Source organism: Juglans microcarpa x Juglans regia, chromosome 4S, assembly GCF_004785595.1.
Source record: "Juglans microcarpa x Juglans regia isolate MS1-56 chromosome 4S, Jm3101_v1.0, whole genome shotgun sequence".
NCBI classification, from domain to species: domain Eukaryota; kingdom Viridiplantae; phylum Streptophyta; class Magnoliopsida; order Fagales; family Juglandaceae; genus Juglans; species Juglans microcarpa x Juglans regia.
In genome coordinates, this window is record NC_054601.1 from 22,092,057 (window position 1) to 22,153,652 (window position 61,596).

The 61,596-nt window shown below is 35.4% G+C and overlaps 5 protein-coding genes across 6 annotated transcripts; 2 read left to right on the plus strand and 3 right to left on the minus strand.

Moving 5' to 3' along the window:
* The first annotated feature begins 6,999 nt into the window (after window positions 1-6,999).
* Window positions 7,000-12,900, plus strand: LOC121262242 (AP2-like ethylene-responsive transcription factor AIL6). Its single transcript, XM_041164640.1, has 10 exons — window positions 7,000-7,540; window positions 7,625-7,803; window positions 8,283-8,847; window positions 9,478-9,560; window positions 10,898-10,906; window positions 11,046-11,134; window positions 11,284-11,357; window positions 11,467-11,517; window positions 11,876-11,952; window positions 12,189-12,900. The coding sequence occupies exons 2-10, from the start codon at window positions 7,665-7,667 to the stop codon at window positions 12,623-12,625; spliced, it is 1,524 nt and encodes a 507-aa protein (XP_041020574.1). The 5' UTR covers window positions 7,000-7,540; window positions 7,625-7,664; the 3' UTR covers window positions 12,626-12,900.
* Window positions 12,901-13,529: 629 nt separating this feature from the next.
* Window positions 13,530-18,039, minus strand: LOC121263809 (receptor-like cytosolic serine/threonine-protein kinase RBK1). Of its 2 annotated transcripts, XM_041166889.1 has the most exons (9): window positions 17,836-18,026; window positions 17,677-17,754; window positions 17,105-17,590; window positions 15,526-15,783; window positions 14,962-15,116; window positions 14,776-14,855; window positions 14,556-14,691; window positions 14,180-14,329; window positions 13,530-14,079 (listed from the first exon to the last, which is right to left on the minus strand). In XM_041166889.1, the coding sequence occupies exons 2-9, from the start codon at window positions 17,687-17,689 to the stop codon at window positions 13,921-13,923; spliced, it is 1,437 nt and encodes a 478-aa protein (XP_041022823.1). In that variant the 5' UTR covers window positions 17,690-17,754; window positions 17,836-18,026; the 3' UTR covers window positions 13,530-13,920. The 2 variants fall into 2 exon arrangements, 1 of the variants encoding a protein (XP_041022823.1); XR_005940349.1 differs by having other exon boundaries at window positions 13,938-14,079; window positions 14,180-14,348; window positions 17,677-18,039.
* A 6,019-nt stretch (window positions 18,040-24,058) lies between these two features.
* Window positions 24,059-32,282, plus strand: LOC121262137. Its single transcript, XM_041164550.1, has 7 exons — window positions 24,059-24,064; window positions 24,396-24,726; window positions 24,808-24,914; window positions 29,308-30,128; window positions 30,953-31,085; window positions 31,531-31,868; window positions 31,959-32,282. Exons 1-7 carry the CDS (start codon window positions 24,059-24,061, stop codon window positions 32,080-32,082), a joined length of 1,860 nt encoding a protein of 619 aa, XP_041020484.1. The 3' UTR covers window positions 32,083-32,282.
* Window positions 32,283-43,268: 10,986 nt separating this feature from the next.
* Window positions 43,269-45,004, minus strand: LOC121263869 (putative UDP-rhamnose:rhamnosyltransferase 1). Its single transcript, XM_041166952.1, has one exon. It carries the CDS (start codon window positions 44,905-44,907, stop codon window positions 43,468-43,470), a length of 1,440 nt encoding a protein of 479 aa, XP_041022886.1. The 5' UTR covers window positions 44,908-45,004; the 3' UTR covers window positions 43,269-43,467.
* Window positions 45,005-49,340: 4,336 nt separating this feature from the next.
* LOC121263850 (putative UDP-rhamnose:rhamnosyltransferase 1) lies at window positions 49,341-51,084 on the minus strand. The gene is made up of 2 exons (XM_041166928.1): window positions 49,484-51,084; window positions 49,341-49,426 (listed from the first exon to the last, which is right to left on the minus strand). Exon 1 carries the CDS (start codon window positions 51,019-51,021, stop codon window positions 49,585-49,587), a length of 1,437 nt encoding a protein of 478 aa, XP_041022862.1. The 5' UTR covers window positions 51,022-51,084; the 3' UTR covers window positions 49,341-49,426; window positions 49,484-49,584.
* Window positions 51,085-61,596: the final 10,512 nt, after the last annotated feature.

Sequence of the window (61,596 nt, forward strand, 5' to 3'; positions counted from 1 at the left end):
TGTTTCATACCACTTCACACTGAAAGATCATGTAGAACTATGTTGCTGGTGATTTTGGTAAGGTGTACATGGCTTATGTAGAAGCACTGGATGTAGTGGAAGTGAGAGATGTATACTTCCAAATAGGAGTGTGTGGACCATGCAAAAATTCAGACACACTCTCGAGTTGAAGAGAAACTCGATCTCGGTGGATAGCTTGACAATAGCAGTCATTCAGTAGTATTTTCGGGAGGTACGTGGGAAGGTCATGAAGGTTACGATGGTCTTGGCTCGTGGTTAGAGGACATATACTTTGTATTTGACATTAGGATCCAGTGATGTGCATGAAAATACAGATTTGCAGCAAAGCTTGATTGGTGAAGTGAATCAGAAGAGGAAAGTACTTATGAATGTAAGGATGGGAAAGCAAGGGAGACAGTTTTTCAGTTCCTCATGAATCTGTAAGACTAGGAAACGTTCCTAAGACCACAGTGTAGAGCATAGATGTGAGAGACGGGGACAGAACATCTGTTGATCCAAGGTCGTCTAAACCTACAGTTGCTACTCCCAAGGCTGCCAAGACAACCAGACCTCCGTAGTGGTATTCACCTACCTTGAACCACATCCTGTTAACTGAAGGTGGTGAACCACGGAACTACGATAAAATCTTGCGGGATTGGAGATCAAGCAAGTGAGAGTTAGCTGCGAAGAAGCTGATTGAACTTCTAGAGAGAAAGCAGGCACTGCACAAAATATGGGCACATCAACTGAAGTCTGAATGATGGTAGCAGGAGGTGGGATCAATCACCCACATTAGAGAAAGGGGACTTAGCTACATGTTCTCTGATGTGTACCAGGGTCGATGCGAGACTAAGTATTCCCAGTGTAGTGGGAGTAGAGAGTTGCCTTGCAGATGCGTTGATTAAGGAAACTTCACGTGAGGAATTGAAGTCATGCACGGCTTTTGTTGGTCTTCTGGCTTGAAGACGGGAGCTGTGAGATGCAGAGTGTGAAGGACTTGTGTTGGAGATGGTGGTTGATGGTTGTGGTTGAACCAATCTCTAAGTGGGAGATTGTTGGGTTTGTGAGCTGAGAAACGCCAGACAGAAAGCTTGCCTGATAATTGTTCAATAGGTCGCTCAAGTGAAACTCAGGCAGAGAGTTCGTTCGACAGGTTGCTCGAGCGAATAATAGACAGAAAGTCTACTCGAGGAGTACTCGATTTTGCACTCGAGCAAATATCCCAAAACTAGTTTTTCTAGTGTTTCCGCCCCATAACTATATATAAGTGTTTTGTGTGAGGCGACATGAAACAGAGAGAAAAAGTGGGTGAGTCAATCTTTGTGTGTGTGAGAGAGAGAAAGTGAGGGAGAGACTTTGTATTACTCCACAATGTTCCCATTTTTCTTTGAATAAAATCCTATGCAACTCTATGAATGTAAGCATATTGCTGAATTATGTAAATTTTGTATCTTGTAATTGTGTATTTTCTTATTGTGCTAAGAATATGGGGGTGTTAAATTTCTCAACATTGAGAAGTTGAAGAGTGCTATCAAGGTTGAGCTTGGCCTTGTAGATCCATCTTCAGCCAACAACATTCATGTGAGGAGCATAGGGTACATGGTTCGGGGTTTTGTTTGCTACAAGAGTGGCAAGTTCCTCTTCCATATATAACAACTCTTGGTTTCTTTTGGCAGATGTGATGGACTTGCGCTCAACATGAATGACAATTTTCGATTCTGATAGTTTGAACTTGGACTGTGATCACGTAACTTAGCTTAATGCTCCCGTTTTGACGGATGACGCTAGCACAACTTTTGGGAACTCCTTCAAATTGTGAGGCTTAAAATTACATCAAAGGCTTCATTGGGCCATATGGAAATTGGACCATCTATCTGATCAAACTCCCACAACTATATAGTCATTTGGATACGAATGTAAACTAGTTACCACACCCACAACCAAATGAAACTCCGACCCACTAGACAGCAATCCAAATAGTGGAGCTTGGACATGAATGTTAATTAGTTCATGCATGTGAGACAAGTATTAGTGTATTAAATTTATTTTTAATCACTTGTATGCACGTGCAACTTAGTTAGTGTGTTACTCACTTTTACTATATATTGTTCTTACTGTTTGATGAAATATACGGAAGTATTCCAAATCCTTCTATTTTGTGCCCTAGTTCTCTCTATCTCTCATCATGGTATCAGATGTAAACAAACCCTACCACCGTTTCATCTCATCTCGAAAATGGTCTCTGACTCTTTACCTCCCCCTTCTCCTGTTACTCTTTCTCATCAACATGAGGATTACTCTAATCCTTTCTATCTTCAACACGGTGACCATCCTGGCGTCGTTCTTGTCTCTCAGCCACTAAACGGCAATAACTATCTTACTTGGAATAGGTCTATGTCCATGGCCCTTATTTCCAAGAATAAGCTTTGTTTTGTGAATGGTGCTCTGTCACTGCCTCCTACCTCTGATCCGATGCATAATGCATGGATCTAGTGTAATACAGTGGTTCTGTCATGGCTTCTCAACTCTATGTTGAAGGAGATAGCGTCCACTGTCATCCATATCGATTTTGCCAAAGAGATGTGAAACGATCTAAAGGAAAGGTTTGCTCAAAGCAATCACCCTCGTATTTTTCAGATTCGAAAGAACATTGCTTCTTTAACTCAAGAAGCTTCATCTGTAAATTATTATTTTACCCGTTTAAAATGTTGCTGGGAAGAAATGGTTCATTTTCGCCCTCTGCCTCCATGTTCTTGTGGAGCTATAAAGAAAATCATTGATTTTCAACAAAAAGATTATGTTCTACAGTTCTTGATGGGCCTCAATGAGTCTTATGCTCATCTGCGCAGTCAGATTTTACTTTCTGATCCATTTCTCCCAAGTAATACGGTTTTCTCTCTTGTTTTACAAGAAGAGAAATAAAGAGAAATTGTATATGATTCTCTGACTTCTACTGAATCTGTTGTTATGTTTTCGACTCGAGATTTTAATCGTGGATCTATTAGATCACCTGGATCTAATAGATCCAAACATGGAAAGACTTTTGTTCCTCGGAAGGATCAACCATACTGTACACATTGTGGTTTATCAAAGCACACCATTGATAAGTGTTACAAGATTCATGGGTATCCTCTTGAATACAGACTGAAATTTTGAAACCCTAATGTCAATCATGTGTCTGCTAGCCAATCTAATATTTATGATTCAGTTTTAACCCAATCATTTCATTTTTCTCAAGAGCAATGTAAACAACTCATTACATTTCTTCAAACTCAATCTAATGTTCCCTCTGTAAATCAAGTAGGAACAGTTTCTGCACCCTCTAATTCTTCTATACCCTCCACACTTGATCCTTGTTTTTCAGGTACTTCCATTGTTCTTGCTAATAATACTCATAATTACAGTCCATCTCAATGTTGGATTCTTGATTTGGGTGCAACCGATCATATGATTGGTCACTTATCCATTTTTTCTTCCATAAATTCCATTGTCAATATTTCTGTCAAATTACCTAATGGGTCATATACTCAAGTCACACATAAGGGCACGGTTAGACTTTCTGATTCCTTTGTTCTAACTGATGTTTTGTATGTTCCAGCATTTACTTTCAATCTTATTTCAGAAAGCAAATTAGTTTCATAGTTATCATGTTTTCTTTTATTCTTACATGATTTCTGTTATATTCAAGACCTCTCCAATTGGAGGACGGTTGGAGTAGCTAAGCAATCACAAAGACTATATCATTTAATGCAAGTACCGAGCATTACTTCTATTTCTTGTAATTCTGTTGATAATGATACTTCACCTTGTTATAATTCTGTTAGAAATAATTCTTATATATGACATTGTCGACTTTGACATATTTCTAATTCTAGATTACATGACATTGCTTCTTACCTTTCCAACCTTACATCTCAGCATATTAATCATTGTGATATATGTCCTCTTGCCAAACAAAAACGATTGTCTTTTCCTTTGAGTACATCTTATACAACATCTGTGTTTGAAATCATTCATTGTGATATATGTGGACCTTTTTCTGTACCCTCTTATAATGGCTTCAAATATTTTTTAACCATTGTAGATGATTTTCATAGGTGTACTTGGATATACTTACTTAAGTCAAAATCTGAAACTTGATCTTATATACAAGCATTCTTTTCTTTTGTTGAGACTCAGTTTAATTCAAAAATCAAAACTATTTGTACTAACAATGTTTTGGAGTTTGATATGATTTTTTTTTTTTTTTTTTTGCTGATAAAGGAGTTATACATCAACTTAATTTTGTATATGATCCTCAACAGAATGCTATTGTTAAAAGAAAGCATCAACATATATTAAAATCTTGCTCGAGCCATTAGATTTCAATCTCATATACCTTTACATTTTTGAAGTGATTGTGTTTTAACTGTTGTTTATCTTATAAACAGAATTCCAACTCCTATTCTTTCTAATAAATCACCATATGAGGTGCTATTTTCTATTAAATCCGAATATAATCATCTTAAAGTTTTTGGTTACCTATGCTATGCATCCATTCTTGGTGGTTCTTCAACCAAATTTTCTCCTCGAGCTCAAGCTTGTATATTCCTTAGATATCCAACTGGCATAAAAGGGTATAAGTTTTATAACATCCATACTCAAGTTTTTAATTTCAAGAGATATTATCTTTCATGAGACTATTTTTCTTTTCAAATCAGATTCTATAATTCCATCAGATTATGGTTCCATTCATGATCCTGTTTTACCAGCCCCTTTATCAGACGTTATTCTAAATCTTTCTCAATGTCCATCTCATTCTCAATTAGATACTCTTACATCATCTAATATTTCATCCACATCTTCCTATCCAGCAAATGATTCTGTCTCCATTCCTACCCGAAAATCCACAAAAAATAGAAGACCACCTGATTACTTGCAACATTACCATTGTTCCTTGATCAATACTAATGAAGTTACTCATTCTCCTCTGGTTGATGGTTCTTCAACAGCAGGTATTGTCTACCCTATTTCTCCATTCTTACCATATTTCAAATTTTCCAATTCCTATAAACATTTTTGTTCTTTTGTTGACTCTCTATATGAACCTAAATTCTTTCATCAAGTCATAAAACATCCTCATTGGAAGGATGCAATGGCTGCTAAAATCAATGCTCTTGAAGCTAATAATACTTGGATTTTAACTGACTTACCTACTAGCAAGCAATCAATTGGTTGTAAATAGGTATATAAGTACAAGTTGAAATCTGATGGCACTTTAGAGAGATATAAGGCTCGTTTAGTAGCCACAGGTTATACTCAATGTAAGGGCATTGATTATTTTGATATTTTTTTCCCCTGTTGCAAAGCTTACTATTGTTTGCTATTTTCATGCTTTGGCTGCTATTCACAACTAGGAATTACATCAACTAGATGTAAACAATGCATTTCTTCGTGGGGAATTGGATGAAGAAGTTTATATGAAATTACCATCTGGTTTTTTGAAACCTAGAGACACTCGGGTATGCAAATTACTTAAGTCTTTATATGGCTTAAAACAAGCTTCTCGTTAGTGTTTCTTTAAGTTTTCTTTCACTTTGATTACTTATGGTTTTAATCAGTCTAAATTTGATTATTCTTTGTTTACAAAGTATTCTAGTGGTTCTTTTATGTCACTATTGGTATATATTGATGATATTGTCATTGCATCTAATAATTCCACAACATTTGCCGACCTTAAGGCATTTACATTTCAAGCTGAAAGACCTTGCAATTTGAGGTATTTTTTGGGTCTTGAGGTGGCAAGATCTACTAAAGGTATTTCTCTTTCTCAGAGAAAAGATGCACTAGAGATTGTTATTGATTCTGGTCTTCTTGCTGGTAAGCCAGCCACTTCTACTATGGATCAGAATTTACGATTGTCCAAAACTGAAACTTTTAGCCCTTTACTTGATGATCTAGCATCTTATAGAAGGTTAATTGGTAGACTTCTTTATTTGACACTCACTAGACTTGGCATTTCTTATTCTGTGAATACTTTGAGTCAGTTTTTGGACCATCCACGCCAATCTCATCATGATGCTGCTCTCAGAGTTGTAAGATATGTTAAGGCTACTGCTGGTCAAGGGCTTTTTTTCGCAATTTATCTTCTTTGCAGTTGAAAGGTTTTTGTGACTCGAACTGGGCCACATGTCCTAATTCTAGAAGATCTGTCACTAGTTTCTACATCTTCCTTAGTGATTCACTGATTTCATGGAAGTCCAAGAAACAAGTGACTGTTTCTAGATCTTCTAGTGAAGCTGAGTATCGTTCAATAGCTTCTGTTTGTTGTGAAATAAAATGGTTCTCTACTTTACTTGCTGATTTCATAATTATTTTTTCCTCTCCATTTGTTTTTTATTGTGATAGTCAAACAACATTACATATTACTACTAATCCTGTTTTTCATGAAAGAATAAAATATATTGAGATAGATTGTCATTTAGTTAGGGACTTAATTCAAAATGCCACTGGAATTACTTTACATATTTCTTCTGAACATCAATTAGGTGATTTTTTTACTAAGGGTACGTTTGGTTACTAAACTAATCTCAACTAATTTCAACTCATCATTACAACTTTTTCAAATTTCAATACAAAATATGATAAACAATTCAACTTTTTCAAATTTTAAAATAATAATAATTTTAAAAAATAATATTCTAATAATATTTTATCATCTCAACTCAACTCAATTCAACTCACTTCAACGTCCAAACACACTCTAAGTCTTAAGAATAGATAGATTTCATAGTCTTTTATCCAAATTTGGTATTCTTAATTTACACACTCCAGTTTGAGAGAGCTATTAGTGTATTAAATTTATTTTTAATCACCTATATACACGTGCACCTTAATTAGTGTGTCATTCACTTTTACTATATATATATATATATTGTTTACTGTTTAATGCAATATAGGGAAGTATTCCATATCTTTCTATTTTGTGCCGTCAATCTCTCTCATCAAGAAATCTGAAATAAAATACAAGAAAACCAAAACTCTCACCCCTTGAAACAAAACAAAAAGTCTCCGATTTCCGCCAGCCCGGATCTTTCGCGACCTTGTTTGTTTCAGACAAATTTTCTTCATGCGCAGAGCCAAAAGTCACTTACCTCAATTTTTTATTGCTACTGTTCTATATTCGTGTGTATATATATATATATATATATATATAAATCTCCCCACGCTCACGTTTGAAAGAATCTCTCTGTCTCTCTGTCTCTCTCCCTGGTTTTTCGTTGGTTCACAGCCGAAACTGCTCGACCCTCCCATTTACAAACTCTCTCTAAAGTGACAGTTGCAGTTTCTGCCGCTGTCTTTGAATCCTGGCAAATGGGTTTGCGTTTGCATGTTTTGCGCTGATAAGAACCTCTTTCGATCGCTCCTCTATTTACCTTCAACTTTTGAAGCTCCTCAGTCCCATCAACTGGGTTTAGGCAAATTCAACTTCGTTATTATCGTCCTTCTGCTAGCTGAAGTGTATCTCGAAATATACTAGATAAAAGGCTTTTGGTAACGGGTACTTAAAAGTTGGTTTTTTTTTTTCTCCCTGATAAAATCTTATTTGTATTCGTTAAAATGATTGTGTTTGGTTACTCTTCAGATTTTGTATAAAGAAACAGCTGAAGAAAAAGCAAGAAACAATGGCTCCTACGACTAATTGGCTATCTTTCTCGCTGTCCCCGTTGGAAATGCTGAGGTCCGCCGAGTCTCAGTTCCTGAGCTATGAGAGCTCTTCCACTGCTTCTCCCCATTACTTGATCGATAGCTTCTATGCAGACGGTAAAACCCAACTCTTTCTCTCGGCGTAGGATCCTAAATAGGTCCTGTTTAGCTGCTTAGAAATTGGGAAAAAAATGACATGCTGGTATTAGTTTCTTTGATTTTCTCAGCAGTATCAGAAAAAGTTCAGTGTCGGGTGAAAAGCCGATCTGTTTCTATACTTTTGTTTGGTTGCTGAGAAAAACTGAGAGACGCACGGGTTTTGAATGTGTTTTCCCGGTTTCAAAGTTTAGGTTTTCAGCACTGCCCGACAAAAATGAGGCATAGGATATACATTAGCTCATTTAAATCACTGACGTCTTCTCAGTGCCCTAATATCGATAAATATTGTGAAAGAAATCTACTACTCCTATCTGCTAGCCTTTTTCCTTCTCTGCAATCATATAAATACGTCTAGGTTGATGGCAACTCGGATCGAGTTACTGAGTCACCTGGTCTATGATGGATGCCCCTGACTCATCACTTGTGTTTTCGTGTAGGCTGGGCTACCCCGAAGCCGCAAGTCTTCTACACAGAAGCAGAAGAAAGCCAAGCCAAAGAAGCTCATGCGCAAAGCTTAGCGGATTCATCTATTTTCACGAGCTACATTGACACGCAAAGCCAAAACCAGCCAATTCCAAAGCTCGAGGACTTTCTCGGCGACTCCTTGTCGATCGTTCGGCACTCGGACAGCCAAACTGAGACCCAGGACTCGTCCCTGACCCAAATCTACGACCAGGGCGCAGCATACTTCAACGAGCAGCAAGATATAAAAGCAATCGATGGGCTCAAAGCCATCTCTACTATCTCAGGCTCCGACGTTGCTGACTCGGCGTCTGTGGCGGCCAGGACCCAGAAGGTCACTTGTGCCGAGTTTGCGGGTCATAGTCCGAACGAGTCATCAGTGAACGAATTGGCCTTCACAAACTCTGCCAAGGGAGCTCTGGCACTCGGGGTCGCTCATCAGCGGTCTGAGAAGACCCTTGTCTCGGTTGAGTCTGATAGAACTAAGAAGATAGCTGATACTTTCGGTCAGAGAACTTCAATCTACAGAGGAGTCACTAGGTACTATGCATTACGTACCATAGTCTGAATTCCTCAATAGTCTTATTATTGTTTGGTATTTTCTCTCTGATTTTTTATTTTGTGGGGTTTGATTAATCTTGATGAAGATCATGCAACCACAAAATACCATATCTAGTTCTGATATAAAATCAGTAAGGTTGACAGTGAAAATAGATGGAAGAATTTTATAAGCACCACGATGCAGGGGGTTCCCTTAATATATATACTTTGAGAAAAGATGCTCGAATATATATGTGTTGAGCAATAATCTCATGTTACTTGTGACAAAGTCTTTACATGTTTTTAAAAAATAATAATTTTTTTTTATAGAGTTGATTTTATGAGATGAATTAAATTTATGAATTTTTTTTATAATATCAGAATTTAGGACGAATAAGATTCATACTATTTATTCCGTAATAAAAATTAAAAAAAATATTAACTTATATATAAAAGAAGATGTTGAAAAATAATCACATATTACTTATAAAGAAGATGTTAAATATGTTTATGAAAAATGAAGAATATGTGCATCTTTTCTTATATAGCTGAGAATTTCTTCAAATTGGAACTGAGAATAATTCCTAACAAATTTCCGAAGTTTTATTTTGATCATGTGCACTGCTGCAGACACAGGTGGACGGGTAGATATGAAGCTCATCTATGGGATAACAGGTGTAGAAGAGAGGGGCAGGCTAGGAAAGGGCGTCAAGGTCCTCTCTCTCTCTCTCTCACTCTCACTCAATTCCATTTGAATATGAAGCCCACACAAAATCTTTCAAACCCATCTTTTTATGATTGACGGATGGCATATACATGCAGAGATGGTACTTGTTCGTTACTTACACGGATACTGTTCTGAGATTTCTTTTCCCTTTCCTTTTCTTTCTCATTGATTTTATCAGTGGAGCCGCCATTTTTTTCTCGTTGCAGTTTTTTTCCCATTTCATTCTCTCACAGTCCTACACACACGCAGAATCTTGCTTCCGTATCCATACTTTAATGGTGATGCCAGTGAGTGAGAGAAAAAGTGATTTTAATATCCTAAACATTAGTCTGCGAAATTATTGAGAATCTTGACCTATGATCTTCTACACCTACCGAGGAAACAGTATATATGGAAAGTCACAACCATAAAGTTAAAAAAATAGAAAAAGAAGTACTAAAAATGCTGGATAAGACTGCATTTACAGCATCTAAAAACCTTAGAAGTTAGACCGTGCACTCTTTTCTCGTCATTCCTCAGGAAAGATGGGAGGAAATGACAATTCGCTGCAGATGGAAACGAACTATTATTTAATGAAATACTGAAAATATAATTAGAGATGAGATATTTTATTAAAAATTAAATATAATATAATTTTTTAATAATATTTTTAAATGATAATTTAAAAAAATTTAATTATTTATTATATTTTATATGAGAGTTTGAGAAAATTGTATTTATAAGATAAGATGAGAGATTTTGTATATAGCCTGAATTATTGTCCTTGAGCATGTGCTATAGCATGCAAATCACGTTGTTCTTTCTGTATTTTTAAATTCCTTGAAAAATAATATTCTGGGAGAAAATTTTGACCATAATCTTAACTAAAAGATTACATAAAAATAAATTTACAAACTGATATGATTTCATGAGATCCGTTAGATATATGTTTGGATAATGAGAAGAGAATTGTTTATTTTAGATAAAAGTTTAAAATATTATTTTTTAATATTATTATTGTTTTAAAATTTGAAAAAGTTGAATTGAGATTTAAAAAAATTAAATTGTTTATTATATTTTGTGTGAGAATTTGAAACATTTGTAATGATGAGATGAGAATTTTGTGTCTCATCCTACTTGCCAAACTTTACATAAAGTAACTTTATAATCTGACGTACTGCATCAAACTACATCGTTTTGTAAATTTACTTTTGTGTAATTCATTTGTATCAAAAGTATTTCTCCTTTAACTAATGCTCACATTCTTGCTTTTTGTTTTTTTCCATGTAACGCATGACCTTTCATATCTGGATTTTGCTGATCATCTTTGAATATGTTCTACAGTATACCTGGGTAAGAAGTTTTCCTCTTTACTTTTCTACATTTGCCTTTGAAACTGCATTAATCTAGTTCTGGTTTAAAGAATTCTGCAGTGTTTATTACTTGCTTAAAATCTATAACTATTCGATCCATCTCTTATGTATATCATTAGGTGGATATGACAAGGAAGAAAAGGCCGCAAGAGCTTATGATTTAGCAGCCCTCAAATACTGGGGTCCTACTGCAACTACCAACTTTCCCGTAAGAACATGTATATAAACAGTTTTCTCATGTTATAAACTGTTTCATGCAATGAGATTCCTCTGTTTCTGCATGGAAAACTACCTAAACTAGCAATTGCAATTTGCATGGAACTTAAGTCATCCAGCAAGTCGGGTTCTTTTCTTTAGGTTTCAAATTACACCAAAGAATTGGAGGAAATGAAACATGTAACCAAACAAGAACTCATTGCATCTCTGAGAAGGTAAGCTTTAATATTTCTGCCACCTGTTATTTATTAAAGTTTTGTATGTTTAACCTTATTCTTGATTAATTTAGCAGTAATATTTCTCTTTTTGAATCCTCATGTATAGGAAAAGTAGCGGTTTTTCAAGGGGAGCCTCTATATATAGGGGTGTGACAAGGTCTGGCTATTTATATGCAATTGAATCTATGCTTGATTGGAGTTGTTATATTGATTATGGAAGCTTTCTTTTCCCCATGCTTGCCTTATTTTGTTTACCCCATGCTTTCCTTATTTTGTTTAGTAGCATGTAATCTAAATTAGAAATTATAGTTGCAGTTGTGAGTGCGCAAGCGCCGTGCAATTATTTTGAAGAAAATGAATATATACGGGATCCACATGAAAAAAAAAAAATTTAATAGTGGACGCCACTCTTTTTCAAAGCGACTGTATGGTGCTTGCGCATTACGTGACTGCATGTAGCATTACTCCATATAAATTGCTACTAATTGGGTCATGTTTATCGTTTAATGCTCCAGGCATCATCAACAGGGTCGATGGCAAGCAAGGATAGGCCGAATTGCCGGAAACAAAGACCTATACCTTGGAACCTTTGGTAATTAATTAAATAAATAAGTTTAACGTTGGTTACATTGCTACAAGAAAAGAAGATCAGGGCTTTGATTGCAGACCAAGCTCCTTGCATGGAGAATTGGAGCCTGGGATCATCAGTTTCCTCTGTTCCAACTAAAATTGGACTAATTAGTTAAATTTTACTAATTATATGCAAGAATTGTTAGGAGAAAGACGCGTGTATAAATAATGACTTCCTTTTGTTTTGAATGGTGGCAGCCACTGAAGCGGAAGCAGCAGAGGCATATGATATTGCAGCCATAAAGTTTAGGGGTGCAAGTGCTGTGACCAATTTTGAGATGAGCAGGTATGATGTGGAAGCCATTTCCAAGAGTTCTCTGCCCGTTGGTGGGGCAACAAAGCGCTTGAAGCTCTCACAAGAATCAGAACAGAAACCATTCATAAACCCTACTCAGCAAGCCCAGCGCAGCAGTTCTGGCAGCAACAGCATCAATTTTGCTTCCATTCAGCCACTTCCTGCCATTCCTTGTGGAATTCCATTTGATGCAGCAACAGCACTCTATCATCACCACCTCTTCCAGCACCTTCAACCCAGAAACACCAGCACTTCAAACATTGCAACTCCAACCAATATATTTCCGCCACCAACACCACCACAAGCCGAGTTCCTCTTATGGCCTCACCGCTATTGCTGACATGTGACCAAGATAGCCAACTAAGCTAGCTCTTGTTGTGGCACTGCTGAAGCCGACGCATCTGACCTTTTAATTCCCAGTTTTCACTCTAATTCACCTCTTGATCTGGGGCTAGCCAGAGGCTAGGGGTTTTTTGTCAGAAGGTTGAAGTTCTAGTTACTGTAGGAAGCTGGATTTTGTAGCCAAAATATTAGTAGTCAATGAATTTCTGAATGAGGCACCCATCTAGTGTGACAGTATTCTTCCAAAGTATTTTATATGTAGCATTATTATGATTCCTTTGTGTTCTTCCTCCATTCTTGTTGGTCAGCGTAGAATCTTATGGACAGGACAGACTCGATCGTTGAAGCATGAGCCATCATCTTTGGTCAGAGCAGAATCTTGTGCTGATAGCTGACGTTTTGTTTTGTTTTTTTATTTTTAAGCTATCTTCCTTCTTCATCCATGGAAGGAAAATAGAAAAATTAATTGTCCAGGTCTACAGAGTTCCGACTTTTCTTTCTTTTTTTCTTTTTTTTTTTTTGGATCATTTAAGACATAAAATAAATAATAAAATCTATTTTCTTCCATTAACTTAAGCTTTTGAGACGTAATGATTTCACATTATATCAGAGTAAAGATTCTAACTTCGAATCTTGATTTTACACTCTTACCTTATTTAATTAAATATTCCACGTAGTGGACCACACTTGAATGAGAGTCTAGCCTACACGTAAGAGAGTGTTAAGATATAAAATAAATAATAAAATCTACCGTTTTTTATTAGCTTAACCGACGTGATTTCAAGCCCCTATGAATGAAAGAGTTTCGAAGGGATTCCTGAAATAAACTCAAATATCAAGGTTTGAAAAAGTTGGATTTTAACTTTTTAAACACTTTCAATTTCCAAAGAGTTCATTGGTGATTGGTCTGTTCAGCAGTGTTCCAAATGATACAAACCTTGTTAACATAACTGGAATATACAATAATGAAGAAATAGAGTTACTACAGGCTTTGAAACTTTAAATATATGGGATTTTCACTTTGCAAAATGCAGAACAAACACAATGGCATGCACACAATTTTTTTCCCCTTTCTATTTGGCGAGTATTTCCCTATGATTCTGGAATTTGAATCTATTCTGATTCTCTTTACAACAAAGCTATTATGCTGAGAGACTCGGAGAAATAACTACCAAGTGAGACTACCAATTCGTCCAATTTCAACTTAAAACTTTGCACGGCCTTACCATTTTCTTTTTAACTTTGACATGGACAAGTAACAATAAGGAACACTATAGAACAGATGCTGAGGAATTACTCCATCACTAGTTGCCTGTGACGATTGAGGTCGTTTAGATAATTGGTAGAAGTATAACCTTCCAGGTCACAAGCATTAAAAAGGGGTGATTTTGCAGCTACAGAAATTGGTCTTGGTTCAAGAGCTCCATCCTCGACCTTCAGTAGCTGCACAACCTGCATTGCACGCAGTTTTGCATCAGTACTCATTTGTGTATCTCAATCGCGATGAAGTTTACTAGATGATCTGAAACTTATAATATAGAAAAGTTCATACTCGATTCATCTGTGGACGCATCGAGGGTAAGTGGTGGATGCACACTGAAGCAGTGTACATGGCACGTTTCATCTCATTAGGATCATAAGCATCTCCTAATCGAGGATCAGATAATTCCTTGACATTATTTGTGTCCAGCAGCGGCTTTGCCTATGCATAACAAAGAAAACTGACTTTTCATTTATCTTTGTAGGACATATTTCATCATCTGTAAAGATATTAGCTATAAGTGACTTGGAAAGCTTAAATATTGCAGCCTAAGCTGCTGACCAACCAGCCAGTCTGCTCACAAAATTTACAGAACTTAGTTTGTAACAAGACAAGTTTATCTGCCCAAACATTGGCTGGACTTCGAAGTTTTAGCATATAAAAATACCCAGATGGCAAGGCTTTGTCGACATGAATCAACAGCACGGCGACCAGTAATGAGCTCCAGTAACAGAACCCCAAATGCAAATACATCAGTTTTCTCATCAACAACCCCATGCATAAAATACTCCGGAGCCAAATACCTGAAGTCCACATAAAGATTTATAAGCACAGAAGACTTAAACATCAAAACGATACTAACAAATCAATGAAGTTGCATGCTTAACCCGAATGTGCCCTCAATAGGGAAAACAACATGGTGAGCCCATTTTTCTGGCAGCCACTTTGCAAGTCCAAAATCAGAAATCTGCACGGTATATGTAAGTCACAAAATGTTTCTTATTCCATTTTGTGGACAACAGCAGTATACGTAAATGCTAACTTCAGTTCTTTTATTTGGCTTACACAAGTACCTGAGCATCGTAATCTTGAGTGAGTAACACATTAGAGGCTTTGATGTCTCTGTGGATAATGCGCCTGTGGCAGTTGTGATGGAGATAATCCAATCCTTCTGCTACCCCTATAGCCACCTTAAACCTTATCGTCCACTCCAGACACTCAGATGAACCTGAAATGCTGAATGGCTCATCATCAGCCAAATAAATCTATGATCACTGGTTTACATTATTTTTCTTAGATCTAGACTAGTTTATTCAGAGTCATATCTCATTCAATTCACCTGAACTTCTACTGCCATCAAACTACTTTGATTCCCACTGGTTTCAATTAAGCAAAAATTCTTCTACTATCTCTACTCTCACGCGGGTGGGGAGGACAGACTCTCCACGCAGTTGATATGGTAAGATTTGATATAAAAGTTAAGTTAAAATTAAATTTATCTTTCAAATCAAATCCTGCTAAGTTTCTTCCACACCTCCATTCCAGCTTGCAATTGTATATGTTCCTTGTGTGAACTACAAACAATTTGAAAAGTTGAAATAAACAGCACAATCAAACGACAGAGATCGAGACAGCACCAAATAACACAGATGCAAGGCTGCCATGCGGGGAGAATTGAAGGACAAGGTGCAGACCACCATCAGTTCCAAAACCAAGCAAACGGGCAGCATTGGGGTGGTTTATATGTGCAATAATCCCAACTTCTGACAAGAAATCACAAATCCTATCCTCATCTTCCTTCTTTTTCTTTGTTAGCCTTTTAACTGCTACAACTTGACCATCGGATAAGCATCCTCTGTACACCTCAGCATGCCCGCCTTTCCCAATCAAGTTCTCTGTCGAAGTTTTATGCAAAAACATAACATAGTCAAATTTAATAACCAACAAGCATTGACCAATTGAATTAGAGCTTAATACTACTAATTATAGCTAGCCATAGATAAGGACCCAAGTCTGATAAAAAGAACTAGTCAACACCCACTAATTTATGCCGGCATAAATCAAACTACTGGTCGCCTCTACCTTCATAAAGTTGGACTGCTGTGATAATGGAGGTGCGAAACTCGAAAAGAAAAAAGAAAAAAAAAACAGTAACTTGCACGGAAAGAAGATTAATCTTTGAGCCCAACATTAGTCACAAATACGCAATGCAATTCAGAATAGTTTTGAGTTAAACCAAAAAACTCACCTCTAACAAGCAAAATCAAGAAAACTGTACAGAATACGAGCGAGCTGAAACGATCACTGTACCGAAAGAGCTTGGACCCAGCATGGCTAGGTTTTCCTAGGTTCGGTATAGATAAAGTCAAGCAGCCAGGTCCCACAACCTATTCCTTACTATTTTCTGCCATCCAATCAAAGCTTGGTCAAAAAGATCGTCGCTTCCCAATGAAAAGTTTTAGGCCGGTTTCAGACACTGCCGGTTGATTTCAATATCTCAGTCAATAATGTAGTAGTAGTTGCTAGGTTCTACGAGGGAGTATCCTTGCAGAGTTAATTACTCTTTACAAAAGCCACATGGATTCAACTATAGGTCAAGTAGGCCGCCGGCGGTAATGATAGCTGCGTTCTCTCTAGTACAAACAACCTTATTTTTTTTATTTTTTTATTTTTTAACATATTTAAATATTTTTAAAAAATAAAAAATATATCAATATATTAAAAATTAATTTCTTAATTATTAAATAAAAAAATTAAAAAAATTTAAATATACTGAAGGGAACAAAATTCAAATTAGCATTTTCCTTCGTCTATAATACAGTGACAGTTTGTAATATACCTTTCATCAGTAGTATTGATTTTATGGTTACGTAGTTTAAATGAAATAAAATATTTTGTTAAAATTTAAATAAAATATTATTATAATATAATTTTTATTTTAAAATTTAAAAAATTAAATTATTTATTATATTTTCTATAAAAATTTAAAAAAATTATAATAATTGTATAAGATTTTACTTAACATAAATACTTGTGTATTACACAGAAGATATACATACACAATATGGCTAAATGACACAAGTATAATTGATCTGAAACTTTTTTAAGTGAGATTTAAACATGTTTATATCCAAGATGATTGGAAGATGTAGGTGTTTATGTTTGTAATAGAAGTGTATTCGAAAGAAAAAACAGAGGGAATTTGCTTGTGTTTACCGGAACTGAAATTATTAGTAGCGGCGGCAAGCTCGGCATAATCGAAGCTCCTCCAAGACGGCTTTGTTCTATGCGTTCCATCGTAGTCAATCCGATCGTCGGCGCTCCGAATCCGAGCTAACTTCCGGCTGAGATTCTTCCTCGAAGCATTGTGGCTCGTAGTCAGCAACGCAAAGGTGGAAAACCGCCTCAGAGATTTCCTCTTCAAGGCCTCGAACGCAGACTTCCACTGCCCCCCACCGCGGCTCTCTCGGAGCTGAGGCGGCGCCGCGGGTTTCTGCGTGGGAGAGATACACGAGCTGAAGCTACTGCTGCTCCCTGTGTTATCCGACGAGTCCGCAGGACCCAAAACTGGGATTTCCAGCACACCTCTTGGGGACTCCTTGTCGTCTTCGTCGTCGTTGCCGGAAATCTCCAGCTCCTTGATACTCACATGTGGTTCTAGTGTTTCTATTTCTGGGTTTTCCTCTGTTTCTCCTCTGCTCTCTACTCACATCAAAGAACAGCATCACAACGGAAACCCAGATTTTCAAAACATAAAAACAATTGAAATTAAAACAAAAAGCTCTTACCTTCAACAGACATGGTTAAGGTATCGGGTATCTTTTGTATCGAAACCCCGGGCAAGAACGACCGCAAAGCCTATAAGCCTGAATAGAAGATCATCGTCATTTCTCACAGAAGGAAAACGAAAGAGAAGAAACAAATTACAAAGAACAATATTTTTCTACATTTGAGGAGTCACAGAGAGGGGGAAAGACAATCGATGCAGATAGAGGAGAAGGGAATACGGGGGAGACAACAAAGGTTCGTTAGAAATGGTATATCTTTGGGAGTTGGTTATTCTTCGAAGGTTAAAGAGTAGGCGATGACCAGTCCGGTGACGCCTGGAATAATAATATGTGTACGTGCTCTGCCATATTCATATATACTTTGGCTTACTTGCCCAAAAAACTTTTCCTGTTATTTTGATTATTCGGAGACGCAATCTTGACCGTTGGCTCTTATAATTCGTATCGTATGTATTGCCGTGACTAACGGTTAAAAGCGCAGATGAAGATGGCGGCGAACCTAACAAACCATTACCGAATAGACGTAAGATTCCGAAATATGAGTAAACTATTATTTTAATGATTATTTACAATATAAATAATTTATTTTTAACAAAAAAATAATCATTTTCACATAAAATAATTAGTCATAATTAAACAGATTTTTAATAATAATAATTACCAAATATTTTCGAAAATTGGACTCGAAATTCTGTGATATACAGGTTGGTATGAGATATTAATAAACAACTAATATTTTTTTTATACGTTTGTAAATTAGTAATACTATCCTCGTAATTTTTAAAATTATTTTATTTTTCAAATTCGTGTATAGAGCACATATTTCATATAACTTAAATGATTAAAATTGATTTATATATAAGATTTAAATTTTTAAATTTATTTTTTAAATTAAATTATATCACTTATGTAAAGTCTGGTGTAGAAGTTTAAGAATAACAATATTTATTCTTCTACCATTTCATTATATTGTAATAACTATTAATAACTATTTAAATTTTAGAGACAAAATTATAGTGCTAATTTGTGATCATACTGAGTAGAGAGCGCATGCTCAAAAGAGTAAAAGCACGGCCGGCATGAGGCGAAAGACAAGAAAAACCTAAAGCAAGTACTGAAAGGTTTGTGTTGGCTAACAACATCATTACAAGACATTTGGCACGTATAGAATTTGGTGCTCCATGAGTGCTATATATATATATATATATATATATATATATATATATATTCGGAATCAGGAAGGTAATCATAAGCAAAAAGAAAAGAAAAATGGGTAATTTTGAAAACAATTTTCACCCCCTGATTTCATTCACTTTTAGGATGCGATTAGTTACCAAACTCACATTAACTCCTCTCAACTCATCATTACAATTTTTTCAAATCTCAATATAAAATATAATAAACAATTCAACTTTTTCAAATTTTAAAATAATAATAATATTAAAAAATAATATTCTAACAATATTTTATCATCACAACTTAACTCAACTCAACTCACTTCAACATCCACGCACAAATTCTCATTTTAGAATTCGTAGGTTTATATATACAAGTCAGTGTCTAGATAATCATATAACATATTAAAACTCATTGATTCAATAACCCATTAACCGTACTCAACTAAAACACATGTAACCTATTTTATTGCCTTTATAATTTATCAAGTTTATTCCTTGTATTTTGTTGAGCTATCTCATCATTTATTTTATTGTATTGACCTACCCAAATATTTTACATGTTAAAAAGATATTTAATTATATTATCTTTACTATCAAAACAATCTCAGTCAATTTATAGACATTAAGATTTTAGGTTCTGTTTAGATATAAAAACAGTTTCATCTCATCTTATCATTATAACTTTTTCAAATTTTCATACAAAATATAATAAATAATTCAAAATTTTCAAATCTCAAAACAATAATAATAATAATATTAAAAAATAATATTCTAATAATATTTTATTCAACTTTTAATTTTTATATAAAACCATCTCATCTCATCTCACTACTCAAATGGGGAAAATAAAATATTTTCTGCCATTTATGATTGGTAAATAATAAAGAGGGAAAAAAAAACTTTTTTTTATCTTATAGTGGCTATTGATTTTTTAATATATATCTATTTTGCTTTTCTACAGCTAAACTCTTCTAACATTTTGCTATTGCTTTTCTAATAAAGAAAAAAAAAGGACTATTTATCTTATTATAATTATTGACTCTTCCTTATTTATCCTCTTGGCTTTCTATGATCTCTTACACTTTAGGCCTCGTAATGATAAGATGAGATGTTTTGTATATCTAAACTGGACCTTAGACTCTATGTGACATAATAGTCAAATAATTATTCCCGCGTATTGCATTGCGACGGATTAAACAAAAGCAAGAACATAACTTGGTAGTAGCTAGGCTTATAATTCAACTACAAGAGTCAAACCCCATGATTGATTTTACCTGTTTAATGAAGTTTTTAATTGACAATTAACCGCAAGTAAACAACATGGAGTTTTGACTTTTGATGAGTGCATGCAAGAACCATACCAAATTAATTTCCACTTGAAGAGTATGTGTATATATATGTACTCCATCTGCATAAAGATGTCATTGTTTTAGCATGCAAGCTGTCACAATCATATTGTAAAAAAAGGGGGTCGACTTGTACTGAAATCAACAAGCTGTTAAATTACAACTTTGATATATTGAATTAGTTAACAAAGCTAGCTACCTCTTCTGCTATCGTAATCAATACATTAATTGCATTAAATTTTAGAAGAGTTCTATCAGTGTAAGTGGGTGAACTAAACCCGTTAAGAGGTTTTGAATATGCATATCATCCCAAAACCCAAACCCACCAACCTCACCAAGTCCTCAAGCTCGACACTTCATGAGGTAGGTAACTATGCATGTAAGCGTGTTTAATCTTTTAAAAACTCAAAATCGATAAAAAAAAATAGAAATGTTTTAGTCATAAAGATATCACACAAAAATAAATTTGTAAGCTGACGTAAATTGATATGATACATTAGATTGTAAATGTACTTTTATTATAAACGTATTATATAAAATTATATCAATTTATAGACTTATTTTTATAAAAAAAATTATCCCGTGTCTGCTCTTTTTGTATTTTAGAGAGAGCTAAAGAGTGGACTCTCGAAGCTAAAGAATAATAAAGGTAATGTAACTGTTACTGCAGCTTTCAGAAGACCAATTTCAGACAGGCTTTGGTGCTCCAAATTGAAGGGTGGGACACCAAATCAGAAGAGAGAGAGAGGGAGAGACTGTTGTGGAGAGAGTGGAATGATGGGTTGGTTAAGGTATGCCCTCCCAAGAGCAAAAGATGGATCAGTTGCAACTCAACCTAATAATAAAAAACAGGAACGGCTGATTGGTGTTGAGCAAACATGTGAGATCATGCAATATTCTGACAAAGAGAGAGTTAAGTATTTTGGGACTGATTGTAAGCCCCACTTGCCAAGACTCGACAACAAAAACTAGGTCTCTGCGATCATGTTAAGTGATTCAGATAAGGTCTGACTATACCAAATCCTCTCAATTGATAGAGAAAATATATTTACAATTGTGAATTGTGTAACTACTACATAATCGTTTTGAAAAAAATAAATAAAACATGAGATCTACATAAAAAAAAACTAATTTTTAATAGTGGACCTCATTATTTTTCAAAATGATTACGGATTATTTACGCACTTCACGATTGTATATAGAATTACTACAATTGATAATGGTTCTTTCGTCTATTACCTACATTTCATAATCTTTTAACTTCGTTTGAATGTTAGGAATATCTTAAAATATTTATGAATAATAGTAAAATAATTTGAGAATATTTAAAATTATTTAAGAATATTTGTATTTCCTAACGGACCATTAATCTCTAAGGTGAATGTCAAAATTAGGTTTAAAAAACTCTGTCGTTTTTTATTTTAGTAAAAAGATCTGAGCTTGAAACATTTACAATCAATTCTTTTGATTCAACTCTTGTTAGAACTACCAATGATGATATTCCCATATATCACCAATTACACTTTGACATGTGGCACAGCAAATGTCATACCAGATTCTGATTGTTTGGCACATGCCAGTAATAGCACACATGGCATGTTATTAGTGAGTCCCATAGATAGGAGTTAATTGTAATAGGTTTCAAATTAAAGATTAAAATGCTAAGAGTAATGTTATATGTATTTATAATTTTATTTATATTTTTATTTATAAGACTCATTTTATTAGTATATTTAGCATTTCTCAAATGCTAAAATTGAAAACTTAAGAAAGGCTTTCCAAATGCCTAAAAGTTCAAGTATTAGTACTGCCTTTAAGGGCTGACTTAGATAGTAAGATGAGATGAGATGAGTTGAATAAAATATTATTTTTTTGAGATTTGAAAAAATTAAATTGTTTATTATATTTTGTGTAGAAATTTAAAAAAATTATAATGATAAAATGAGATGAGATGAAATCATCTTTAAATCCAAACAGGCCTTAATCCTAAACCAAATTCAGTTGGATGAGAACTAATCATTTTTGTGATGCCCAAAAATAAGGTTGGCCCAAAAGGCTAAAATGTTCAAATTTTTCTAAAGCAGCTGAAGTCACGGTGTTTTAGTTTGTTAAGGCAACTTTGCCTGTCTTGACGGTGACTTTCTTCACACCTCCATCGACATGCAGGAATGGAAGACTTTATTGTAGCCATAAGCTTAGTTATTAAGGCGATCTGTACTTGGTTCAGAGTAAACAGGCCTAGGCAAGCAACACATCAAGGTTTGGGCTGCTACCCTCTAGCTTAGATGCAAAAGCTAAGTTAAGAAGCCCAATTGCGAGTACCAGCTCCCCACCAATTGACACAAGACATTTGTCAAGTTTAGGCCCTAATCTAGGACCACGTCTGACCATCTTTGAAGGTAAAATATTTTCGTTTGGTTAAACATATGAAAATAAATGAGTAAGAAATTTATAAATAATAATAAAATAATTTTTGAATAATAAAAGATATTTATAATTGTGAATTGTGTAATCACCATGTAATAGCTGTATAATCATTTTAAAAAAAGTGAATAAAATATGAAACTCACATGAAAAAAATTAATTTTTTAATAGTAAATTCTACTAATTTTCAAAGCGATTATGCAATAGTTGCACAATTTACAGTTGTATGTATAATTACTTTTAAAATTATAGGAATTAATATTTTTACATAATTAAAAAAAATTGAATAAAAAATTATAAAGTTAAAAGAAAAAATTTGAAATTTGAAATTGAAAAATATTTATATTTGAGTTATGTTTAAATATTGAGATGAGATTAGATCATTTCAAAAATTTGTGAAATCAAAGCTGGGCCTACATGTATATAAATCATAGCATTCATATTATTTAAATAATAATATTAATTTATAAAATTTAAATTTTCTCATTTTTGTATAAATGTGAGTTTTGCTTTAATACATATATATATTTATATAATAAATTATGAATTTTTATAATATTTATTTTTTAAATTAATATTTTCTTTGTTTAAAACATAATATATTTTAGTAGATGAAATAAATTTATACAATAAGTTGTATAATAAGTTTCAGAGTAATGGTAGTAGTGGTATATTTCCCACATTTATATTAAAAAAATAATATTTGTTATTAAAGAAAAAAAAATTTTCACCTAACTTTCAAATTTATCTTTATCAAAATAATATCTTGTGCATTCTATTTCGAAGCTTTATATATTTGAAAAGATTTGATTAATTAAATAAAAAGTAACGTTATATATAATTATAAATTGTTTAAGTCTCGCTAATGTTTTTAAAAAAGAGTTAAATTTATAATTAAAAAATATTTATATTTGAATGGTATTTAGATGTTGAGATGAGATTAAATAATTTCAAAGATCTATAAAATCAAACTCGGCCTAAGTGTATATAAATCATAACATTCATTTTATTTAAATAATAATATTAATATATAAAATTTAAATTTTCTCATTTTTGTATAAATGTGAGTTTTGCTTTAATACATATATATATATATTTATATAATAAATTATGAATTTGTATAATATTTAGTTTTTAAATTAATATTTTCTTTGTTTAAAACATAATATATTTGAGTAAATAGATGAAATAAATTTATACAATAACCTCATTTATTTTCACATATTAGATGAGATGAGTTGAGATAAAAGTTGAAAATTTAATAAAATATTGTTAGAATATATTTTTTTAATAATATTTTTATTTTAAAATTTAAAAAAATTAAATTTTTTATTTTATTTTGTACGAGAATTTAAAAAAATTATAATAATTAAATAAAATAAAATGAGATGAGTTGAGATATGTTGTAAAAACAAACGAAACACTTTCAGAGTAATGCTGGTAGATACAGGTTTAAGAAATCTTTAGATGTATATATTTCCCACATTTATTTTAAAAAAATAAAATTTATTATTAAAAAACATAATTTTTTTCACACTATTTAACTATCTTTATAAAAATAATATCTTGTGCATTCTATTTCGAAGTTTTATACGTTTGAAAGGATTTGATTAATTGAATAATAAAAAAAAAGTTATATCAATCATAAATTGTTATTTTTTCAAAAAAGAGTTAAATTTATAATTAAAAAACGTAGTTCTCCCAACATCGAATTCTAAACGGTAAAACGCGAAGCAACCGCGTCGTGTGAGTAACAGTGATTGTTACGCAGGAAAAAGAAAAACCAAGGGCTCTAATGGGGGAGGAAGGTCTGGGATACTACGACCTGGCCAGAAAGCTCGAGACCTGCGGGGTGTGGCGCTCATGGCTCGGCGATTCCAGTTACGCCGCTTTCGTCCACTCCCTCGCCTCCCCTTCCAATTGGGAGGCCTTCATGCAGGTCGACGACTCCAAATCTAGGGTTCAGATCCACCTCCAACTCCGGGTGCGGGCTCTCCTCTTCGACAAAGCCAGCGTCTCTCTCTTCCTCCGCTCCAATCCCTCTTCTTCTTCTTCGTCGCTGGCATCTTCTTCTCTTGCCGTTTCGAAGCTCAATCCGACTTGTGAGTTTACAATTACAATTACATTTTCATTATTCTTATCGTGTATGGAACTTTGGCTTGTAACTGATGCAGTCGTTTCAGATTTGCAATTGCACGGCGATGACGTGTACTTCACGCTGGAGAATTCTGCACAAGATGGAGTTCAACATCGGGATGGTGGTGTTTTGTCCACTTCTGCGTCATCCAAGGTTCTCGATTCCTCAATTTCATTCACTTCGGTTTCTAGTTGTTTTCCAAAGTTATTTTGTATTCAATTCTATAGGAGAAAATACTTTGTGAAAAGTTTCGCACGACAAACTTAGTTAAATCGTGTTGTAACCTTGTTGAGTGGTGATTGGTTTAAGAAAACTGACAAAAGGACAAGGAATTGGCATCAGCTTGACATTCACTCGTCAATGACTCGAGCGGAGCGCATGTAGAAAATTCGCTCAACATGCGCTCGATTAGTTGCTCGAGTTAAAGCATCAGACAAAGATTTTGCTCGATAGGCACTTGATTCATGGCTTGAGTGATGATTGAACACAACTTGCGCTCGACACCTCACTCGAGTGAATGTTCAAAATTTTGACTTTGACTAGGGTTATACGTCGTGTTCCAAAAGGGCCTATAAAAGGAAACTCAAGCCTTCTTCATTTGGTAAGCAAAGTGGCCAGGAGCAATAGAAAGATAAAGAGAGCTAAAACTCCATTTTGCTTCTAAGGTGGATTTTCACATTGAATATCAAATTTCCATCTTTCCATACTTGAAGTCAAGTAGTCCATTGGTGTGGACTTGTTCTTTGGCCGGAAGGGATTCTGGAACTGCCATTGAAGCAGAGATCGAGAGGTTATTATGATGAAGCTATAAAAGGCTGGAGGTCCGGAACTGCATGCGTGTAGAGATTGAGTGGGTCACTCGGGGTGTTGCTAGCTAGATTTAGCTACTACAAGGGTTGTGAGTTTTTCTAAATTGGTTGTAACAAACTAAAGTTTTGTAATGGATTTTACGTGATGACTTACACCCGGAATGATTTTAGATTTTGAAGATGTTCTTCAAATGAGTTTCCACTTTGTGACCAAATTTGACCAAATTGTTGTGTTGATTATTTGTCTGTGAATTGTTACATTAATTGTCTGTTTGTTTGAAAATATTTTTAAATAGTCCAGTAAAATTTAAAAACACCTATTCAACCCCCTCTAGGTGTTATATTACATTAGAATCACTGGTTTTTCAATTGGTATTAGAGCAGGTCCACTCCGCTAGGATTTAGTTCCTGAGTGTGATCTTGTTTCAATTGGTTAGAATGGATAGGTCCCAATCATTTGCATTACCACCATACTTTGACAGTAGTAAATATGCTTACCGTAAAGTTTGAATGAGAGTCTTTCTAAAAGGAGGCTGCTAGAGACACAAAGGGATCCCACAAAGAGAGTGCCACATCAGTGTGCCACATGTCCATTTTTCCTAACCCTTCATTTTCCCCTTTTCCTCTTTTCTCTTTCCCCTTCAGCCGTGCTCCTCAGCCAACTTGCTCTCCCAGCCACAGCAACGTCGCTGCCGTAGCTCGCCGGCCACTACCAGCAGCCATTCCCCCTCACCGGTGACCTCCCGACCGGACCCAGCCCTCCACAGTGCAGCCCCTCTCCCTCTCCTCCTCCCGAAATAGAGCCCCTCTCACACGGTTTCTCCCTCTCGTCGTTGCCAGCGCCGCTGTCACAGCCCAACTGCACCACCGCACCCAGCCCCTCGTCGGCATAAGCTTCTCCCCCAACCACCGGAGCCCTTCCCTCTCTCCCTTCTCCCCGAGCAGCGTCTCCCTCTCTCAATAAAGTGCCTCCCTCTCTCCCTTATCAGAGCTCCACGCCGGCTGTGCTACTTGGACTGCCGACGTCTTTTGTCCACCATGAGGTGGTCCCCGACCACCATGGCCAGTGCGGCAGGGGAGCGGGCATGGAGAGATGGCAGGGGCTGGAACGGGGGGAGGGGGAGAAAGGAAAAGAAAAAAAATTGGGGAGACGCAGCACACTAGTGGTGTGCCACATCAATGTGTGGGATTCCTTTGTGGAATCCCTTTGTGTCTATAGTGTTTTTCTTCTAAAATCTATAGATGAACCGGTATGGTTAAATATTGCAAGAGGGTGGAAACGGCCTGTCACAATTGTTGATGGAGTTGAGATTCCAAAAAGTGTTGAAAACTGGACAAGAGATGAAATAAATGATTGTAATTGGAATAGCAAAGGCTTGAATGCAATTTTCATGGCCGTGTCACTTGAGGAGTTCAAGAGAATCTCTATAACTGCTAAAGAGGCATGGGATATTTTGGAATTTACCTATGAAGGTACTAGGTTTGTAAAAAATTCCAAACTCCAAATGTTGACCACTAGTTTTGAAGAACTCAAAATGAAAGATGATAAAATATTTGACGAGTTCTATGCCAAGTTGAATCACATTGTCAATTCAAGCTTTAATCTAGATGACAAAATTTCTGAAAATAGAATTGTGAAAAAGGTGCTCAGATCTCTGCCTGAGAGACTTCGTCCTAAAGTCATTACAATAGAAGAGAGCAAAGACCTAGAAAACATGAGAATTGAAGAGTTGGTAGGCTTTCTTCAAATCTATGAATACGCTTTTCCTCAGCCATGGAAAAACAAGTCCATTGCTCTCAAAACAGTTAGCAAGGATTGGAATGAATCATCTAATGATTATGAAATGAGTGGTAAGGAAATAGCCTATTATGCTATAAAAATTAGGAAATTGTTCATTTTCTGAAAAGGCCCAGAACCATGGAATGTACGAAAAGAACAAGAATTGTTTTGAGAAATTCTAAGGAAATTCCAGTTCAACAGATAAGGAGGGAAGTTCTTTCTAAGAAAGACACTAAAGCTATCAAGGACAGGGTGCTAGCAACTTACAATGTCATGCTTTTTGACACATTTGCGTTGTGTATGCCAACTACAAAAGGGCCAAAGAAAAAGCAATGGCTACTTCACTAATTAACAGTGAGTCTGAATCAAGTGACTTAACAAAGAACTCACATTCAGAATAAAATCTGAATTACATGGCTTTTGCCTCATCTATTGGTGGCAAAAGTCACAACAGGGAAAAGTGTTTGTGTGATACCTCATATGATAAAGATAAGGGTAGGTGGTGTATGAGATCTCACATTGTTTGGGAAAGAGAAGTTTTTGCTCTTTATAAGGTTTCAATGGGGCTGCAAGTGTATCATTGACTAATGCTTTTGGAGTATAGGCCAATTGGTTTGGGTCTTCTATTGGGGTGTTACAAATGGTATCAGAGCCTTATCCCAACCAGAAATGTGGAACTTAAGCTGTGCCACCTATGACAGATAAGCCCGACGAGGACGTAAGGAATTTAAGCGGGGGGAGATTGTGATACCCCATATGATAAATATAAGAGTAGGTGGTGTATGTAATCCTACTTTGTTTGGGAATGAGAAGCTTTTGCTTTTTATAAGGTTTCAATGAGGCTCTAATTGTATTATTGACTAGCCCTTTAGGAGTATAGGTCAAGTGGTTTGGGCTTTTTATTGGGGCGTTATAGTCTGATTATAAGAGCATATTTGGAAATGAATCCAGGTATGAAGATGAATTGCAGGAAGTTTACGAAAAGCTTTATAAAGAGTGTTTGAAATTGAATAAACTCAACAAAACAAATCTTGAGAAGCTAAAACTCCAAAAGTGAAAAGGAGTGTCTTCAGGACAAACTAGATGAAGCCATGGGTCTAGCAGATCAATTACAAACAAGAAATGTCCCTTGAAGAAAAAGTCAAAATTCTGGAAAGTAAGTCTATTTTGTCAAACACTTAACTTTAGAATTCTCAAATGGGACACAAAAACTTGATAAAGTATAGGAAAGTCATCAATGGGCCTAGACCACTCTTGTCACTTGATGACTTTTGTATACTCAGAGATTATCAAGCTTTTGTGTCCCATTTGTGAATTTATGAAGTTTAGTGTTTGACAAAATCAATTCACTTCCAGAATTTTGACTTTCTTCATATCCCTTTCTTCATTTGAGAATTTTTATAGGTTGACCCTTTTCTCTATATCCCTTTCTTCATCTGCAAGGTTACACCCATCTTTAGAACTTTTCTCAAAGATTTCTGAAATTTTCAAGAAGTATTAAGGCCAATGTATCTTTCCTGTCTTGTCTCTATATAAACATTGATACTCTCAATGGGAATAATAGCTATCTTTTCTGTCAGATTTCTACATAGACGTTGATGTTGTATGGTTACCTATCAGTGTACACACACACACACACATATATGCACGTAGATGTTGTATGGTTCCTTCTTTCTCTATCAAACTCCTTTTGCTTGAGGCATTACATATCAATGTGCTCTTTGTAAAAGGTTTAATAAAGCCAGCTACTTCGAACGTGCATAGTCCTTATCTTCCCCCACGTTCGTGCAGTTTTTCTAATTGAAAATGAGTTCTAGGTTTGAGTTAAGTGATGGACAGAAACATATAATATTAGTAATGAGTCATATTATATTGGAACAATTGGTTTAGAGATACTGCCATTCCTTTTCTCAAAAAAATTTGCATTAGTTGGCCAACATTGTGCTTAATTTTGCAGATTCAATCAAGGGCAGCTTTTAGTGGCGGATCAAGATATGGGGGACCTGAGATTGATAATGTACCCCAGAGATTCAGGAATGGAGAGTTGCCTGAAACATGGTATAATCAGTTCATTGAGAAGTATAGAATTAGCAAACGTTATAGTTTGTCATCAGCGGACCATGACTTAGACAAACGTACACCGGAAGAGATGTCTGCTTATTTGAGACTTATTGAGAGGCATAAGAAAAGGCGTATGGCATTTAAGGAGGATCACTCCATGGGCTATGGGAATTCCACGTTGGAGAATCAGTCAAACTTGCATCCAAATTCTGTATTAAATGGCAATAGTTTAATTGAAGATGATGCACCTCTTTTCCCAGAGACAATGTTTACATTAAACTGTGTACCTGACAGTGCATTCCCCCACACAGATAGAGTGGAAGAAAACCAGAAAGTGGAGTTCTATGGAGTTCTTGATACCTTGCCTCAAATTATGACCAGGAATCCTATGATGATTGAGAGGCTCGGTATCAGGCCTGAGTACCTCAGCATAGAACACGGAGGAAGCTTATATCGTGGAAAAATTGGGTCTGAAGGGAACAGGAAACATCTTGGTCCAGAGCAAGCGTCACTAATGTCTCAAAAGGTTATAGCACGCATGTTGGCAAGTGTGGGGTTTGGTGGTGCCTCTGAAGTTCCAGTGGAAGTCTTCTCTCAGCTGCTGAGCTGTCATGTATGCAAATTAGGCCGAATATTGAAGGTACTTACTGATAGTTACAGAAAGGAATGTTCAGCTACTGAACTACTTAAGATGTTTCTTAAGACATTGGGATATAGGTATGTTTGAAATCTCTTTTAAATTTTGGTATCAGAACATCATTTTGTTTTATTTTCAAGTTCTTTTTTATTCCCTTATTGCTGAGAGATTAGGACTCTAAAGTTATATTTTAATTCGTGTTTGTGCACATTCCTGCCTACGGTTTATACACAATCAACTTACAGTTGCATACTTAGTTCATTTGGATTATAGGTTGAACAAGCAATCTCTGCTCTCTCTCTCTCTCATAACTGCTTTCAAAGCCCTTTTTATTCACTAGTTCTTCCAGAATAAGATTGGATATACCAAGAGACAGTTAGATACCCTTTCGATAAGTATTCCTTTCCAAGCATACTTTGCTGTAGACACCCTTGCAGCAACTTTTATCCTTTAAAGTTTTAAACCTTAAATTAATTGGAAAAGGACGAAATGTTCTAGGGAGCACGGATCTGGTAGCCATAGACGATTGCATTGTTTGATGAAGGCTTGATTGGACTAATTAAATGGTTTTAAATGGTTCATTATTAAATTTAATAGCTGATAATTTTATAAAATTGGCTCAACACAAATCAATGTCCCAAAAAAAGGCCATAATTGGAAAAAGAAGGATTTAGTATTAAGTCCGACATGGTCAAAATATCAGTAAATAGGCTTTGGTCTTTTATGTTTATCTTTCCCTCCTTATTTTACTTATCAAAAAAAAAAAGTGTTTATCTTTCCCTCCTAGTAGGTCTAATTTGTTTCAGATTTGCATGTGCTTGTCTTCTACATCACTTAGATCAATTCAAACGTGAATTTTCTAATTATTTATTGTCTAACATATATCTCTCTCTCTCTGTGCTAGTAATTTGGGGCCTTTAGCTGAGCATGTGAAGGATGGCTCCAGGAATTTTGTTCAACCAACTCAGCAACAACTTCAGGAAATCCAACCACAATTGCAGTCACAGCACCATAATTCTCTTCTACTTCCCCAGCAAGTATGTGCTCTGAATTTTAGTTTCATACTGCTTCTGTTCCTTGGATATTTTTTGGGTATTAAATGGAATTCCAAAATTCAGCTAGCTTAATTCAAATTTTAGTTGGGTTTTTTCGTCCATATCATGGTATGGTTTCTAACCTTTAACTGACCGTGTTTGCCCTTTTTCGGGGGATCATAGAAAGAAATGTTGTTTTAAAACAATTATGCACCTGTGATACCTTCCGTGTTTCCTTAGTGCAATGCTATTTGCATGGACTAAGTTTGGCAGGCTGGATTCTAGATTTCGAAAATTCTCCTCTATGTTTTAGAGCCAATCTATCATTAGATTTTCTACTTTGACCTTACATGATTTCGCAATATGATTATTTTTTTCCTCTTTGTTGAGTACTTGGTGTGGCATTATTAGCATGCTGATTCCATTGCAATTTTTGGTGAACCTACAGATGCCTAGACAAATGCATCCACAGATGCAGCAAATTGTTCATCCCCAGAATCTGGCTTTTCAGCAACAACAGCAGCAGCTGGCTGAAAGAATGAGAAGACGTCAACCTTCCACTCCTCGCCCTGTTATGGATATTGAGAAGGACAGACCAATGGTGCAAGTTAAGATTGAAAACCCAACTGAATTACCAATGGATGGTAATGCCCTGAACTCTATCAATGCCAGGCATACCCAAATGCAATTCCGTCCGCAACAAGTTGCTTCAATGTCGAATCTCCATGCACCGGGGAGTCAGTTTAGACAAATGTCTTCCCTTCAAATGCCCCAAATCCAGACACAGTAAGAAAAACTCAAGATTGTTTTCTGCTAATGACCATCAGTATAGGATATTCTTGGTTGAATTTCTGTGAATTTCTTGTTCCCATGCAGGAATATGGGCATTGTTAGGGCTCGGCCTGTAAAGGTGGAGGGCTTTCAGGAATTGATGGGTGGGGAGGCTACATCAAAGCATGATACGGAGGAAAATAGGCTCGTGTCCCCCTCAAGTAAATAACTTTTGCTAGTATTTGGTCATTTGTTGTAGACACAGGTGGGGTAGTTTTGCCTTTGGCGCTTTTTTCTGCAATAGTTTTTGCTGTTTTCGCTGTAGAAGCAGCTTTTCTTTCTGATATAAAGCTGACATAAATATGAGTACTTTTGTACAGTTTGTTTACGAGAATTGACCTTTCTAAATTAAAATATCGTCTTGTTAAAATATACGCATTTTGTCTGTAGTGGCTAGCCCGTTTCTGTTCTATATATGCCACATGGATTAAAAGCCCCATATTAAAATTGGGGCTGTACATAAATTTTGCTACCCTGATTTTGCTCCTGTCGGAGTTGGAGTAGGGCATGCTTGGGAGTTGGAGTTAGAATTTCTTAAGAAAAAAAATCCAAAACTGACCGGTAAGTTGGTTGGTTAGAGTTTTCCTATGAGTTGAAGGTTTCAGGAGACCAGTGCTGCTTTAAAGAGCTTCGGAGGCAGATCATGTCCTCTCAATGTTCATCAGATTGCTTGTATTGCTCTCGTAACCCCAAGAAGGTGATCAAGGACTGGTATTCTGTGAAAAAAACCAATCAGTCGCCCCTGTCCAGGTGGAAGGCAAGTCTCTCTTCAAACTTTTTGAAATATGCTTTTCCATATTCTAGTGTTTCCTCTTTCCTTTTGTTTTGTATTCGTTAATAGCTGCATGAGTTTTAAGAAGTTAGTTTCATTTCCTCTTTTCTCTTTGTTCTTTTTAATCTTTGCATTGGGCGGCACGGCACACAAATATGATATCAGGATGGACATATGTTTGCCCTTTCAATTTGATAAAAGCTTGAAGAGGCATCTGTATGCTACATTATTATGGGATTGAATTTCTTGTTATTCCATTCTTTGGTGTTCTATTTTCATCCACAAATCTGAAATCTCTTTTCTTTACAACAACTAACAATGACTCTTTTCTGATGTCGGAATTAACATCTAATTAGATTTGGATTCGGTCGGACTTGGAAGTTAGAACCCATCCAGATTTTTTTTTTTTTTTTTTTTTTTTTTTTAAAGAGCCACTAGCCACATGTACAATAGTGGCCCCATTCCAAATTTATTAATGTACCCTCACTTATGGTGGAAGAATACCGTAGTTACAAGTGTATGAGAGATTACAAATAAGACCAGAAAAATCCTCCCAAATACGAACCACCAAAGCCAAAACAAGGAAATACAAACCAACAAAACCAAAATAAGGAAACCAGAGTAAACACCTTCATTTATGAAAGTAAGGAATACCCATCTTCTCAACACATGTAATTCCTTTTAGATGTCGTGGTAAGCAAAGATGCCATTCATAAATATTGTTCTTTCCCTTTCTCCTTCTCAAGCCAGAAAATCGGCCGCACTGTTACCTTTCCTATATTAATGGACCACCACAAAATTCACTCCCTCAAGCTCCACCTTTACATCGTCTCAATAATTCCAAAGATAACATAAGGAACATCTTCCTTTCCAGAACCAATCTACCACCATACCATAATTACTCTCAATAATAACATTAAAAAAGTGGAATTGTTTACAAAGACGAATGCCCTCCAAAATAGCCTTTAGTTTGGTCCCGTTGTTTGTTCCATTTTCAAAGTGAGCTGAAAACGCTGCTTTAATCACGCCATTATTATCATGGATAATTCTACCACCACTTGAGTTGTCCAGATTTTCACGACAATTCCCATCATAGTTGAGATTCACCCAACCCGTAGGGGGTCTAGACCAAGTTACTATTTTTACAGCTTTCTCCCCATTACTTGGACGTTCAACCTGGAATTCTTCTAGAATTTTAATTTCTTGGTTGGATAATTTCCAGATAGAGCTCAGGTTACCAGCCAATGACTTTATCCAATACCGAACATCTCTCCAAATTTCTGCTACATTTTCTTGCACGCCTTCCATTCTAGCCTTGCACCTTCTTCTTCATAAACACAAAGTGATCAAGCAAGGGATTAAATCAACTAACATACATTTGATAGAGGATTTTTTTGCATAATAAAGCCAGATCATAACTCTGGTTTTCCAAGGCCAACATTTCATAAACGGCATTCCCATCACAACACTTGCCAGTGACCACACTACCGAGGCCATATCTCCTAAAGATAGAACATGATCTGTTGTTTCGGTGGCTTTCCGTGCGCAACAATCACATGATGAATCTAGATAAATACCTTTGCTCTGCACTCTGTCATCCACGGCCACTGACATCAACATTAGTTATATTATGTTTGAGGAAACACATTATGCAATTGTGAGTACTATAAGATGATAAGATTCCGTTTGGATGTTGAGTTGAGTTAAGTTAAGTTAAGATGAATTGAGTTCTTTATAAATAGAGTTGAGATGGTGGAGTGAGTTTTGTAGAGCCCACCTAAAATGAGTTTAGATGTGTTTAGATGTTAAGATGAGTTTATATGTATTTATAAGGAAGATAAATTTTATTTGCAGTCTCCACTTGAGGACTGTATGTGCAGACCCTTTATTAAATGAGAAAAAACATCATTTTAGGAGGGATGCTTTTGTAATTTTAAAGAATTTTAAAGATAAAATTACCTAGGCTTGCATTGCAGTCCCCAAATAGAGGCTATACGTAGCATTGCTCTTATAGAAAATTGAAAAAGGTTGTGGATTCTACGTGTAAAGAAGTGTTGAGTTGAAAAAAATTGTAGGTTCCACGTGTAAAGAGGTTTTGAGTTGTGATTTGTAAGTTGCGTGTTTGAATGTTAGACTTTGCTTTAAATTAAACTGAACTAAGTTGATCTCAATATCTTTCAAGTTCCAAACAGGCTCTAAATTTTCTATATGGGCAGTGAGACAGTTCAGACTCCTTAGAGCTTGGGCACAGATAACTTAAATCACCTTGTTATTACTTATTGCTTCAATATTTGCCACTCATTAGAGTTTTTAAGAATATTCAAATATTCTCAACTCATCTGTTTTCACAACCCAGTATCGTTTGTTTTCATAACTCATTTCAACTTATCTCATATCATTTTTCAACTCGTCTTATTTTATTTAATTATTATAATTTTCTTAAATTTTCACACAATAAAATAAATAATTTAATTTTTTTTAATTCTAAAATAAAAATAATATTAAAAAAATATATTCTAATAATATTTTATTCAACTTTCATATCAAATTCATCTTATCTCATCACGAAAACAAACGAGAGAGTATCAATAACAAAATAACCATTTAAATGAAAAGTAACAGAATTATTGTAGAAGTTTGAGCTACTTATCAGATGCATGCAATCGTTTAAAAATAAAATAATTGGCCAAAAAGCTTTATTTCGATTAAAATATACTTATGCATTTTATTTATTTATTTTAAATATCCCCATGTGTTACAGAAAATTTTAAATTTCATCCTTCCGTTACATATTCCGTTCATCCTACGTAATGAAAAACACGTGGCAACTTTATATACTGTCACGTGGGAATTTTATTACTTATTATTATAATTTTTTTAAATCTCAACATAAAATATAATAAATAATTCAATTTTTTCAAATTTTAAAATAATAATAATAATAAAAAATAATATTTTAATAATATTTTATCAACTCAATTTAACTCAACTCATTTCAACATTCAAACGCACTCTTAATGTTTGATGTTTAAGTAGGAAGTTCGTTAGGGGCATGATAGGATTAGGAATTTGAATTCCGTAGAGTTTGTCCGAACTCAAATGTCTAAAGTTGGAGTGAGATAAGCATAGGTCCTATAATATTTATTAAACATTTAATTCTACTTGAGGGAATTCTGATTTTGTGATTTTTTTTCTTGATCTTCTTCTTAATGAAAAGTGAAATTAGAAACGAAATAGAAAATAAAAGAAAAAAGGAAAACTAAATGGATAATTAAATGTTTAATTGTATGGAGGCATTGAAAAGGAAAATGTAGAAAGAATGTTTAGGGAAGAAAAAAAGTCCCAAACGCCAATAAGATAGTTTATAAGATGAGAAATGATAGTTACAGTTATGAACGTGCTTGTACACTTCACGATTATATATATCATTACTCTTATCAGATTTGGGCTGGGTGGGGGGAGGGTGGGGAGGTTGAATTCTTCAAAATCATGAAGGGAGGTTATTGTTTGTTTTTTCAAAATTTTTTGGTTCTTGCACTAATAATGAAGCTGAGCTTCGGGTAGTTGTAGAGGGATTAAAATTCTGCCGGCAGTTGGGTTATTTTTTCATTGATATAGAATGTGATTCTTTGACTGTGATTCTTGGTTGGTGGAGAGAGCATGTACATTATGATATCTTTAGAATTTTTGGGATCAATTGATAAGCTTGTTAGATAGTCTTGATTTCTCTATCAAGCATTTATTTACAGAAGGGAATATAGTTGCTGATCAATTGGCAAGGCTTGGTGCATTGGGAGAGGATTCTTTGTTTTTAGATGCTGCTCAGTTGCCACGTGAGTTGAGAGGTTTGTACAGGTTATACAAAATGGGTATGGCATATGTACAGCTTCGTTTATGATTTTTTTAGTATGTTGTTGGGTAGAAAGTTTGGTTGTAAAGGAAGTTTATTTTGTTTTAAAGGGTTTTCTTCTGCCATAAGTGAAGTTTAATAAAGTTTATAGAGATTTCTTCCTCGTTGAAAAGAGGTTTACAACCCTTATTAATTAAAGTTCTTAATTTCGTTATTTATTGTGTTAGAGCCATAGATATGTCCTATACCTATCAAAATTCTATATTTTTCTTCTTGTTGGACCGCAAGCCGTTTTAAGTGCATTGACTTAGAGACCCCTATATATAAATGCGTTGCTCACAATGATAATTCCAATTCATCACAGCGAGTAATTCTACATACAACTATGAAGTGCGTAAATATTACATAATTACTTTTAAAAATTATAAAGTCTATTATTAAAAAATTAATTTTTTTTAAATGAATCTTATATTTTATTCATTTTTTTTTAAAATAATTACACGACGATTATACAATTCATGATTGTAAATATATTTTCTATTTTTTTAAAAATTTGAGATCGATCGTACCATGCAAACCGATTTTATGAATGGTTGCAGCGGGACACCAACTATTTTATAATTTTTACAAAAATTTTCAATAAATGATTATTATTTTTAGAATTAATCAAGTCTATCAAGTTAAAAATACTCAAATAAATTCAAGAAATCGTGTAAAAGTTGTAAAATAGTTATATTTCAATGTTTTGTTCCTATTTTGGACTCCAAAACCTCTCTTGCCAAGAGTTTGATCACCAAATCTAGAAAATGATATTGGTTTAGATGTAATAATTATTCTCGTGATAGAATTGGAGTGCCACACGTCTGTATTCTGAGAGTGCCTAATTTGGAAACTGCACTCACATAAAATTGTTACCGAAATCTTCTACCGAAAGGTAAATGTTTTTTTTTTTTTTTTTTTGCTTTTTTTCAATCATTTTTTAAACACTTTAAACATTTTTAAAAAATATAAAAAATCACAAATTTATTTAAAAACACTTACTTAATTATTAAATAAAAAATTAAGAAAAAATAAAATGCAATTCGGTAGAAGATTTCGGTAATAATTTTATGCAAGAATAGTATTTTCCTTTTTCAAAAAGAATGCGGACTTTTTCGTTCTAGAGCGGTGCTACTCTGCCGCCTAACTAGCACCGCTTGTTTATACTGCTTTTGATTTTTAGTTTTTTTATTTATTTTCTTTTAACATTTTTTAATATATTTAAATATTTTTTAAAAAATAAGAAAAATACACCAATACAATTAAAATACTTTCTTAATTACTAAGTAAAAAAATAAAAAAATTTCTACAACAGTACACTAGAACAGTACATTTTGAGCAGCATACAAGCTTTTCTCTTTCGACGTAAAATAATTTCGAGGTTTGTCCCATCACTCCACCCCCATCTACCATACCCAACAGATTTAAAATCAACTTTAGAAAAAAAAAGAAAAGAAGAAAAAACAGAAAAGAAAAGAGAAATCGAGGATTGTACTAGAGCAGGAAGAATGGTCTGTTCTGACAAACCGCATTGCCCACCTAAGTCTCTATATGGATTAGTCAAAGTTAAATGACATTTTTTTATAAATATAAGAGAAATTTAAATTTTGACTATTTTATTCACATAAATCTACACATTGGAATAGCTATTTTTTCATTATATAACAATAAAATAATATAAGATGAATTTATTTTAGTTATTCACATCAAATCTCTACATTGGATTATCTATTTATTCATTATATAGTAATGAATAACTAATAATTTCAAAAATATTTAATTTTTTTAATTATTAATTTATTTTATTTTATCATATTTTACTATTCTACCTATTATATATTAATTAATAATCATATTCTTATTAAATTAATATATCACTAACTCAAATTAATATACCAATTGTGATAAAATATGTGATAGAAAGAAAGGGAGAGATAAATAATTAATAAAATATGTATTTGATGTATGTACAGTAACTTTTAAATTTGGAAAAACTTTTAAAAGTCAATGTAGCTAAATTCTAAATATTTGAAATTTAGCTAATCTATTGTGAGCATATTTTGCTCTCTAATAGCTAAATACTCAATAAATTTAACTTTTAGGTAATCCATTGAAGATGCTCACAAAAGTATAAAATGTACATGAATTCAATGAAAAAAGTTTATTCATCATCACCCCCATACCATATATATATATATATATATATATATATATATATATTTTTTTTTTTAATTTTATCAAATATGTGATATATAAATAATGAGCAGAATAATTCAATAAATTTAAGAAGAATAAAATAAAAAAATGTAGTGTGTTGAGATGATGAATAGAAAAACTCGAATTCAAAATGTACCTATATTTTATTTTTTAATTTTTTAATAATTAAAAAAGTGATTATTAGATCGTTGGATAGTAGAAGTAAGAATTCTGCTACAAGTACAGAATTCTGCTACAAGTACACGAATTCGAGCACCCCTTGTGCACCCCCTGCTGAGCTGGCAAGGTAATTTAGTAATTTTGAAGAAAAAAAATAAAAGAAACAGAATTAAGGAGAGGAAGTGAATTGTAGCAGTGAAGCTTCTCTTTTCCGCTCAGTGCACAAACCAAGAATGATAGCCAGCCCCTTCTCGTCTCCACCACCGGCAAGTCTGGGCACGTCTCTCTCGCCACCAGCATGTCTGGCACCTCGAATCCAAGTTTCGTAGTCATCAAAACGAGGCCTTTGACAATCTCTTTTGTAAAATATGTCTGACACTTTTAAGGTTCCGATGTATTAGTCTTAGTAAAATCTGGAGCAAATTTTTAGCTTGGCATCGTCAGGACCCATGTCTCAAGGAAAAGTTTAGTGCTCATCTCAATATTTTCTTCAACCTGGATTTTGATATTTGTGGATGTTTTTGTATCCACTTGAATTCCTGATAATGTCGTCAATAGGCCTACTTTTAAATCATTGTTGGCCAATTTGTTGGATGATGGAAGTGATTGGAAGTGAAGGTGTTGAGGGAGTCTGCTTCCTTTTTGGAAAATAATGCCAGGTTACTCTTAAGGTGAATGGTGAACTTTAGATCTTGAACTTGTAAAAAAAGCTCATGGCTGGTGGCATCACTCACAAACTGTGATCTCGTCGGATGAATTGCGAGTTTTGGCTTGCAGTAGCTACGGTTGGGAATGGGATAAATGAGAAAAGCTTCTAGGGGAATGGGGAAGAAGGACAAGGGTTGGGGAAGAAGGAGAAAGGGTGAAACGCACCGTTTCAATTTGGTCTTCAGTTTTGTCTCCCACCAAGCGCAATCCGCACCGTTTTATTAAACAGTAATGCTACATACAGTCGTGGAATGCGCAAACGTCGCGCAGTCGCTTTGAAAAAGAGTGGGGTCTACTGTTAAAAAATTAATTTCTTTTCATGTGGGTCCCATATTTATTCACTTTTTTCAAAGCGACTGCGCGACGCTTGCACACTTACAACTGCAAGTATCATTTCTCTTTATTAAACTCATTCCATGTCATTAAGGGTGCGCAAAGGTGCACGAATTCGACTATGAATAGAGTTTTCGTAAAAGTATTTCATCTCATTTTATCTCTTCTTATCACATCATTATAATTCTTTCAAATATCCACACAAAATATAATAAACAATTCGAATTTTTCAAATTTCAAAACAATAACAATATTCTAATAATATTTTTTTAATTTTTATTTAAAACCATCTAATCTCATCTCACTATCCATACCACATCTTAGTGAATTTATATTTTTTTAGATCTGGTTTGAATAGTGAGTTGAAATGAAATGAGTTAGAAATAGTTTGAGTTAAAATGTTTTATGAGTTTTTGGAAAAGAAGAGTATAAAAGTTAAATAAAAATATTATAAAGTTATATATATTTTTTAATAATTTTTTGTTTTGCTTTGAGATTTGAAAAAAGTTAAATTATTTTTTGTATTTTGTTTAGAAGTTTGGAAAGTTGTAATAATAGATAATGATTAGATTAAAAAAAATGAAAATTTGAAAATTAAAAGTGTTTACATTTGTAGTGTTTGAATATTGAAATAAAATAATATGGAATGAAATAAAATCATATCTCCATCCAAACAGGCTTTAATGGTTAAGAATGTTTACAAAAATATTTAAAAAAAAAGGAAAAGAAAAAACTTATTTGCATTGATATGCATATTTAACACACACATAAGGAGTCGTTTGGATAATGAAATCATCTGAGCTGAGTTTATTTTTTTAACTATCCTTAACATCCAAACAAACGTTTTATGCAGACTGAATGCACTCCAATTTTAGACTCACCTGAGAGCTCTACAATTGACAAATCTGATTTCAAGGATTTGAAAGAGACATTTTACTATTCTCATTGTACATTTTGTCTTATTTTTAAATAAAAAAAAGTTATAATTAAAAAAGATATATGCATAAAACAAGCAAAATTGCTATGTACAGTCGCCCCATACAAATGGTGGCAAATGGCTGACGTGGTATTAGCTGATATTTATTAAAAAACAAAAAATGAATTCAGAACAACAAAACTGTGTTTTGTAAGGAAATGGATTCCCGCATTTGTGCTATGGTCAAAAGCTTACATCCATTGATCTCATCTTCGCCTTGCTTCGTGGTGTTGTTCCTCTCAAATCGTTTACTTGCGTGGTATTGTGGTTTTCGGCTTTTTGCATTGTGATCTTCAAGTGGATTTGTGCTCACCCATTCGATACCGTCATCTTCCTCGTGTAGGTCTTCAGTTTCAAATCAACAAGATGCCATTTGTGGATTTCAAATGAGCATTTTTGGATTTCGAAATCTCCCCTCCATCTGCCATTTCTTCTTATTTGAATGTTGTTATGCCGTTTGATCTTTCTTTTTGAAGCTATTTTTGGACTTTTTTTTTGTCCATTAAAATTCGTCGATGGTCAAGCAGAACATCGACGACAATAACGTCAAGAATTCACTTCTTTTGTACTCGCAAGAAAGAGAAACTTATTATAGCATTGGAGAACTCGCTTCTGCACATAGCAATTTGATTCAAAGGTCCATCTCTCTCCCTCCCTCTCAAATTGAACCTTCTGCTTGCAAGTTTACTGTGATTTTGTTGAATTTGTTTGATGCTTGCTAATTCTTTCTTTTTTTAACAAAAATTTTTGTTTAGCTATATTTTTTTATGGGTCCTGAATCAATATTTTTGGATTTTATTGGTTGAAGTGTACTCTTGAAGTAAATTGATTGGTTTATTTATTTAGTTTGTGAAGGAAGAAAGTCCTCTGTACCTAATTTTTATCATTTTTGCTTTTTGAGCTTCAGCAACCTTCTTTCGTGTATTTAGTTTTTGAACGAAAAAAGTTGCTTGATTGATATTTTCATATTGGGTCTATATTTCTGTAGATTCTCCTACTTTTTGTTTGGTTGGGGAGAAAATGTGAGAAAATAGCTGAACATAAAATTTTCAACCAGTTGAAAAGGTGGGAGAAGAAATGCAGAGAGGGAGGGAATTGAGGAGGGGATTCGGGTAGCCTCGATACGGTGCAATTTCTTTTTTACACATCAGAGGAGGGGGATTCAGGCAGCCTCAATACAGTGTGTTTTCTTTTTTCCACGTCAGCAACCGTTTGCGCACCATTTGTATAGGGTGAATGTCTAAAACAAGTGGTCAGCAAGCATCGATTTTTATTTTTTTATTATTTTTTTTTGAAATATTTTTTTAACATCTTTAATCATTAAGAAAAAAATTAAAAAATATATAATTTTATTAATACTTACTTTCTTAATTATTAAATAAAATTAAAATTTTTAAAAAAAAGTCAAATAAAAAAATAATAAATATATAATAATAAGGTAATAATCTATAATTATTCATCAATCAATAAAGCTACCTTCTGGTCAATAAAACAGGAGCTTCCAGTCAAAAACGTTACCAAGTTGCCAGCTTCTTATATCTCCCAAAATTAGAATGGTTTGTACGTATCTATCATTATTGGTGATAGACTGATAGTGATTGATTAGAAAAAAAAAAAAAAAAATTGACTGATAGTGAAATTTATTATTAAGAATTTTATTTTATTTACATAGATTTTATATTTATTTATTTTTTTAAAAAAAATTATGCTATTTTATAACTACGCACAAATATCATTTTTCTTATTTTAATATAAGAGAAATGTCTTATCTATATAACAATCTTATAAAAAATATTTATACATGACTAACATAATTTAATGTGATCGAACCAATCTTTAAATATAAATATCTACTTAATTAATTTGCTATATATGTACGTTTACTTTAATTTGATCAAGCGTAATGGTTAAAATCTAGATTATAGTGGCGCAAATCATGGCGTTCGAGACTCATGAGAGCAGTAATCTCGTTCTAATTGCTAAACTGATCAAAACTCAAGTTTTAGTTAATATAATATGAATTTATCTTTATCTATTTTATTCACATTCAATCTCTATATTAGGTTATTTATATATATTTTTTATAATAATAAAATAATATTAATTTATTTTTTAAAAAATTTAAATTATTATATTATATTATATTTTACCATTCTACTGATTATATGTTAATTAGTAATAATATTATAATTCTTAAAAAAATTGTTGCAACCAAATCATCGAAGAAAATAAGAAAGAAAATATTTTTTTATTTCTTTTGACCGACAACACTTATTATAACAAAAACCATCTTCTTTTACATTTACATAATCCAAATAAGAAAGATCTGACCTCCATTATTTTCGACTTTATCACTTTAACCAACATGAGGGACAAACAGATGATCACGTACAATATTGAGTATTTTGTTAATTAAAACATGATCTTCAACAACGTTTCCAAACCAATGTTAAAGAACTCGATACTGACAATTCATATTGCTTATAAATCTCGTCACTTTCTAACCCTTGGTAATGATCATCCGCCTGTGGTTCTCCAGCAACTCAACAAATTTATCAACGTATCGGTGCTGGAGTTCCTTGTCCCCAAATATGGTGGTCATTTCCTTAGCTTTGTCCCTGTAAATCTGACCCTCTGCGTCTTTCATCACCAACCTCAAAGTTTGTGCCACTGAGTCCCTGGTAAATGACCCATCTTCCTCCTTCCTGGGAATTTCAACTCCTGCTTGTCTCTCTTCCAAGAATCTAGCAATTAATCCTTGGTCCCCAATGAAAGGCAACAGGATTAGCGCACGTCCAAACTGGAATGCCTCTGTCACTGAACTCCAGCCACAGTGAGTCACGAACCCGCCAACCGACTCGTGACCTAGTATCTTGAACTGAGGTGCCCAGCCTGTCCAAATAATCCCACGACCTTTGGTTCGCTCCTCGAACCCTTCCGGTAGCTCAATTGATTCCCCACCGGCTGACTTTCTTAGAGCCCAAAAGAATGGACACCCAGATTGCTCAAGTCCGAGAGCCAACTCGTTGAAGTCTTCTTCACTCGGCCGGATTTCACTTCCGAGTGCTACATAAACCACTGATCCTTTTTCTTGCTTGTCTAGCCACTCCGAAATTGTATCCCAAGTGGTATCTTTATTGTCATTGCCTTCTTCTGGCGAGGGTGGCAATAAGCCCACGGGAACCACGGGTATATGTAGAAGCTCTCCGAAGAGATTCAACCACTCAGCTTCAACTTCCATACATGTTTTAATAGCCACGACTTCGGTTCCTAAGAAAACCATCATGAAACGAAACAAGTCCGAAACACCGGAGGCATTCGCGTCAATGTTTTCAAAGAGCTTTTTCGCCTCATAAGACCGATAGACTATTTTGGATGGAAAGGGGATCCATTTGGGAGGGACAGTGAAATGCTCAAGTTCCGTTCGTTTATAACCTGAATCGGGCCCGTCTGCTCTTCCGGACGACGAAGACAACCACTTCGGTGGTCCAATGAAACACAAGGATGATGCGTTGTAAATGCTGAAGAAAGCCCGTGAGATGCCAAGTCTGGCAGCAATTGGTGGTAACCAGTAAGGGGCAAAGTCATGAATGATCCAATCAGGGTTCGAAGTTTCTAAAAACTTAGACAAGGGTTCTTGAAGACCATCATGAGCTATCTTAAGGTATGGAATTATGTGGTGGGGTACGTCCATGGTGGCCTCTGCGTTCTCCGGCAGGTTGTCAACATGGGGTAAGGGAAGCTTCACCAAAGTTATCAAAGGCGCAACATCTGAAGGGATCTTGGGAAGGCGATCAATGTTTCTAGGCGTGGATATGAAGGAAATACGATGACCCTTTCGTCGGGCAATGAGCTTGCCGAGCTCTAAAGATGGGATTATGTGACCAAAGGCTAACCATGGGAACATGGCTATGTGAAGCTGCTGCTTAGTTTCAGCCATGGCGCGCGGCTTCTTTCAGAGGTAATGGTGTTCCGGGAGTTTATCTTCGCCGACAGACTACAGCGCACATTCTCGTCTCTTCGATTTATATATATGGAGATAAATGTCTGGTCGGCATTGTATATACATATATATATATATATATATATGCACGTTGCCAAAGTCAAATTTGGACTTCTATATATTTCTGGGGGCATCGACCGCTGGATTTTCAAGATCGGCAGCTGGGCTTTCTTCCAGAGTGGCGGGCCACTACAGCCCGCTTTCCAGTGTTTTTAAGTCCAACTATTTTTTTTTAATTTTAATTTATTTTTTCAAGTGTTCAAGTGTTGTTTTTTTTTTTTTGCAGTTCTGTTGTTTTATTTTAAGTGGAAAAAAAAAAAAAGAAGAAGCTTTTGGACTTGTGTCGAGAAGAGTCCCACTCTCTTTTTGAAGATGGTTGGTGACAGTAACCCGCCCTTATCTTTGAGAGGACAGAGGGTGATATATAGTACCTCTCTTCTTTTGTAGAGTGGTTATTTAGTTTTATTTTTACAAACAACTTTTCTTTTAGATAAATTATAAAGTTTATTAGGAGATAATTTATAAAAATTAAGATAATACTCGTCACAAAAAAATTTGTGTGCGGCTGGGAGAGCTCTATACAGATGAATAATTTAGCTTATAATATAGATTTTTTTTCTGTATGTATTAATCACAGCTGTAATTTCGGTTTTATTGAATGAAATCAAGTTTATTTCCATAAAAAAATTCTGGTTTGAATTTAAAAAGTGTTTTATTTCATCTCATTATTACAACTTTTCTAAATTTTAACACAAAATATAATAAACAATTTAATTTTTCAAATTTTAAAATAATAATAATATTAAAAAATAATATTCTAACAATATTTTTTTTAACTTTTATTTTTCATCTTAAACTATCTCATCTTATCTCTAAATCCAAACTAGCTCTAAAAAAAAATTCCCGTGATTCCTATTTAGATTTCTTTTTAATGAAATAATTTTGTCTATAATTTTAAATCCAGCCAACACTTCTCCGGCCTGCCATGAGTTTCGGTCGCTAAACCAATTTAGGAAACAAATTAATTTGTTTTTGGTTTGTAACAATTGCTAATGCTAGTTTTTTTCTTAATACGTTGCGGTTGCCGTTGGAGCTCAATAGTAGAAGGCGGCCGGCTCTGCATGCTTTGGACGTACGTGCTGTTATTTTATGTTGCCCATGATCCTTTGAGAACAAGGGTTGAAAACTTGAGAGGGGTGCTACTCGGGGAGGAGGTTAAAAACTTAGAAGGAGCGGTATTATTCTGTCGTCAGAGCAGTACCGTAGAGTATTATTGTTAGTTATAAAAATAATTTTTTTTAATTTTTTTATTCATATTTTAATATTCTTAAAAAATAAAAAAATATACTAATATATTTAAAATCATTTCTCTCATCATTCGATAAAAAAAACAAATAAATAAATTCATCAAGTTGTCAAGTTGAACGATACGTTTGGAGTGACGTAGTAGAGTTTTCCAAATCAGAAATGCTAAAGCTCTCGAAAGTTTGTCTCGAAATCTTTTTTTTTTTTTTACTTAGTGATTAAGGAAGTGTTTTTTAATGATATTATAAATTTTTTAATTTTTTTTAAATATTAATGATAATTAAAAAAATATATGAAAAAAATGTAAAGAAAAATAAAAAAATAAAATGTGCAGTTCGGAACACTTTTCAGGACAAATCTTCGGTGACCATAGCACCTCTCTTTCAAAACTTAAATGTCGGGGCCTTCGAGGAAAAAAGTATAGGGCGTTGAAATCAACACAAGACGACAGATTATGATCAGCTGATAACGTCATAGCTAACGCTATAGAAAGAGATTTATATATAATTTTAGAATAATGATATATATAATATATTACATAATAATATTATAAAATAATATTATTTTTATAAGATATTTTATAAAAATATTTTTCATTTAAAATATAGTTATATAAAATATTATATATAAATCATTTTTTATAATTATATAACGACAGATCTAATTGAACAAAAACTGCCTTCTGCCGCCGTCGAAGATTTTGGCGGCAATAGCGGTCATGTTTCGTGGGTAAAAATGATCAATTTCGACGATCATATAATTGTTGCTCATTATTTCTGATACACTTCATTGGGGGGAAACAAGCTTTTGCTGCGACTTGTTTTGGCCACAATTGTGCACGTCATTCTATATGGATTGAGGCCGCTGAAAATAAAAAGTTGTACAATCGCCGGCTTATAATGATCGAAATTTCTATTTTCTGACTGAAAAGGTATTTTCAACCGATAAAAACTTATCAGGAATGTTATAATTTTTTAGGTAATTCTAATTGTTCAAATTATAATACTTTTGTCTTTTATGCCTTTTCTCAAAGCTTACTACCAACAGAAATTGCTACCATAAATAATTAATAATCTCTTTTATTGCAATTCCTAGGATTTTATCGCTTAAAAATCAATGGTGTTCTATTTTTTTCCACAACTGAAAATTCACATGATAAGAATATAAGAATTTAATTTGGTGGCAATTCTGGAGTACTGATGTCCAAACGATAGCTAGCTAGGATCATGTCCAAAATTATTATGAATATAAATTCCCCTTGAAAGCTATGATCCCTGGGTCTCTTTTAGCAAGAATCTTTAAAGAAAAATATTTAAGGGAAATGGCCTATTGACCTCAAAACTTGGGTTGTGTCTTTCTGTTATGTGGAGGGGATTGTAGAGTTCTTTGAGGTTGCTTAACGAAGGGGTGGTTTGGAGAGTCGGGAATGAGAAACAGATCAGGGTTTGGAAAGACAAGTGGATACCTTCTTGGACCTCTTGGCGCTCATCACAATCTCTTATGTAGAATATTGATAAGATGGCTAAGGTAGAAGAGTTCATTGATAATGGGTGGTGGAAGGAGGAAGTGAAAGAAGTTGTTCTAGGGAAAGAAGAGTATGAGATTGTGAGCTCAATTCCTATCAGCAGGAGGGGTGGCAATGACAAGTAGATTTGGAGATTTACTAACATTGAGATTTTCTCAATTTGAAGTGCCTACTACTTGGATATGGATATGAATAGAAGGAGCAAAGGTGAATCCTCTAGTATTAAAAGTGGAGGAGTGGGTTATAAGGCTATATGGAAGATGAAAGTCCCTCTAGTAGTGAAGAACTTCAAGTGAAAAGCTGTGAATGATTATCTCCCTACTAAATATAGTCTGGCTAAGGGGAAAATGGTGGATAACGCTTTATGCCTATCTGTGTTAGAGAAGTTGATACAGTGAGTCATGCTATATGGAGTTGTGAAGCTGCAAGTGATGTGTGGGGATCCCCTCATATATATAGAGGTCCAACTTATCTTTTGAAGCCTTTTTCCTATTAGAAGTTTTAGTCATTTTCTTTTTAGGTGTCTGCATCCCTTTCCTCTTAAGAGTTTGTGTGTCTTTCCTCTTAAGATTCTGCGTTAGCTTATCGTATCCATTTATGACTTTATCTCTTAACTTGATTTTTGACATTATCTTGAGATTAAATTATATGCTACTGATTTGAACCTTACAATTGAGATAAAATAATATGGGATGAGATGAAATTATATCTCCTTCCATACATACCTTAATGGTTAAGAATGCTTATAAAATATTTAAAAAAAAAAAAGAAAAAAAAACTTGTATGCATTGATGTGCATATTTAACTCACACTAAATGTACCTATAAAAAAAAAAAAATCACACATTTATGGGTACAGCCACCTTTCGGTACTATAAAAAAAATGGATTTTTGTGGTCAATTTATTACAATTAAAAGATTATTCGTAACTAATTTTAGTTGTAAATAATCATTTCGTTAGAATTAACTGGTCACAAAAACTTATTTTTCTTGTAGTGCGGTCAAAAAAGAACGAGTTGAGTATATTTGTCTAAACTGGGAATGCGGTGTTGGACCGACGTCGCATGCATTACTTTCAAGTTTTCAACCGAGACGCCAATAATGGGTACAGCCACCTTCCGGTCAAAAAAGCAGCAGCTTCCAGTCAAAAACGTTACCAAGTTGCCTTCTAAATTCTTATATCCCAAAATTAGAATGGTTTGTAACTTTGAACGCGCGTCGCATCTATCACTATTGGTGATAGCGAAATTTATTATTAAAAATTTTATTTTATTTACACATATTTTATATTTATTTATTTTTTAAAAAAAGTTATGCGACTCTGCTGTATTTTACAACTATGCATAACTATGTATTAGGAAGGATTGAGATTTCTAATTTTCCAGTGGTATACGTTGGAGTTAGCTTTGAACTTTGAACATCAATGGAATATATTACATTCCGCCCACGGTTTCATCCCTTAAAATATCATCCCAGCTTTACAGACTAGAACCAGCTGGTCGCAGATGTATAAGAGAAATTTCTACGTACGTTTCACTTAATTTGATCAAGCAAATGAGTAAAATATAGATTATAGTGGCGCAAATCATGGCGTTCGAGACTATTATATAGTACATGAGCTCCATTATTTTCGACTTTATCACTTCAACCAACATCAGGGACACCCTGATGATCACGTACAATGAGTATTTTGTTAATTAAAACATGATCTTCAACAACGTTTCCAAACCAATGTTAAAGAACTCGATCCTGACAATTCATATTGCTTATAAATCTCGTCACTTTCTAACCCTTGGTAATGATCTGCCTGTGGTTCTCCAGCAACTCAACAAATTTATCAACGTATCGGTGCTGGAGTTCCTTGTCCCCAAATATGGTGGTCATTTCCCTAGCTTTGTCCCTGTAAATCTGACCCTCTGCGTCTTTCATCACCAACCTCAAAGTTTGTGCCACAGAGTCCCTGGTAAATGACCCATCTTCCTCCTTCCTGGGAATTTCAACTCCTGCTTGTCTCTCTTCCAAGAATCTAGCAATTAATCCTTGGTCCCCAATGAAAGGCAACAGGATTAGCGCACGTCCAAACTGGAATGCCTCTGTCACTGAACTCCAGCCACAGTGAGTCACGAACCCGCCAACCGACTCGTGACCTAGTATCTTGAACTGAGGTGCCCAGCCTGTCCAAATAATCCCACGACCTTTGGTTCGCTCCTCGAACCCTTCCGGTAGCTCAATTGATTCCCCACCGGCTGACTTTCTTAGAGCCCAAAAGAATGGACACCCAGATTGCTCAAGTCCGAGAGCCAACTCGTTGAAGTCTTCTTCACTCGGCCGGATTTCACTTCCGAGTGCTACATAAACCACTGATCCTTTTTCTTGCTTGTCTAGCCACTCCGAAATTGTATCCCAAGTGGTATCTTTATTGTCATTGCCTTCTTCTGGCGAGGGTGGCAATAAGCCCACGGGAACCACGGGTATATGGAGAAGCTCTCCGAAGAGATTCAACCACTCAGCTTCGACTTCCATGCATGTTTTAATAGCCACGACTTCGGTGCCGAAGTAAACCATCATGAAACGAAACAAGTCCGAAACACCGGAGGCATTCGCGTCAATGTTTTCAAAGAGCTTTTTCGCCTCATAAGACCGATAGACTATTTTGGATGGAAAGGGGATCCATTTGGGAGGGACAGTGAAATGCTCAAGTTCCGTTCGTTTATAACCTGGATCGGGCCCGTCTGCTGTTCCCGACGACGAAGGCAACCACTTCGGTGGGCCAAAGAAGCACAAGGATGATGCGTTGTAAATGCTGAAGAAAGCCCGTGAGATGCCAAGTCTAGCAGTAATTGGTGGTAACCAGTAAGGGGCAAAGTCGTGAATGATCCAATCAGGGTTCGAAGTTTCTAAAAACTTAGACAAGGGTTCTTGAAGACCATCATGAGCTATCTTAAGGTATGGAATTATGTGGTGGGGTACGTCCATGGTGGCCTCTGCGTTCTCCGGCAGGTTGTCAACATGGGGTAAGGGAAGCTTCACCAAAGTTATCAAGGGCGCAACATCTGAAGGGATCTTGGGAAGGCGATCAATGTTTCTAGGCGTGGATATGAAGGAAATACGATGACCCTTTCGTCGGGCTATGAGCTTGCCGAGCTCTAATGATGGGATTATGTGACCAAAGGCTAACCATGGGAACATGGCTATGTGAAGCTGCTGCTTAGTTGCAGCCATGGCGCGCGGCTTCTTTAAGAGGTAATGGTGTTCCTAGAGTTTATCTTCGCCGACAGGCTACTACAGCGCTCACTGCGTCTCTTCGATTTATATATATAGAGATAAATGTCTGGTCGGCACAGTATATATATATATATGTGCACGCATTTCCAAAGTCAAATTTGGACTTTATTTTAAGAAAAATTTTCCATATCATACAAAAATATGGGCGGTCGGCTCTCCATGCTTTGGACGTACGTGCTGATATTTTATTTTGCCCTTGGGGTGGGTCTACGCCCACCGCTGGAAGCCCCAACGGTAAGCTTAGCATTTTCCTTGCCGTTGATCCTTCGAGATCAAGGTTTCAAAACTTAAATGTCAGGGCAAGAAACTCTTCATTGGAAACATACATCCATCCAGGCACGGTTTACCAGCTAAAAAAAAGCATGCATGTAAGGGAAACTTATATATATCTACGTACGTTTATCATTTTAGAAAACAGTAATGCCATATATAATTTAATAATTAGATTGTGCAACTTCGGCATATTTTTTTTTAAAAGAAGTTGATTATTTAAAAAATAATTTTTTTATATAAATCTCAGATTTACTTAATTTTTTTAAAAGGAATGTACAAAACTTATACTGTAACTGTAAATATTATTTTTCTTTAAAATATATATAATTAAAATATAGATTATACATATAAGTGGTACAAATAATAATGGCGATTCAGGCTATTTATTATATATGAAAGATAAAAAAAAAATTGAATCGGTCACCATTTAGTCTATATATTTTGTGAGTTAAAGTAGCATGGAGCATGCATTTTCCCTGATACGACCAATGTCCCTTTCGTCGCTTAAAAAAATAAGAAACGTCGCATGCATGCAATCATACAGGATCGGAATATTTAATACGGCGTTTGGAATTCTTCCTTTCGTTGCTTATATAAAACAATGAATAAAGGCAAGACGACAGTTCATGATCAGCTGATAACGTCATTGCTAACGCTATAGAAAGAGAATTAGATATAATTTTATAATAAATTGATCTAATTTATCATTTTAATATAAAAAATGCTATTCACAACCATCCTGGAAAACCCCTATGGCATCGTGTCCGATGTGGTATATGTGCAACATCGTTATTTGCATTTCCCTCGAAGACAAAAGGGTCGGCTGGCCTTCTCACCCATTTTGCCCATCCCGACGAAAATTGCTCTTTTCACTCTATCTTCATTTCTTTCTTTTCTACATCCACGAAGCCCCATCATCCTCCACGAAGTCGCTGCCCTATGAAGCAGAAGCCCGCCATAGCCCAGTCTTCATCTTCTCCACAGTTAGTCTTCGTGGTCTCCACGAACCCACGAACCCTCCTACCCACGAACTCACGGTTTTGCGAAGTTACTGTCTTCGTCTTCTCCACGAAGCCAAAAAGCCACGATTTTGCGATTCCCCCCATTTCTTCCAATCATTTCAGAGTTATTTCGTTCTCCAGAATCCACAAAGCGGACAACAACTGATACCAAAAAATCCATGGCATTTTAGGCATCAAGTGGGTCCCTCGTCGAAGCATAAGTGGTTGAGGTAAGATGTTTCCCCCCCATTTCCCGTCACTTATGAGGCCAGGGTGATTTCTAGATGCCAACATTCAAAGGAACTTTCAGATATAGCAACAAATAATGGTCAAAATTCAGTGCCATATTCTCTGTAATTAACTAGTATATATCAGATGAAAACCCAAGCCAACTTGGGAGGTCAAAGAATGAGATTGAGCAGAATGACAAAGAAAGCCCACGTTATCGTACTAGTAAGATTTGGCAAAGAAATTAAAGAAATGGTGAAAGGGAGAGAAAAGGAAATTTCTTTTCAAAGGACACCATTGTTGGCCAGTTACAGGCAAAATGATGCTGTGTGGCCAATGCAATATATTACGTAAAACAACTGGAACAGAGCTGCATACAATTGACGCAAGATACTCACCGTGAGGGAAGGGAATGCGGTGGAGCTGGGTTGCTGAGGGGTGGTTGTACCGATGGCAAGCTGAGCATTACGTGGAGAGAGAGAGAGTGTGTGATGAGTGAACGAGAGAGGCAATGTGATGAGAGATTATGGGAGGAAACCGAGAGTAACATAGAGGGAGAGGAGGTAGGGTGTGACGGTAGTAGCTAACCTAAAGGTGTGGGTGCAACGACTGGTGTTTTCTGGGCAGGTAACGACGAAGCGGAGAGAGAGAGCTGGCGATGTGGCTAGTTGGCTGTGGCTCATGAAAATCCTCTATTTTTCGGGGGCTAAAACAAGGGCTCACCGTGATGAGTTTGCAAAGAAGGTGGCGAACGGTGGTGGCATTGGTGGTTTTTACCTTGTGAGGGAAGTTTCGTCACGTTGCTCGGCTGTTGTGCAGTGAGGTGGAGGCCGTATGTGTGTGTTGATGGTGCAGGAGCAACAGGGTGGAGGAGCTTGGTTCACGGTTTGCTGGTTCACGTGCAACGGTGAGGATGTGGCCTAGAGGTGGGATTGGCTGAGCTGCCGTGCACGGGGTTCCATGGGCTGCGGCTTGAAGCTTGATGATGGTGACGACGTGGAGGTGCAGCATGCATGCCGCGGACATGGGCCTACGATTTGTGTGTTTTACGTGAGGCTTGGCTTCGGCAGGGTGGTGCAGGTTGTACGTGTGGAGGATGTGTAGCATGGAATTGCCATGGTGCATGCATGGCTGTTTACGTGGTCTGGTGCAAGGGGCTGCATGAGCTGGGCAGTGGCGAGACTGCTGGTCTATGGAGGAGTGGTGGTGCTACGTTGAAACCTGCTTTCGTTGGACTTGCGGAATGCATTGGAAAAGATTTGTAGACAGAGTGAAAAGAGCAGTTTTTGTGGGGATGGGAAAAATGAGAAAGGAGGCCAACCGACCCCTTTTGTCTTCGATGGAAATGCAAACGACGACGTTGCAACATATGCTATGTCGGACACGATGCCGCGGGGGTTTCCCAGGGCAGTTGTCTATAGAAGGACTGTTTTAATATTTATTATATTATTTTAGTGAACTTTATTAGCTAGGAACAAAAACTACCTTTTCCTGCCGAAGATTTTGGTTGCAAAATCCCTGAATCCAGTTGCTAAAAAGATATTTCCAATAAGGATGGTGCTAGCGGCCGTCCAAAGTTTACCGTTGTGCATACTGCTAGTTATAAATTTTTTGTCATTTTTCTTTTAATTTTCTTTCAAGTATTCTTTTAAACATTCTTAATTACTAAGAAAAAAAATATAATTTCATTAATAATTACTTCCTTAACCATTAAGTAAAAAATAAAAAAATTAAATTACATGAGCGGTAAGGGAATCTGGCATTTTCCTTCCCAACAAATCCACTCTATTTGTTGCCGAAAATAACTCATCGTAAAAAGAAATATTTCCTACAACTGGCACGTGGTGTGTCCGCGGAAAAAAAAAAAGTAGATTTGTGGGAATTATAGTAGATCCAATTGGTCATGTTTCGTGGGTAAAAGTGATTAATTTCGACGATTATATTATTGTTGCACATTACTTCTGATACACTTCATTGGTGGGAAACAAGTTTTTGCTGCGACTTGTTTTGGCCACAATTGTGAATATCATTATCTATAGATTGAAGCCGCAGAAAATAACAATTTGTACAATCGACGGCTTATAATGATCGAATTTTCTATTTTTTTGTCTGAAAAATGTATTTTCTACCGATAAAACTTGTTAGGAATGATATATATTTTTAGGTGCTTCTAATTGTTCGAATTAAAATACTTTTATTCCTTTTCTCAAAGCTTACTACCAATAGTAATTGCTACCATAGATAATAATCTCTTTTATTGCAATTCCTAGGAGTTTATGGCTTAAAAATCAATGGTATTCTATTTTTTTTTTCCCACAATTGGCAATTCACATAAGAATATAAGAATTTAAATTGGTGGCAATTTGGAGTGATGTCCAAATGATAGCTAGCTAGCTAGCTAGCTCGTAGCTAGGATCATGTCCAAAATTATTATGGATATAAATTCCCATTGAAAGTAATTCCCATTGTTAGGGACTAAATTGATTGGGTCAAGAGAGAGATAAGGCAAAGAAGTTAGCTTAGACTCCTAAAAGAAAAATATTTCACAAGTCAAGTTGGACTCTATCACTCTAAGAAAATAACTTTTATGTTAGGAGCAGCTCCCCTACAAATCTGACAGGCTCTCTCCATGCACTCTCCACCAATTCTCTAGTGGGACTCTTTTGAGATTAAATTCTCCCATTGTATTGAACGATATGTGAGACTATGAAACATTGTAAAATATCACCTGTTATAGTAGATTTTGCCCCCTACAACCTGTGGACGTCGACTTTTATGCCAAACCTAGTAAATTTCTGTGTTTCCCTTTATTTATTTCTATTCACTTGTTTATTATTTATTATATGGATAAACACGAAGAACACCTGAATCAACATCGTGGGCCAAGAATAATTTTTTCCTCCATTCCAGTCTATTGTGCAATTTTTGGCATTAACAGTTGGCGCCGTCAGTGGAATCGACTGATCTTTTGCACCGGAATTGGGGGAAGGATGAATCCTTAGCCATTGAGCTGATCTCTAAAAGCTAGATAAGTTTTTCCTACCATGTCAACTACTTCCTTGTCATCTTCTATTTCATTAGTACTTTTTTTGTGAAAAGGAAAAGAAAAAAGAAGAAGAGTGTGTGCACATGTGTTTGTGGGCCACACATAATGTTAATATATATTTATATATAATAAAAAATAAAAATAAAAAAATAAAAAGGAGAACTGGAGTGCATGGCACGTAGTGCACAACAGACGTAATCACATAAGGGGTGCACAACTATGTGCAACCAGTCATTTTATGTGCAGGTCATTGCTCGCGGCCACTGTACATGGTGTAGCCCAGGTACGACCACCTAGACAAACGGCCAAGTAGAGCCAGCCGGTGTCTTACTGCCAGATCATTGCCGGCGAGAATCATGTAGTTGGCGGGAGAGTAACGGCCAACGCAACACCACTTGCTACGCACAGCCCACGGAGGCCACAACTTGGACCTGTCGGCACTTTATGCCTTTAAAAAGATTGTTCCAGACCACCTTTTGTCGTCGCCATTTTCTGCTCACCGCCATCATTGAAGCTTGCTGCAGAAGCTCCCCGATGCCAAAATGTGCTCACCAGCCTAACCTCTATATAAGGAGCAGCTCCCCCATAAATTCGACAGGCTCTCTCCAAGCACTCTCCACCAATTCTCTAGAGGGACTCTCCTGAGACTAAATTCTCCCATTGTATTGAGTGATATGTGAGGCAATGAGACATCGTAAAATCATCATTTGTTATAGTGGATTTTGCCCCAACAACCTGTGGACGTATGCTTTTATGCCGAACAATGTAAATACCTGTGTCTCCCTTTATTTATTTCTATTATCTTATTTATTATTTATTATATGGATGAACGCGAAGAATACCTGAATCAACATTGTGGGCGGGGATAATTATTTCCTCCATTCTGGTCTGTTGTGCAATTTTTGGTATTAACACCCATGATAAATATTAGCTTACTATGAATATCAAACTTTCTCAATCATGAAAATATAACCATCGAAATGGCATTCCAGATCCAAGAGGATATATAGTTCTTAAACACACTAAGTGTTAGTGAAGTACATGGATATATAACATGTGGAAAAGTGGGAATTACAGCTGGATCAAATACAGTATCCATTGTTTTTTTTTTGATAGCTTATATATATATATATATATTTAAATTTAAACACACATATCTTGCTTGAAGCATTTCATGATTCTAGATAGCTCAGATTGTGGTCCCCATCATGTTGTCAAATGATTTAGTTCGAACCATTTACAGGCTGATATTCATCTGCACAAAAAAAAAAAAAAAAACCTTATAAGCCCATAAATAATGACTCTATACCACACTATAGTCCCCATGCCATATTAATCTAAATAATGGGGCTTAAAAATTATTCCAACTTGACCTCGACCTTGTCCCTCTTTTTACATCATTCTTCAAGCTGTATTATGTTGGTGATTTACAACAACAATTTGGAATTAATTAAAACCACACTGTAACAACCACAATTCAATAAGAAATTAAGAACTAGCACACAATCCAGAGATTTTTAGATTCAAGAAGAAATTAAGAACTAGCACACAATCCAGAGATTTTTAGTGCCATGTATACATCACTCTAATTTTGTGAGCAATCCCGCTTACTTTATTGTTAGAAGTGAAAATAAAAACTCGAAGTGAAGCCATAATGTGGAGAAAATCTGATTCTCATTCAATTTGATAATTGATACAAAGTTCTGCTATATATATATATATATACACATTACAGAAAACAAAAAAGGAAGAGTCCTAAAGTGAACTTTTTATCTTCTACTGATTTACAAGTAATCTTCTACAGTCAGCTGGATTAAGCATTACTTTACATGTCTTTCATCACTTTATCTGCTTTTGTGTGCAATATATGCAGCCTTTGAGAGTGGTCTGTCGCCACATGCTTTTCTTCTGTTGCCTTGCTTTTTTGTGCCACTGCTTTACACCTTTTAGCTATTGCATTGTGCTTTTCATCAACTTGGTTGTTGCATTGTATTTTCTACATGCTATGTCGTGTTTATTCAGTGTTCTCATATTTCTTTTCCTTGTACTCATATTTTGTTTCGTGAGACTCTCCCTCAAGATGGGTATAGATGTTGAGTATTCCCATCTTGGACAGTAAGAACTGAAAAGCAAAAGCTGTTAAGACCTTAGTGAAGACATTTGCTAGTTGGAACTTTGAGGCAATGTGGACAGGTGTGATGATTCTAGCCAAGACCTTCTCTTTAACAAAGTGGTAGTCTAGTTCTATATGTTTAGTTCTCTCATGGAAGATGGGGTTCTTTGCGATATGAATGGCTGCTTGGTTATCACAGAGCAAGAGAGCAGGTTGTGTATGGTCGATGTTGAATTCCTTTAACAAACCAATGAGCCAAATAATTTCACAGATTGTAGAGGCCAATGCTCTATATTTTGCCACTGCTGAAGACTTAGAAACAATCACTTGTTTCTTTGATTTCAACCTTATCAATGAGTCTCCAATAAATATACAAAAACCTGTGACAGGCCTCGTCGTCTGGGGATAAGCAGCCCAATCAAAGTCACTATAGGCCTTCAATTGTAGAGATGACCTTGATGATAGGAAGATACCCTGGCCTATAGATCCTTTGAGATACCTGAGAACTCTATAAGCTGAGTGTAGGTGAGCTTGTGAGGGTTTGTCCATAAACTGGCTCAGAACATTTACAACATAAGTAATGTCTAACTTGGTAATGGTCAAGTAATGAGCCTTCCAATGAGTCTTCTATAGGCTGTAGGGTCTTGTAAGATTTCATTTGTGGTATGTCTTAGTTTGTGATTTAACTGAATGGGTGTGGAAGCTAGTTTGGTGCCAAGTAACCCTGAGTCTTTCAAGATTTCGAGGGTATACTTCCTTTGATAGAAATTTATTCCGGCCGATAACCTTGCAACCTCTAGTCCTAGGAAGTATTTGAGGGGTCCAAGGTCCGTGATTTTGAATTTTCCATGAAGGTAAGCTTTGAGCAGATCAATTTCTTCTTGAGAATTGCCTCCTATTTTGATATCATCCACATACAATAAGAGTGCTGTGAATCCTCCTTTTTGACTCTCTTTAGTGAATAAAGAGTAGTCAGATTTGGATTGAAGAAAATCAATGGCAGTGAGTGAATTAGAAAATTTTGAAAACCATTGCCTTGATGCTTGTTTAACTCCATAGATGGACTTATTCAGCTTGCATACTAATTTCTTCCCCTCATGCTGCTCTCTGTGAATGTTGTAACTAGGTGGTAGGTCCATATAAATTTTCTCATTGAGATCCCCATGTAAAAAGGCATTATGAACATCCATTTGAGATAAAAATCAGTTTTGAATGGATGCTAAGGCAAGGAAGACATGAACTGTGGTGAGTTTAGCCATTAGACTGAAGGTCTCTTGGAAGTCAAAACCCCTCTTTGAGTGTATCCCTTTGTTACAAGCCTTGCTTTGTGTCTTTCAAGAGAACCATTAGATTGGAGCTTGACTTTGAAGACAAATTTACAACCAATTGCAGCTTTGTTGGGGGGAAGAGGAGTAACAGTCCAAGTGTTGTTTTCTTCTAAGGCACCGAGTTCACTGCTCATGGCATCCTGCCAATGTCTAAATTGGAGAGCTTCACTATAGGAAGATGGTTCAGAAAAAAAAAATGAGAGGAAAACATAAAAAGATTGGTGGGATGGGGAGAGATGTTTGTAGGTCAAGTGATGATGAAGTGGGTGAAGAGTTGAAGAGGGTGTGGATGGATCATTGATGAGGGGAGGGGATGCTGCTACCTGATAGTGGTATTCATGGAGATAGGCAGTTGATGTCTATCTCTAGTGGACCTTTGAAGAGGAGGGGTGGTATGCATCTCAAGAGGATGGGGTGGAAGATGAGTTGAATTAAGGGAGGTACCAGGGAAATATGTTTCAGGATGGGGTGTTTCAGATTGTGAGATAGATTGTGACACGGAAGTGGGTGAAAATGAGTCATTTGGTAGTGTAAGAGGGAGTACCAGATTTTGAGGAAAGGAAGAATGGATGTCCTTAGAGGAATGAGAAGAGGAAATGGAGGTGGGAGATTGGAATGGAAAGACAGATTCATGGAAGATTACATTCCTGGAAATGAATGTGGAATGAGTTTCTATGTCATAAAGCTTATAACCCTTGACATTTGTAGGGTATCCTAGAAAAATACAAGGCCTAGCTCGTGTCTCAAACTTAGTTCTATGATGTTTAATGGTGTTATCATAACTTTGGCATCCAAAAACTTGAAGGTCAGCATAGGAAGATGGTGATGAAAAGATCATTTCATAGGGAGATTTATTAGAGAGAAGAGGTGTAGGTATCTTGTTAAAGGTGTATGCATCTGCTAAAATTGCATCTCTCCAAAATTGAGTAGGCAATGCATCTTGAAAGAGAAGGGCTCGGACCACATTTAAGAGGTGTTGGTGTTTCCTCTCAACAACACCATTCTATTGAGGGGTATACACACAAGACTTTTGGTGAATGATGTCATGGTCTTTATAGAAATTAGCCATATCGAATTCAAAACCATTGTCAGTCCTAATTTTCTTCACATTCTTATTGAATTGAATGTGTATGAGTTGAAAGAATGACTGTAAGATAGATCTTTTATTTGCTTTTAGTTTTATCAGAAAAACCCAAGTCACTCTGGAATAATCATCCACGATAGTCAAAAAGTAATGAAAACCTTGAAGTGAAGTTTGAGAATATGGCCCCCATATATCATAGTGTATTAGTTCAAAAGGGAATGAACTAGTGGATACACTTGAAGGAAAGGAAACATGTTTTTGCTTGGCCAAATGACAGATTTTACAATGAGATTGATCCTTGGACTTTACACTAGGTACATGAGAATGAATTAAATTCATCTTTTTTTAAGATAAATGTCCTAATCTAAAGTGCCACAAATAAAAAACTTGTTGTGTGGTTGCTTGATTAACTCGAGTTTGATTAGAGAGAGTTGAAGGAAGATTGATGTTGCTGTCATGGGAACAAGGCAGCAAGAAATATAGTGCATCATGAACCTTAGCAAGTCCAATCGTCATCCATGAAGAGAGAGTTTGAATGAAGCACATATCACATAAGAAAAATAGGCATGTATCTGGTCTTTGAGTGAGCTTGCTAACTGAGATCAAATTGAATGTAGATGAAGGCACACATAGGACATTATTCAAAAACAGTGATTCTGAAATTTTGAAAATACCTATGTGTGTGACTTGAGCCTTTGTACCATTTGGGAGCTGCACAAAAGCTTGATGCAAGAAGAGGATTTGTCAAAAAAGGAGGTGGAGCACACCATGTGATCAGTGGCTCCTGTGTCCATGATCCATGGTGTGTTATAAACATCCAAGTGCTCATGTTGGCAAGATGAACTCTATTTGCAGTGGTTCACAGTACTAAGATGGGAGTGATTAGCAAGTAATGAAAGAGTGGAGAGGTAGTGATAATTACCTGCTAAGTTCGAGTAAGGTGTGATTGAGGAACTGGTTTCAGAAGTATCTGGTTTGGTAGGAGTCGGAGTAGGCAGTCTTGGCTTGGTTTGTCCCAAGTTCTGCTGAGTTAATTGAGCATTGACAAGAGCTATGAGGTGCTGTGCTTATGCCTGAGAGGGATTCAATTGAGAGGCACTTGGAGCAAGTGCTTCATGAGGTGAAGTGCTAACCTGTAAAGTAACTTGGTTTGCAGAATATGATGCAGCAGGGTTACTTCCAAACTTGGTTTTGGTAAACTTAAAGTTTGGTGGGAATCCTAATAATTTATAGCACTTATCCTTCATATGTCCAACCTTACCACAATTGTGACAAACCAGGTCCGATTTTTCTTTGGAAAATTTTGGTAGGCAAGAAGAGCATAAGGCTCTGAGATGGGCAAGGTTGTGTTCCTTGCTTGCCTTTGTCTTTCTTCTTGTAAAATTAGTGAAAATGTTTTGTCCAATGAAGGCAAGAGACTTAGTAAAATGATCTGTCCC

Bases quoted from the DNA above. Each gene is read 5' to 3' on its own strand.
- LOC121263869 (XM_041166952.1), bottom strand. From the start codon at position 44,907: ATGGCTGAAACTAAGCAGCAGCTTCACATAGCCATGTTCCCATGGTTA.
- LOC121262242 (XM_041164640.1), top strand. From the start codon at position 7,665: ATGGCTCCTACGACTAATTGGCTATCTTTCTCGCTGTCCCCGTTGGAA. The intron at 11,518-11,875 runs GTCTGGCTATTT...TTAATGCTCCAG, and splicing joins ATATATAGGGGTGTGACAAG to GCATCATCAACAGGGTCGAT. The intron at 11,953-12,188 runs GTAATTAATTAA...GAATGGTGGCAG, and splicing joins CCTATACCTTGGAACCTTTG to CCACTGAAGCGGAAGCAGCA.
- LOC121263850 (XM_041166928.1), bottom strand. From the start codon at position 51,021: ATGGCTGCAACTAAGCAGCAGCTTCACATAGCCATGTTCCCATGGTTA.
- LOC121262137 (XM_041164550.1), top strand. The intron at 24,727-24,807 runs GTGAGTTTACAA...CAGTCGTTTCAG, and splicing joins TTCGAAGCTCAATCCGACTT to ATTTGCAATTGCACGGCGAT. The intron at 31,086-31,530 runs GTATGTGCTCTG...GTGAACCTACAG, and splicing joins CTCTTCTACTTCCCCAGCAA to ATGCCTAGACAAATGCATCC.
- LOC121263809 (XM_041166889.1), bottom strand. The intron at 15,784-17,104 runs GTAAACACAAGC...AAACTTCGACAG, and splicing joins TACTAATAATTTCAGTTCCG to AGAACTTGATTGGGAAAGGC. The intron at 14,080-14,179 runs GTATGAACTTTT...CGTGCAATGCAG, and splicing joins TGCGTCCACAGATGAATCGA to GTTGTGCAGCTACTGAAGGT.